Genomic DNA, 64042 nt, shown 5'->3' with positions numbered 1-64042 from the left:
TAAATTCTTATTTTCTTCTATAAACTTTTAATATATTAGGTTCAAAGACCTCATCTCAGCCATGTTTTTTTAAGTGCTCCAAACTCAACTTTCCGAGCCCAACTTTTCAAATACAAGTTAATTTTGCTATCAGCAGTAAGCTTAGATTGTTTAATTGGCTAACCACTTTATCAATTATAGTTATTAATATAGTAATGTATTCTTGAGTTTAATTAAACCGTTATAAAATTAGACTAAAATATGATAGCATTTAGAGTATCATTTCATTTTATATAATTCTACAATATTTAACTTTGTATTTTTTTTATGAAAAGGTTTTTGTCAATTATAATATGTGTTTTATTTATTGTATTTTGATGAAATTTATTGTTTGCATGTCTATACATGGTTTATTGAGGTTTATTGAATGTAATTTCTTTTGACCCGACCCGTTTTGATTTGACCTATTTTAGTTTTACTTGACCCGTTCTAGATTGACCATTTTTGACACTCACTGGCAAAAATTTCTGCATCCGCCACTGCTTTTAACTAGACCCTTCAAAAGTGTCCACGTGAAATGTTGTCGATTTGATGAGTTTCAAAATTAACTCAACCGGATTTTAAGCCAACTAGATTTCCGCTACCTGTTGTAAATCGTTCGCTGAGAAGATCATGTTGTGCTCGAAGAAAATCTGGTTGTAATTAAAAACATACGGTTCGACAAAGACATACATGTCATGGCTTGAAAACTGGTGGCCTGTTGGAGACTAGGAAGACAGGAATCATTGAATCTGACGGTTTTACGTAAAAAAAAAATTCACATTGAGTTGACGGTATTAGGACATATGACATAATCTAGTTGGCTAAAATTCTCGTCAATCTAGAGAAGTTAAGTTGCCAGGATTTGACGTGGGCATGCTAGGAAAATGTTGGTTAATGAATATTTTGTTAACGTTGATCATAATGAGCATTTTAAGGTTTCTTTATTCCTTTATTTAAAACATTAATGGTTGATTGGGTATATAGAAAAATTATAACTAATACATGATCCCGTACGTTGCGACGGGAGCACTGATACACGTTAGTCTGTGTGTTGCAATGAGGAATTTTATAAAACATAAAATTAATAAAGTTTGTCCGCGCGTTACACTGACTCGATTTTAATAATTTGTTTACATCAAAACGTATGTAGAAATATGCATGCCTTTGTAAAAAACTAAAATGCCATGAAGAAAACAAAAATATATTGTATTGACACGCATGTTTTGGTCATGCATTGCATGAGCTCGGTATTGAATCAAATTTATATCGAAGCATGCGTAAAAACAGTGTCGTTTGCATTCAAATTTAGAGTAACATTAAGTTGCGAAAAAAATTTAAAATATATAATATTTAACCTACATCGGTTTTGAACGAAACTTATGTTGAAACGTAAATAAAAATAAGCATTAGTGATCGTATATTTGAAAATTAAGAAAACATAGTATATTAAAATATGTATGAATAAAATAGGTTAAAATCAAAAGTTAGTTACATTAATAAAACAAGAAAGTTAGTTAATGTATTTACTATTTCATGAATAGCGATTTTATGTGAGCTAACTACCTTTCGCTTTTTAATATACATATAATTTGTTTATTATTGATTGATAGGGATAATATATTAACTTTACTTATAAGGAATATTTTATTTTATAATTGTTAATTAAGTTTGTGGAATAAACTTTAAAAGTGTCGCACCTATACAAGCAATACAAGTGGAATTGATCTTATTGTTTTCTTCACCTAAAACAAGCTAAGCTTCTTCTATGAAATAATTTAATATTTGCTTTATTTCTAGTTTTAGAAAAGTGATCATACAACAATACATTATGTTCCATTTTAAATAAAACGACTTTAGCTATAAATGCAAGGAGCAAATTGGTAAATAAGGTATTTTATTCTCATCATTACAAGACACTATATTATCATTCATTGAGCATTGTAGCAACCTTCTTGTTTCAACACTTGAAGTCATTTGTGGGACAAAGTCCTATAAAGTATAAATCACGCATAGCCTTTGGAAAAGATTTAAGATATGTTGCTTGCAAGCAACCATAAGTGATATAAGAGTTTGCTTTTTTTTGCATGGATAATGACAAATAAGAATATGAATAATCAAAGGGAAATGGGGAGTGAGTGTATAACCATGATCCAATTTATCAAACATCGATGATTTGCTAATCAAAAAGCGCTACCGGTGCAAGTTGTTGCTTGTTTGCTCTTTGCTTCATATAAAGGAAAAATAGTAAAGTTAAGGAGAAAAAAAACGAGGATTGAATACAACAATTGGTAAGATAAAGCCTTGATTGAGAGTGAGTAACAAATACATAAAGAAAAACGTTGGTAACGTCTTAAGTAAGGAGACGATTATTTGGAGCTTGAAAATGATGGCACCAATTTCTTGTGGAAAGAATTGTACATTGATTAATTATGCTACTGAATTATCATTTGTCTAAAGTTTAGATTAATCATGGGCTTAATATCAAAATTAGTGGGTAAAGTTAAAATTTAAAGGGAGATAAAAATAAAAAGTGTGAGAACTGAGAAGGATTTGTGGTTACAAAAAAAATCCTTTAAAATAATCTAAAAAATAATAATAAAAAATCATAACTCAATATATAAATAAAAACGAAAAAAGTTAAAAAACCAAAACGTTTCCCCCCCATCATTCCCGTTCAAAAAAAAACGACGAAAAGATACAATGCCGAGAAAAAAATACACAATGCCGAAAATGAACAAACAACACATGATAAACAAAAAAAGACACAATATATCGCAAAATATAACACAATGTCGAACAAAATATGACACAATGTCGAGTAATATAACACAATATTAAGAAAAAAAAATTAATGACGAAAATAAACGTAAAACACAATGATAACTAAAAAGACAAAATAAATTTTTTCACTCAACATTGTGTCTTTTTTCAAGTGTTTTTTTCTTAGAACGATGAACAAGGTGGAAACATTTTTTTCATTTTTGTATTAAAATTTGAGTTATGATTTATTTTATTAATTTTTCATTATTTTTTTTGAAGATTTTTTTTTATTAGAAATTCTTCTCATCATTCTTATTTTTGTACTATTTATAGAATAACTTGGCCCTAATTAATAATAAAAATTTGTTTCATAGTTTAATTTTTTCAAGTAATCTACACAACCCATCCATGCATATATATTTTATAAGTTATAAAAGTGGCATTTGGTTTGATCCTAACGTTGTGTTTATAACTTTTAAGGAATATTTATTCTGAATTTTGGATGGGTTCAATAGTCCAATTAAATATTCTTTGACTTTCCAATTCCATATCCTTATTTACTGGAGTCAAACATTTTAATACAAAAAAAATAATTATATGTGTTTTCTATGAAACAGTCGACATGGGAAGTAGCGAACCATTCGGCTAGTTTAATATTATTTTAAGAAAAATACAGGGAAAAAAATCAAGTGGCTGATAAATAATGCTAAGAAAATATCGCCTATTTCTATCTTCATCCAATAGATATTTAACTTCTTTCACAAGGCACGCATGTTCTAAAATGGAACTAATAGATCTTTTAATAATTAAATGTATTTCTAAATAAAACACTCATTTTGCAGGTTGTACACCGTAACTTTCAATAGGATCGGTTTTGTCATTAAAAAATGAGTTACGAAGCATCTTGTTGCCCATTTGTTTTTTTAGTGTAATTGGATCATTTTTATTGTTTGATTTTTTTTAATGAAAATTTTGTTACTTAATTCTCAAAGTGACACCTCCCAAACTAATCGTGACGGTGAAGTTGTTCACTTGTTTGGGGACACGATGAGATTTAACAACGAATAAGACTGACGTGTGCCCTCAAAACTCATCGTGCTGATGAAGTTGATCTCAGAATGATGAGTTTTGATGTGATACGTTAGTTTCTTATTTGCTGTTAAAGAATGAGGGGCAATTGCCCTTTATAAAAAAAACTTTTTTAGTGTTATTAAATCCAAAAATTCGTATCGACCCGAAAAATATTGATTAATCCCCTCCAATCACTCCTTGTGAAAAGAAATCTTGAGTCCGATTATATGGTTTTTGACCATGGTCGTATTATGAAACCACTAATGTTTATAAACTATAAACACTTTATTTAATCTCAAAATATATTTTTGAGTTGGAAGCAATTTGAGTTAGTTGGCAACTTCACCATACAACATATCTTTAATAAAAAATAAATAAAAATCTGTAAGGTTGTGTCTCCATGTCTCCTACATTGCACCATGATCAAAACTTCATAAAAACTGACATATTATATAATGTGATTTAGTTTGACAATGTTTATAAAAAAATGGCTATTAAAAATAATATACTTTAAGAGAGATTTACTCCCAACAATTTTAATCTCGTGTGCATATATCGTAAGTTATCTATACTATATATAAAGAGAATCCCAAGAACCTCTTAATTTTTAAGAGGTTCAACAAACATTACAAACTTTACAAGTCTTAATGCATGTCTTAACTTCTTTTTAGGGGTAAAGATGTCTTTTTAACAATACTTACATCTTTGGCCTCTTAATTTTATTCAACTTTAACCATATAAACAATATTTACATTTTTGGCCCCTTAAGTTAAACCAACTACCCCTCACGATTTTTAAACGATCATGACTAATGCATACGTTAATATTTTAAAAAATAAACTACACCATAAAAAAGAGAATTTTATTCTCTTTAATTTGAGTATAGTATTGCTATACTTTGAAATTTTAAAAAATTCACATGTTACGAGAATACGAGTTAGGACCGACAACCGGGTTCTGGCCAGGCGTTTAACATCGTCGGATTACACCAACACTGGTTGTCGGGTTACATGCGTACCGACATATGTTACGAGTCGGTTGCCGCGTTACACGCGTACTGACGCTAGATTTCGTGCGGTCAAGCACGGGTTACCGCGTACCGAATCTGGTTACGTATCCGATGATGCGTTATACGTTTATCGTCATCAAGTTACTGGTACCGGCTATGTGGCCGACATTGAGTTACATGTGTATCGACATCGGTTACAAGTTTGATATCGCTTTATGGACCGATGTGGGTTTATGTGCGTTCCAATGTTGGCTTACGCACATAGCGACCCTACTACGCGTTCCAATGTTGTGTTTTGTTCATAGCGGGTCGATGAAGTGTTCCATGTCACATTACGTGCATGCTAATGTCGGGTTGTGCGTGCCATATAAAAAAAACACCACCTAATTCTAACCCGTTTGAAAAATAGCACCAACCCATTTTGACACGTACATAATAACGCAATATATGTTTGTAATATTGCACATACATAATTATGTATAAACAAAAATAATTACACACCTTATACAATAATTATGCAACATATTTTCATAATTAAGCATGACTATAATCACACATATTATACGCACAACACACCTAGGTTTAAAGAAAATCATTTTTATATCTTTGAAAAAAAGTAGTATAGCAAAAAAGCGTAGTTTGTTTTTTAGAAAAAAAATTACTTATATAGTTTTTTTTAAAAATGCTTGATTTTATGGTCTTGTTTTTTTATATGATAATTCCGTTTAGAAAAGTTATCAATGCTTTAAAAGTGGAAGAATTGTGCTAATTTTGGTTCTCATATAAGAAGGAGAAATGCAAATAAAATTCAATGGTTTAAGTAATTACAAGTGTTAAAACACATTAGAAATCTTACAAATAATTACAAGTTAAGTCTTTATAACAAGCAACTGACTTACTTAACTCTTTGGTTGAATAAAGTTTAAGAATTAATCCATCGACACGATTAAGTTATATGCTTGATACTTATGATAATAAATTGTAAAGTTGAGCCAAATTATGTAAGCAAACAATCTAAAGTTTAATTTAGCGCCTACCCAAGCCAGCTTTGAATGAAGTTCGAGTCCAATTTGAGCCAGCCTTGGTTTGGATCAGATTAGTTCATTAACAACCTTTAAATATTGTTACCCGCCGCATCGCGCGGACATGCTACTAGTTCATTGAATTCATAATCTATTTATATCTTAATCTTAAATCTTAAATATATATAAACGAAACCTTTAAAAGCTCTCTGGTTGCTCCATACATTCTCTAAAACCACCAAATTGCTTTATTTATAAATGGAAGCTTCTCATACATTTGACCCGAATTCACGAGCATGGGTCTCACCAAATCCAGATAGCCCTTAAACGTGTTATAACATCTCATTATATTAAAAATTAATCTCATCAAATATTTGATATGAAAATTCTATAAAATAGAGATATACTAAATATTAGTATCGATTTTTCTTAAAATAATATTATTTAAATTAAGAAACATACTTATAGTAAAAAAATAAGCGGGTCATGGGTTTCAACAAACTCAAATAGCTTTTAAGCCAGGTTATAGCATCTCATTCATTTGTGAAACTTTTTAATCATCAAATCCTAAGTATATTATTAATTTCTTACAATAACTAAAATTAAAATCCAAAAAAATATATAAATATTGTAAACGAATAATATAACATAACCACGTAATATGGTGGATAAAAGCTAGTTAATCATAAATACATCATACACGTTTATGATCTTGTATTTGACGTTTTTATATCGTATAACGCGTAGCCCCATTATTCTACTAATACCATAATCCATAATAGACTGCAAAACAACTATTATACTTTTTAAAAGACAACGAAAATACAAATGTAGGTTTTGAATGCTCCTAAAAGACAGTATGAGCTGATTTATACATAAGGAATTTGACTCGACTCGACTCCAAACAAAAGGGTTGTAAACAATATACATACCGCTCAATGCACAACATATAATAGTTCGTGAACCAAACATTCAATATGTACGAGCTAAACCACGGTCCAACTATTAACCTTGTTATAATTCTGCAACTTACAGGCGAGTATCAAGTTGCCATTTAGTTTAACCTTGGACTGATTATCACTGGGCTATCAACCATAACCCGAATCACTGGAACCCTTCGTCGAGCTGATAGCATTGCATTCAATCGGTCTATTTGAAGCAAAAGTTGCCTTATTTTCTGCAAAAATCGATTAGTAAACTCATTAATTGTATGTTTTGGGTGTAAAACTTGTTAGGTTATGTTTGTTTTTGCTTAAAAGATCTGCAATGGGCTTTTATGTCTGTGGGCCTTAGCTCGACTAGTCGTTTGGAGCTCTCTTTCTAAAGCTAGAGCTCGGGGCAAGAGTTTTTTTTCAAGTTCGAGCCCGGGTTGTTTATTATCTATTAATTAATTTATATATATTTTTAATTATTTTTATATATTTTGTAAAAGAACCTTTTAACAAGCCTAAGCTTGGCTTGAGCTCGTGCAGTTTCTTAAACGAGCTAAATCTCGGCTCGAGCTCGGTTGTGCAGCGTAAAATTAATACATACAAGTCGAAAAGAGGAAAACTTCAAAATACACAAGGCTCAAGCTCAGGCTCGATAACTAACTGAGTTTTATTTGAAGCTCGGGCTCTTCAAAACTGCCGTGCCGTGTGCATAGTGATCATTAAAAACAAGTGTTTAAATGCCACTAATTTAAATGTTAATAATTAACATATGAATATGAACGTTATATAAAAAGCCCATCACAATATTGGTATCCGGAGCGAACCGTTAACTAACCATTCTCGGTTAGCCAAATTAAATAAAACATTGTTTGTGTTCGTGAACCATTCTCTTGTCTAATAAAAACTTAACAAACAAACATGAACAACAACAAGACCTTGTTCGGTTCGATTCAGTTCATTTAAACCGCAATATTTCTCAAGATATTCAACACAATTTCTCACAGGCATATTATCAAACACTTGGTGTGCATAATAACAATATAATATCATAACAAACTGACCTCATCTTTCTGATGCAACAAAACCACCAGCTTCTCCTTGTCACCTTTCTCCACCATCCTCCGCCTTCGCCGCCACCGATTAGCGTACACAGTCACCGTCACAAACGCACCCACCGTCGCAATAGCCGACCAAACCCCAATTCTACTTCGAACCCTCAAAACCCAAGAGCTCAAAACCCCCAAACGTGACTCCTCAACTGGCTGTGGCAGCTCAGGGTTGATTGTCTCATGTGGGTTTGTTGTAGATGAGTGAGATGATGGTGGTTCTTGAGGTGGTGGTTGATATTGGTCATCTGGGTCTGTGAAATTGGTTAAATTGGTGGGTGTGGTGAGAAGTACGGCGTCGGAATCGGCTTCGTCGGAGCTTGATGGGTGGATGGTTTCCCAGTCGTTGTCGTCATCCATTGGAGCTTGATGGAGGTTGGTTCTAGAGTGAGGTGTGTGTGGATATTTATTGATTGATTGACTCGTTGAAGTGGATATTTGTTGACGAACCATTGACGTTTTCTGAACGGTTCAATTTGGTTTGATTCGGTTAATTTCGACTAATAACCAAAATACAAGGAATGAATGCAGAAATACATGAATTATTGTTTTAAAAACTGGTACGTATCGGTAGGTTGAATCGGTTATACTGGATTTAGGTAAAGCAACCGGTATTTTTAGACGGCTTGCTAGAACATTGTACCGTCGGTTTTTTAAAAAAATGCCGGTTTAAACCGGCAAACCGATTTTAAAGACAAGATTTTTGATATTTTTTTGCGGCCCTTATTTTTTTAAAACGACTAAACACAGTAAACAACGATTCATTAATCAACCAATTTTATATCCTGCAAATCCAATGTTGGTTTCTTTACATATTTTGTAATTGATTAATTTCATATACGAAGTACAAACTTCCTATTTGACTCGATCATTATTTATGTATGATGTTTGATTCAAATGTGATGTTTGCTAATGTACTTTAGGGTTATTTTTTGAGTTGGAGTTTATTTATATGGAATTACAGGTTAAATTGTTCAACCAGTTTGAACTGGAGGTGCACAAAAAAACCGGTTCCCGAACCGGTTTGGCGGTTTAAACCGGAAACCGGTTTTTAAAAAAACCGGTTTTTTAAAAACCGGTTTGACCGGTTTACAAACCGCCGGTTTGTATATCGGTTTTAAGTTTTAGAGCCAAAACCGGTTTTGAAACCGGTTATAAAAAAAACCGGTTTTTTTTAATAACCGGTTATAAAAAAACCGGTTAACCGGTTTTTTTATAAACCGGTTTTTTTATAACCGGTTAACCGGTTTTTTTATAACCGGTTAACCGGTTAAACCGGTTTTGACCGTTGTATAACGGGCATATAGCCGTATTTTTGGTTTTTTGACCGTTTTTTATGGTTATTAAAAAAAAAAAAAAAAAAAAAAAACCGGTTAACCGGTTAAAAACCGGTTTTTAAAAAACCGGTTAATAAAAAAACCGGTTTATTAACCGGTTCTAACCGGTTTCTAAACCGGTCCTAACCGGTTAGGGTTTTGAGATGAAAAAACCGGTTATTAACCGGTCCGGTTATTAACCGGTTCGGTTTTTTTCCGGTCCAAAAAAAACCGGTCCGGTTAATAACCGAACCGGTTTTTTAAAAAAAACCGATTTGTGCACCTCTAGTTTGAACCTCCCGGTACATCCTGGTTCAACCGATTATATCATTTTTTAGCCAAATCTTGTACGATTAAAATACCGGATTTTAAAAATAGCATGAAATAAACTAATAAAATTATAATTAAATGAAATGAAGAAACAAATACATGAAATGGAGGTATAATTACATGAAATGAATGTATAAATACATGAAATGGTGGCATAAGTATACGAAATACATGAAATGGAGATATAAATATATGAAATGAAGGTATAAATACATGGAATGGTGGTATAAGTACATGAAATAGAGGTATAAAAGCTAGAAATTACTATTCGGTTCGATTAATTTAGTTTTTGGTTATTTTGGTTTGGTTTTGTCGGGTTTTGGTACGGTTTCGGTTAACGGTTTAGTTATTGCTCACCCCTGTTAAATTGGTTGGTTTTGTGGAGTTATAGTTAATGGTTCACTTGTAGGTTACCATTTGAAAACTAAGTTTAGTGGTTTGGTTTACGGTTTGGAATTGGCCGTGATATAATTATACATATATATAATTTGCAACTTTGGTGCCGCCATTTGGCCCAATAATTGGCCGTGATATAATTATACTTATATATAATTTACAACTTTGGTGCCGTCATGCCCCTATTGGGCCAAATGGCGGCACCAAAGTGGTTCCTTATTTTGTTTTTATGTTTTTTTTTTTTTAAATTTGATAATTAAACAGCTAATCCCTTAACTTACTGATGAAACACTCAGGATGGACAACTTTTGGTTTTTACCGACGTCCGGGTTTTACTGTCCTTTTTGTTTGCTTCTGATATCGTAATGATCGAAATCGACCGAATTCACATCGACTCACCGTCGCAACGCTCGGGAACACTTAGGTTTTACCAACGCCCGAGTTTTACCGACTCATTGTTGCAGCGCCCGATACAGACAACACTCGGGTTTTTCCGACCGAACAAATGTCGTTTTTTATATCTTAATAGTTTATATGTTTATCAACCGAACCCACAGTAATGCACAACTGCAACGTAACATAAACATATTCTACCTAACTGGCCCGTTATCTTACCTGCGCCGGGTAAAAAAAAACTAGTTAATAACAAAAATAAATCTTTTTATGTAATTAATATTATAGTCTTAATAGAAGCGAAATAATATAACGGTAAAAGTTTTGGTTCTTTTAACCTAAAATTTTACTAGACCTTTCAAGATCTAAAAGATTTGAGGATATTTATTTGGCCTGTTTCCAAACAAAATTTTGTGTAGATTGAATATCATATTTTGAACCCAAAACGACAAACAAATCGTTGTAGTATAGTGGTAAGTATTTCTGCATGTCACACGGGTGACCGGGTTCGATCCCCGGCAACGTTGTTTTTTGCTCCAAAATAGTTCAAAAAGTGCCTTGACAGTTCATCTTTTCTTTCTATTATTAGTTTATAAACTCAAGTTTGCAACACATGGGACATGCAGTTCAAAACAACTATGATTCCATTTTCATAACGACATGTTGAATCTATTCTATCTCTAATTTCAATCAGAAACAAAAACTCCCAAAATGGTAACTTTTTCGTGGAAGATTGAAGTAAACCAACCTTTTGAATGCCGCACATCTTCATCCGCCTCCAAAAACGAGTACAACACGAAGTGAGGCAGGTGATTATTACAAGCTATTTGGAAACAATTCATATGCCAATCTTTAGAATAATCACGTGAAATATATAGTTGGTTGTGAAGATCTTCTCTGACTCGGTGAGGATGCGGATGATGGTCGGTCTAGGAACCGATGTTGTTTCTGGTTCTGTTTCCATGATGGCCGTTGATCACGGCGTGAATGAGTTGATTTTTATGGTGTGTTGTGTGAGGTGTTTATAAGATATTCTAAACCTACATTAAAACTATTAGAGTCATAAAATTGGGTCAAAGCTATAACTTTAGATTTTTAATTGTCTACATATATGTCTATCTAAGTAGCTAATAGGCATGACATGACTAGTATGGTTTAACAATTACAAACTTATTTGATGGTATAACAACAAATCTCAAAATTTCAACTTCAACTTATATTACAAACTTATTCTCCGGTTTAATCTTCAAATATATACATCATAAACCTTCAGTTGATATAGTAATGCAATATTCATGTTGTTTCGGAAAACTTGCATCCCGTTCGATCTTAGTTTTAGCTAAATATATAGTTTGCGATTATGTCCAAGTGGTTGAGCCTATGTCATAATTTGTGGCAGTGGAGGCTTGCGTTCGTGCAGCCTCTGCACGAAATTTGCTTTCGCATATTATTAAATATACGCGGTTATTTTCAAATGGAGAAGAGTAAAGAAACCACATTAAACATTGTCGACGCACTTAAAAATACTTAATAAGATTGTTAATTTCTTATCCGAAATATGAGAAGAAACCGTCTATCACCAAAACGGCTCAAAGCCTCCGATCACTCCCAAATCAATGACAAAATTGTTATTTTCTCTTCACTTATGTATCAAAATAGCTATACATTTTTCTTCATTCATGTAGCTAAATTGACATTCGGATTCAATAATTAATACATGTCTGAATTCGTACTTCGATAGCAACTCTATATAACAACCATGACCATTATGATAATATAATAGCCGGTTAACTTGTAACATACAACAGCAGCTTAGTTTGTATTGACAGTGGGTACTTATAGAGTTAGTGTTTGAGCCTTGGATACTTAATATAATAAAGAATATTAACTGTTGTTTTTACTGATGTTGATGATGCTTACAACGCATTACAACTTAATAGCATTATCGACAAGGTTCTAAATATTGTTGCAAGTATCTTACTGATGTTGATGATGCTTACAATGCTAATAAAACAATAAGAGAGAAGATTAATCTTATACAATGAAATTTTTATATATATTTTGTTTACATAAAATTATAAATTTGATAATAATATACACACGACTATCAAATAAGTCGTTGTAGTATAGTGGTAAGTATTCCCGCCTGTCACGCGGGTGACCCGTGTTCGATCCCCGGCAACGGCGTTTATTTTATGAATTAACATTTTTATAAGTTCAAAGTTTACAAGTTCATTTTTTTTTCTGTTACTAAGGTAAAGAACAAATTGGACATGAAGTTCAAAAGGTGAAGCAGTTTAAAGCATCCAACACCGATTCACACTCAATATTAGACGCGCTTTCCAAACTATAAGACTAGCATCCAAAGACCACAATATTTTGCAACTAATAGCAAGTGTTTTCTACAACAGACTGATCAACTAATTAAGATTATTATCCCTTAAAAACCCTGATAAATTTTTATTAAATAATAATGTTCACTTCATTACTCCATATTCCCACATCGCCATGTGAAGAAAGTTAGGTAAGCAGGGGTGTATAATAAATAACGAGAATGGGACATAAGGTTAATTACTTACATGGACTTAGGAGGGGTGCCCCCCTATGGTTGGCTCAAGTGGTCGAATCTATTTCATAATTTGTGGTAGTGGAGGCCTATGTTTGCGCGGCCTCTGCCCAATCTCAAGTTCAAAACTTGATTCTGTTTAAATTTATTTAGTAGTAATAACTGAGCACACTAAGATCTGCCTATGTTCATGATCCTTACAATATAAACGTATGAAAGCGGTTTGTTGGGGTCTGCAAACATCACCATGCAGCTACAGTATGAATGGGCAACTGGAAAAGAAACTCCCACTTGTTTGTACTGGGATAGAGACCCAAACTACACGTTTGAGCAGCCACACTTTTTATTTTTTAGTATAGAAAACGTGTCGATAGAAACACCGAATGTTTTCATCTTAATTTCCCGGAAAAAGAACAGGATCTTATGTTTGTCCCATCTGGTTGTCTATACTTAAGCATTGTGTCATGTATGTGAACAATGTAACTAATACTAAACATTTATTTGTTGTTTGCACTTACAGTTTTAGCCTTGCATACTTGGATCTACCTACATGTTAAGGATGTTATTTCCAAAGATATTAAATAACAACACAAAAAATAAAAAGTTGAGGTTGCTTTTGATAGACTGCAAATTGTGGAATCTTGTAATTTTACTTGCTTCTAAACATGTAATAACCCATTATCCAAAACTAATTACTGTTAATCGTATCGATAATTTTTGAAACACTACAAGTATACAACTTAAACGAATGTCTGAAAAATATGATGTATTTAGTACCCTATTAGATTTTACAAATGTGAATATAGTTACATGTATAAGTCACTATATATCATTAGAGTTTATTCATTACCATCACTACAACTTATTAATACTATCGATTTTAGTTATTCGCCTTGGCCAGTATATTACAAGGTTAAAATCACTGTTATATCGTGTCGTATTGATGTTGACAACCATCGATACGACTTATTGACACTATCGATTTTAGGTATTCACTTTGCCCAGTATATATATGACAAGGTTAAAAATGTTGTTTAATCAGTGAGGATTTTTTGAGAACTTTTTGAAATTAAGAACTTTAAGAACTATTATGGACTACAAAAAACCTCTTCAAAAACATATTTAAAAAAATTTATAAAATGAAAAAAAAAAACAAAAATTTAAAAAAATTTAAAATAAATAAATATTTTTCATCCGATTTCATTAAAAAAAACCCTAATTATACACATATGTATATTTTTATTTAATCTTCATTTACATAATGTGCACATATGTACATTATCATTTATCTTAATTGTACATTTGTCTATAAAGTATAACATGTATAAAATTAAAAAATAAGTATTATACATATACGTATAAGTTTGCTAAACCGATATTTTTTTTGTGAAATCGGGATGAAAGTTAAAATATTGAGTATGATTGATTGATTGATTGATTGATATACAAGTATACAAATTGAACGAAAGTCGAAAAATATGATGTATTTAGTACTCTATTAGATTTTATAAATGTGATTATAGTTACATGTATAAGCCATTGTATATCATTTGAGTTCATTCATTACCATCATTACAACTTGTTGACACTAACGATTTTAGTTATTCGTCTTGACCAATATATTACAAGGTTAAAATTACTGTTATATCGTGCCGTATTGATGTTGACAACCATCGATATGACTTATTGACATTATCGACTTTAGGTATTCACTTTGGTCAGTGGTGGAGCCACATTATCTCCACCGGGTTCGGCCGAACCCGGTATTTTTTTGGTTTTATATATAACCTATAGTGTCGAATTAAGGAGCGAATTCATTCTTTTTCGGTAAGCGAGCCCAGTATCGTTTTAATAAAATATATTTGGACCCACTGGTTGTGAAAAATTTAGTTATATTTTTTTGTAATGAATATTCTTTTTATAAAATATAAAAAGCTTTTAAAAAAACTATAAAAATTAATAAAAAAACCCATAATTACTCATAGAATGGGTCAATAAGCCCAACCCAATTAAGATTTTTAAACATAATACCTAAAAAAATAAATAAATAAACAAACAAAAACATCGGCCATCGCCTCACCAACCGATCAACTTCTTTCTGTCGACCAAACGACCATTGCCTCATCGCCTTCGCCGGTTCGCCTCAAGGTTTTAACGATCATCAACAACCAATATCAGTTGGTCTCCGTTTGAGAAATGTTTTTCTTCAATAAAGCATGTGAAGACGGATTTGCGTAATTATTTGGGTGACGATAATATGAATGATGCTTATACTTGTTATATTAAAAAAAAAGATTTTTTTTTACTCGCGATTGAAGATATCGTTTTCAAAACATGAAAACACGCATGGAACAATTATAATACGTAATATCTTTTTATTTAATATGACTTTGTATTTTATTGATTGCTAATGATATATTTTTATTACGATAGTGATATTTCATTTTATTTATCTGAACCAATGATCGACCTGACCCGACCCATTCGTGCCTGAAACTTTGACGCTAGAGACATAAATCAAGCACCAAAAAATCCCGAACCCATCATGGGTGGATCCACCTAATACAAAGGTGGTTCCCAGGAACCACCCAAGTTTCAAAATTATAATGTATTGGTATATAGAAAATAATATAGTGAACAACCTTTTAAATTAGAAAGGAACCATCCTAATTGAAATATAAGTTGTTGGTCTAGTGGATAAGTCTCTTAGTTGGTTAATTGATAATTGATGATAATTGATAATTGAAGGTCACATGTTCAAATCCGTTTTACATTACTTTTTTTTTTCTATGCAGCCTTTTACGGTTCAAATCTGTTTTACACTACTTTAAAAAAATTCTATGCAACTTTTTAGGGTTTCATAAAAAAAAACTTTTAAACAAAGATATAATTACAAATGCCGCTCTCTGCTTCTCTCCCCTCTCCACCAAGATTACGCAGGCGCCACACCTCCTTCCTTAGGTGGTCCGGGCATTCGGCCGAATGATTGCATATATATTATGTAAAGATTTCAAAAGATGAAGACTCATAGGGAACAACTATAAGTTTTTTTTTAATTCGTAAAGACCTTTGTATTTATATTATGTGTTTTTAATTACGAATGATGGTGTCTTTTTTATTATTTTATCGTATTTTTATTATGTAATGAACCGACCCGAACCCTTAAACCGACCCGAAATATTTATATTTGATTCCATAAAATTGAAGTATCTAAAAATAGTGCACCACCTGAAATAAATTTCTGAATCCGTCATTGAAACCCATAAGAAAAAATTCTTGACTTCGCCATTAACTTTGCCCATATATATGACAAGGTTAAAAATATGCCTATACAGTATTGTATTGATGTTGACAAATATATTCCAACAAATCTTGACGATACTTACAAAGCCGGAAAGAGATTAATATGGTTTATTTTTATTCAGTTTATATAAATTATACCTTAAGTTTAAAGTCTAAATAAAATATATCAGTAAGTCGTTGTAGTATAGTGGTAAGTATTCCCGCCTGTCACGCGGGTGACCCGGGTTCGATCCCCGGCAACGGCGTTTTATTTTTTTTTAACTCCAAACAACAATTAAAAAAAAGTACATAAATAAAAAAACATAACATTTTATCAGTCCAAAGTTTATAAAAACTCATCTTTCTTTCTATAAATTTATGAACTCAACTCTTCAATAAATGGTACATAAACTTCAAAACAACTACAACTCTAATTCGAAACAAAGAACCTGCAAAACGTAACCCTTTTCATCGAACGTCAAAGCTACCGAGCTTTTAAATGCTGCGTATCCCCACCCGACCCCAAGCCCGAGTCCATAAATCTAAAAATCCAATATCCTCATACTCAATACAAAATTCATTATCTTTTATTATTCAACAACCGGAGTTGCAGGCGAGTCATTCATCGCTTCCAAAACCGACTGACGCTCAACACTCGACACGTGTTCCAAACTATACGACTTACAACTAACGTAAAAAACCGCGCTCATCATGAAATCAATAAGCACGACGAAACTATACATTACCACCAAAAGCGGCCCTTCCCATATCCTCGACGACCCGTCTCCATAACTCAACGTCTTCACCCGGTGCTCAAACAACCCCTCGATAAACGCCATCCCAATCGTCGACCCGAGGAATATCATCAACCCCACTTGCGTCTGCCCCCGAATCAACACACTAGACCTCAACAACGCCTCGGACCCCGACACGTCTTCCAAAACTGATATCACCATCGACAGATCGCAAATAATCACCGCGTTCGCGAAAAAAACCGAAAACAACAACACGAGTAAAATCACAACGTACACAATTAAATCAGGCGTGAACCCGATAGCCGAAAGCACGCTGCTGATACCGTAAACTAACATGAGAAACAAACCGAGGCACCCGGTGATTACGCTACAAACTAACAAATAAGTCGAAACGATTCGTTTCCAAATCTTTCGAAAGATAACGTAGAATTTTGACGAATCGAACGTTTTACGCGAGTAAGTACAGTCGACAGTGTACACGACAGCCGCTTTCGATATTAATAACAATGTGATGTATAACGGGAAGCACATTACGGTTGAAACAACAGTTTCAGCAAATTTGCGACAAGATAGCGACAAGATAGGGGATAATGCAAAACCTGACGATTTAGCGACGGAAACGAGGTGGGTTTGAAGGCGATTAACGTGGGATTGATCGACTAAAACATTTGACAATAATACAGCTGAAACGGGACAGATTAATATGGATCCAATTGCCATGAAACCGGTGAGATTGAAGCGTAGGATTCTGATGGTTTCCCGTAGGATTTCTAATGCGCTTGTGGATTGGAACATGTAATCGGATCGGGTTATGTGGGTTGATTCGAATGGGTGTGGATCTGGGGTTTGTGTGAGTCTAGGGCATGGGCGATTTGGGGGTTCCATAATTGGAGTGAAATTGGAGGGTAATTAGTGAATAATATGATGGGATTAGATGATTAGCATAGTGATTAAGGTGGAAATGAAGATAATTGCATCTGATTTTGTAACTGTGTGAATGAGATTTGAAGGTTGTGAGATTGGGGATGAAGGAAGGAAGGAGATGCGTGTCGGTGTGTTGACTTTTTGACTTCTGTTTTGTGAGATTTTAGTTTAGGTTTGCCTACCTTGGTTAGTTGGCTATAAAATTATAAATCTTTTCTATTCATATATACTTCGTACGAGCTGATCCAATAGCAAAAGGCCTTCGTCAGGTAGCCCAATCTAACCGTACGGAGCTCTTAATCAGCTCCAAGTTATCTCCAATTTCAGGGAAAATCCACCTTCCGAATGCCCACTGTTGGTAAAACCCGGGCGCCCTTAGGATCGAACTGGAGATCACAAAGATCCCAGTCTTTCTTCATTGAGCTACCCAATACCCCCCCCCCCCCCCCACCAAAGTGTTGTAAGTGGGGACCCAATGTTGTAAAAATCGCTAGTCGGTAATTAGGCGGTGGGGTCGTGACTAGTGATTAATTAAAATTAACTGGATCGGACTTTAATATATATTTTTCAGTTTTATATATACACGCACACATTTTTATATGTAATTTTCAGCTTTATACATACAAAAACATATTTTGGCTGGAAATTGGCTAGAATCTCGCTGGAAACCGCTAGTTTTTGCTGGAATCTCGCTGTAAACCGATGATTTTGGTCAGAATCTCACCGGAAACCGCTGATTTTGGTCAGAATCTCGGCGGAAACTGCCGATGTTAGCCAGACCGTTGACCGATTAATTAGCCGACTAGTCCAAAATTAATCAGTATAGTGGGGACTAGCGATTAATCGATGCTTAGTCGAGATTTTTTCAATATTAACTGCACCACATTGGAAAGGACTATAAACTTATAAATCACCAAAATAATATAACTAACTAATAGGGATAAGCTTGGTATCGATCTTGAATTTTTTTAATCATGATTTTCTTAAAAAATTGGTGCTGGTATCAAAATGTGTCAGTTGGCTAAAACGTCTAAGCTATAGAGGCTTTTTTCTTATAACGGGTCACAGACTGGCCAACGAGCGTGATATTTTTCTAGAGGAAACGGGTACGTTGACGCATTGTTTGAGGAACGTTTAAGATCTAGTTGTTACCCCTGAAAAGACTAGGCTAGCCTTTTCAGGGATAACTGTAAGGGCTTATACGTTTACTCTCACAAGGTGTTTACGTGCCCGTCTTCTCTTTAAAATTCCACATGTCAGCATGGTTTATCTGTGGGCTCGCTACAGAGAAAACCTCTACAGCCCAGAGATTTCAGTTGAGTGTCACCTTGTTTTCATGAAGCTTCAACACATATACATTTTCCATATTTATTTTGATATTTCCTTCTAGATAAGTGTTTAGTTTGGTATTCATGCAATGAATGAAAGTTGCTAAATGGACTAAAGTATAATTTCTATCTTTGTAACATTGAATATTATGAAATGAGTGTACTTTGCATGATTTATTGCGTTACGTCAACGGTCAGACTATTTGGAGATTGCTTCACATGCCACATGAATTCTCTTTCGACTTATATGAATTACATGTATTTTCTCTCCTTTTCAACTCTACAAACCTTATCTCACTCACTCCGGATCTTTATACATCAAAGTTTGTGGATACTAAAAACCATGTTGAAGATAGCCACAAATAGTGCTATATTTTTATTGGAAAAACGTTATGAATAAAGCTCATATACCTTATTATAATTTATTTTAATATAGGGAGCCCTATTGCCCAACTATGGCTAGACTATGTTGTCTTAACTGGGCCTACGTTGGCTTCAGAGTTTGGCTTGGGTGTTCTTCCAAGAAACCATATCGCCGGCTGCCACTTGACAGCTGTTGTGCCGCCACAATAACATAACTCTCTGATGTAATACACGTTGGGAGAAAAACCCGAGTGGGCTCGGGATTCGAACTGACAACCTTGCACAAGGCTCTCAAACCCTTCATTGTCATAATTACAAAAGTGACAAGGATGAAGATCGAACTTGAGTCTCTACCCGAGAACCCAAACGTCCTATCAGTAGGCCAATTATTCTTAGCTTTATAATTCCCGATTCCCTCGCCATGGTTTGTGGGCTGCTTCTTCTAATTCTTGGCCCAGTAGACTTCAACTAAAGTCTACATAAATAAACTTAATTCAACATGAGTAAGGCCCGACACTTTTTTTTATTTTCATTTATCTTCATTGGGCCGTCCAAACTGCTCGCTGCTCGAACTCTCTCGCTGCTTGCTCATAAATTGCTTAGAAAATGCTCGCTTGTTTTTTCGCTTGATTGTAAACGAGCTGTTCGGTTCGGTTCGGCTCGAATATTTTTAATTTATTTTATCTATGAACAAATATATAAATATATAGACAACACACATAAAATATAAGAATACAATTTTTTAAACCCTTTAAAATTTTCTCTATTACGTCAATTTAATAGTTTCATACGTTCGATTCAAGTTTCATAATACTAGCCTGATCACCTTCTTCTGAACTTGATCAATAATAGCCTACAAATCTAATACATACCATACTTAGTGTTTTTAAAGCATAATTAGTCATTTAGTCCATAATCATGAATGAGAGCTTGGAAGAAGCCACATTGACTTTTTTATGTCACTTTCAAATTGGAAATTGAAGATGTAGGTCCCAGCAGAGCCCAGTTGGACCCGCAAGACTCACCTTCAAAAGAGACGTCTGCGCAGAAACCAACTGGATACGCAGGACCCACCATGCTCAGAGACGTGACGTCCTTACGCGCAGTACGCAAGCTGTTCCCGCAGGAAATGCCTCCCAATGGTGAAGTACTCTGCCTGTTCCCGCAGCTGCGGATACAAGCCATCAGGGAAGGCCACCCGCGCAGCAAGGCTACACGCACAAGGCACTTAGCTCTCAATCATTCAGTGTCACCTGAAGGAATGAGCAAAGCCGGGAACAATCCCGCACAAAGGCGGGAGGGGGAATACTCCCGCCCAAAAGCCAGTCCGTACGATACGGGAAGATCTTTTGTACTGTACCTGACGAGGTATGGGCAAAAGATCTGACTAAAGATACGACAGCTTATTGACAACAGTATGGCGAGCAGCATGCTCTTGTACTGTATGTCACTATTAGCCGCTGCCTACTCACCAACTCCTGTCATACCACGTGCATAGCCGGCAGTTGGTGGAAAAGGAATAGTACACAGCAGGCCTGGTCAATGTCAGCCGCTGCCTACCCACCAACTACCAGCAGGGCACGTGCGTAGGCTACAGTTGGTAGAACAGGAATACTATTCAGCCGGCCACACCTCCTTGGAAACCTACCTTCGGCTATAAATACCCCAAATGGTATGATCATCTCATCTAATCATATCTTATCACATTATCATCATATTATACCTGATATCTGCTCTAGCAATCTCTTAATATACATTTATATTTAAAGAGCAATCTAGTCTGATTCTCACGCCGGAGGGTGGTCACAAGGAGGAACCCCCCCCCTTCTCAGTGACGAGCTCACGGTGTCTGTTTTGCAGGTTATCAGAAGAACCATCTTTGCCGGGTCTAACCCCTCGTGGGAAACATCTATCTAACCCCCAGGTTATCCGTAATCTGCCCGGGGTCCGGTTAGTGTTTCTTCATTGGCGCCATCCGTGCATAAAAGCTAGAACTTCATTTCTTTTCAGTTTTTTCAAACTTCTGGAAAGATGGTTAAAGAAACTCCGGTAACCACAACCCCAGCTACTGGGGGGAATACCGGCTACACAGTCTTTACAAACACTACCCCGGTTACCCAAGCCGGGGCAAGTGAAGTAAATTTTACGAACACTACCCCAGTTACCCAAGTTGGGGCAAGTGCAGTAAATAATCGCTCACTGGGATTCACCGATACCCAGTTAGAGAAACGAACAAGGCTCCCCCGCCAAACACTCGATGAAGTTAAGGCATGGGCGGAGGCACGTCAGAAGGAATTCCAAGCTGAGTTGGACGAACGCTTGCGTTCCGTCCAACAGGCTGACGAATTCGAAGAATACTTGGACGATTCGGAGGAATCCGATAGAGACGCAAACCCTCGTCATAAGGCGAAAGGGAAGCGTAAAGAAACGGATTCCCAACCGAGAAGACGTTTTGGGGAAGCCTTCAAACCAAAAAACCCAGGTGGAAGCCCACGTGACTTCTCCAAAACATTTAGACCAACTGTTGCAAATGCGGGAACGTCCAAATTTGCAAGGGACATTGCGGAAGCAATTGCCCCAAAAAGTGCCAAACAGATGTCCAACATCGGCACTTATGATGGTATATCTGATCCAGACGATCGTTTGAACAGGTTCATAGCGGGGGCAACCGTCAGTAGTTGGACGGAACCTACGTGGTGTTACATGTTCCAAATGACGCTTGTTGGGGCTGCTAGAGCGTGGTTCGATCGTCTACCGGTCCACCACATCTACGGTTGGGAAGACTTCCAGCAAAAGTTTAGCCAACACTTCAGCCAACAAAGAAAGTATACCGAGGAACAATGGACAATCCTCAAATGCATTCGAGAGGAAGATGAATCTTTGCTAGACTTCATCACTCGCTTCAACTCAAAGAAGCTAAGTCTGGGTAATATCAGCGAAGATCTTGTTCGCGCTGCTTTCATCCAGGGCGCGAACGACCCAGAGCTCATCCGCACCTTAACGGGTAAAGATGGCATGCCATCCACATGGGATGCCATCATGACAGCAGCTAAACGCTTTGCGGAAACGGAGAAGCAACTGGGTAGAGATCTCCCCCAGAGCACAAACCTCTACACCCAGAAAACGAGAGAAGACATCGTCCTTACCGCCCGATTAAACAAAAAGCGGAAGCTAGGCATTTGGCAGTCAAGGGTAAACTTTGACACCTCATCCGGCTTGCAACATCGGTTAGGCGGAAGGGATAACGTACAGTCAAACCAGAACTCCAGATGGACGCCACTCACCAAAAGCGTCACCGAGATATTCGCCACTGAGGAGCTCACGTGGCCAAAGCCTCCAATAATCCGACATCGTCACAATGCTGATCGGAGCAAATACTGTGACTTTCACAGGACAAAAGGCCACAACACTGAAGAATTTATAGACGTAAAGGACATGGTCGAAGCATTTGTCAGAGATGGGACGCTCGCGCACCTCGTGGCGCGATGAACGCTGAGTAGGCTGATGCGTGTAGAACCCCAGCTGGGGAAAACACGAATAAAATTGCAGCTTCAATGTTGGAGACTACATACTGCGCAAACAACGAGATCCCGAACCAGGTGCATATCGGCTCGATGGCACTCCCATCCCAACAACATGGAAGGGAGCTCAATTACACAGTTTGCATGTAGATCAATTCCAAATTTGTAAAGAAAAGGCCTAGAGCCACTTCTAATGGAAATGATTCTCCTTAGAACATCGACGCTGATGATTTTACATTTATACTTTTATGAACTTTCAACACTGATGCCGGTTTTCACCGCATACATGTGTGAAAGTCGTTGCGTGGGGAAGGCGGCAAAACCTGCATAAACCCAAAAAATGGCAAACCTTCACGCAGGTCAGTTGAAGGGTAAAGTTCAGTCATCCCACTAAATGAAAGTGCCGGTCTATCCGCATGAATCATGATAGAGGAAACTGAACACTAACCTATTAACAACCGCGCGTCGAACGGTTAATTTATTCAACACGGATATGCCGGTATTCACCGCATAATTACGTGGAAAGTCGTTGCGTGGGGAAGGCGGCAAAACCCGCATAAACCCAAAAAACGGCAAACCTTCACGCAGGTCAGTTGAAGGGTAAAGTTCAGTCATCCCACTAAATGAAAGTGCCGGTCTATCCGCATGAATCATGATAGAGGAAACTGAACACTAACCTATTAACAACCGCGCGTCGAACGGTTAATTTATTCAACACGAATATGCCGGTTTTCACCGCATAATTACGTGGAAAGTCGTTGCGTGGGGAAGGCGGCAAAACCCGCATAAACCCAAAAAACGGCAAACCTTCACGCAGGTCAGTCATAGGTAAACTTTGGTCAACTAAATCAAAGTGCCGGTCCTAACCGCACAAATCATGAGAGGAAACTGCACTAACCTATTAACAACCGCTCGTCGAACGGATAACTTATTCAAAACAGAGAATTTCTAACAAAAGGATGAGGAAAACCTACACGCAGGTTAGATGTAGGTTAAAGTTTAGCCATCCTACTAAGTGCAAGTGACGGTCCTACCCGCACAATCACGAAAAAGGAAGCAAAACTTCAACCTATTATCTGCCACGTTCAAAGGTTAACTTATCCTAAACACTTAGAAATTTCAAAAAAGATGAGGAAAACCTCCACGCAGGTCAGATGTAGGTAAAGTTTAGCCATCCTACTAAGTGCAAGTGACGGTCCTACCCGCACAATCACGAAAGAGGAAGCAAAACTTCAACCTATTATCTACCACGTTCAAAGGTTAACTTATTCTAAACACTTGGAAAATTGCTAATTTAAACTAAAGTATGCAAGTCATATAACGTTTATAAAGCAAGGAATCCAGTGAAAATAGCGGTCTTAACCGCACAAAGATTTATATTTCATAATATTCATTACAAGAATGGCCGGGTAACTACCCGCCTACAAGAAAATAAATATATACAAGCTAAATCTATCCTAGCAGTGGGAAGGGATCTTCAGGATCAAGCTTCAGGGCCACTTCCACTTGGACCAGCACCATCAGTAGAGCGTGGCAGTTCAAGGAAAGCTTTAAGGATAGCTAGCCCATCATCAGCAGCAGCAACTTCGTTTACCTTCTCCACCACCGGATGCGGGAAGGCGGCATACTGATTCACTGCTTGGTCGTATATAGCTTCAGTATCTACATCAAATAAAGGGAAGTTGGAAGGCGGGATGCCTTTCTCAACGAACCCTAGACCAAGCAGGAAACCGGCCTTTTCCCCATCCTCATGAGAAGCGTTGAGGGCTGCGCTCATAGCATCGTCATAAGACGTCTCCGTGAAGACCCGATGCACAACCTACAAAAAGAAAAAAAAAATACAAGTATCAAAACCTTTTCTATTTACAAAGAAAAGCGTAAAGACATGAAAAGCTTACCTGAGACAACGCTTCTCGAAGAAGCCATTCCTTGGCAACCAGAGCCTCCTGGAGGGCAGCTTGAGCTTCGTTACGGGCGCGTTCGGCTTCACTCTTGTTGAGGTTGGCAAGCAACACTTCTTTAGCCGCAGCCTCTTCGACGCCCTTTAGCTTCCGCTCAGTGTGGTCAAGCACCCCCTCTGGTCCAAGATCTCTTGGAGCTTTTTGGCGTCTTCCATCGCCAAGGCATCATGAGCCTGCTGGAGAACCTCTAATTTGGCTTTAAGCTCCTCATTCTCCACGCGTAGAGGCTCAGCAACAGCTTCAGCCTTGTGGCCCTCTCGGTTGCGTTCCTTGCAGTTTCCTTAGCCAGCCGAAGCTGTTCGTTAACAGCTTGGGCAGCCTTGGAACGGGCCTCGAGCCGGGCCTGAACTTCAACCTCGAGGGCCTTGAAGGCCTTCTCCTTTTCCGCAGCCACTGCGGTAAGCTTTACGTTCTCCTCCCGGACAGCCCGCACCCGAGCTACTTCTTGAAGGCGAGCTGCTTTTAACTTGTCGTTTTCACGACAAAGCAGCTCGACGCGCGGCTGCATCCGGTCCAGGAGAACCCGAAGCTCATTGGTTAGCCTACCCTCCTGGTAGCTAGCCATGGCTTCCCCCAACGCACCACTGGGAGCTGCGTGACGAGCCCACTCCACGCACTCCACAGGTGTGCGAAGGGTTGTTCCTCGGCGGATGTTCCATCGTGGAACATACACTTCATTGGAATCCGACACTGCAAAAAACATAAAGCAGTTAGGAAAAGATGATAAAAATATGAAAAGGGCCAAAAGAACCCTACGCACCTGTAGGGTCAACAACAGACCGATAGCCGCCGAACCCATCACCTGAACCCAAGGGAAATCTGTCACACCCGGCCCTGAACGGCGGAAACAGCCGGGCGCGCGCGAGTGGGGATTGATACTTAAGCACGGGCCATTGCAAACATTCAAAGTAAGATTTTCATTTCGCGTGAAATGTTTAATACAAATACATTACATTGTTTAAAAATTACATAAAAACATCCAAGTGTAAAAACTGTTGAAGATTTCCACGCCATATCCCCTTGCGCGGCGGGAACAACCGCGCGCATCGAAGGGATATAACTAAAATCTTCCAAAAAGCTAGTTTTAGATGTTCAGCGTGAGGTGCTCTAAGTGTGACTCCATGCGCTACCTAGTTATCTCCTGAAAGACACGTAAAAACATTTGAATCAGTATAAACTGAATGAGTTCACAAGTTTTAGTAACTTGATAAATCGTATTGCATCATAATCTTGATAAAAATCATTCTGAAACATAATTCTGATAGCATCATTAAAACACATGCTTGGTAAAACATAGTTCTATCAACATATTCTGATAAAATCGTTCCGCGGGTTACGCGCGAACATTTCTGGGAACTGTGCTCGTCTGTGTAAGTGGCGCTGCCACTACGAGCGAAATAAGTAATACTGTCCCGCGGGTTACGCGCGGACACTTCTGAAAAATCGTGCTCGTCTGTGTAAGTGGCGCTGCCACTACGAGCGAATAATACCGTCCCGCGGGTTACGCGTGGACGTTGTGCCGGAAAACAAGGCGCTCGTCTGCGTAAGAGGAGCGACCTCTACGAGCGGGCTCAATCCCATAGTACTGCCCCGTGCTAGGCACTCGTCTGTGTAAGAGGTGCGACCCCTACGAGTGGGTGGATCAAACCAGCAGTCCCTACCCTTAGAGTTCCAATGGTAAAGTGATCACTTACTCGTATCGCACTCTCATCGAAAACCATAGATAACCGTTTGCATTGCTCATCATGAAACATAATTTAAACACATAATCGCTTGCATAGCTTGTAAGTATACCATGATAAAACATTATTTAAGTACGTGTCCCTCGCCCCGAAAACAGTTTAAAAGTAGTGAAAACAGTGAAAATAGGGGCTGTGAGACTCACCTATGGTTCTTGTTAAGGGATTAATCGAGATTCGGGTTTTCTTGGTGTTGGCCTCGGAATTGAAGGTCTAGAATACGATTAAATAACAAGAAGTATATATATTAAGATCAAGAAATAGGAGAATATAAGGGTTGAAAAGTAGATCTCAAGGTTATATTCTCGGCTTACCTAGTAACAGGATCGGAAATGAAAACAACGGATGCTTGGGAGAGGATTAGTGCAAGTTTGCAGTTCTTTGAAGTGTGTTTTGGGTGATAATTTAGGTTACATATTTATAGGCAAACTCAAGGGAACACAATCCCTTGCTTTAGGGGATTGTAATCTTTTCATACCTAGGTGTAATGATGATAAAGTATGGAAATTATTATTATTTATTTAAAAGTGGAGGAGTGGATAAAAGATTTTGATTTGATTTGGACAGGACATGCAGGTCTGTGGTTGGTGAGAATAGGGTGGCTGACAGTTGACTTTTCATGTTACAGTATGCTTTTTCAGGCACTTTTGTCAGTGTACAGTAAAAAGTAGAAATCTCTGAAACACGCTACTGTTTCCTTTTGGGCGGGAATAATCCTCCTTAAATCTGGAGATTAGGCTAAGTGTTCTGCGCGTATAACTTTGTGCGCATAGCTTTCTGCGTGAAGGACATTTCTTTGCTGCGGGTAGGTGCGTAACCTTCTCGCAGTTAGGGACATTGAGTTTCATTTGTAGATTCTCCAGGTGGTCTTGGTATTTCAACATAGTGATCAGTCATGTTGAAGTCAATTCCATCTGGGAGCTTCAGACAAACTAGCTCTCAATGTTCCCGCCATGCGGGGAGGTTAGTTCCCTTTCCGCACGCGCATAAACGATTTGGGATGCACCCGCCTTAGCATCATGCGGGACGGTCAACCCATTAGACAACATAAAGTTAAGTTACATGAAAACATAAAGCCAAAACATTCGCGCATGGCGCATATAACATATGCCCACGCTGGTTTTTACATCGCGCGCTCGCGCAGGGCGCACATAACGTGCCCGCGCTGACTCTAACATAGCGCGCTCGCGCAGGGCGAACATAACAATTGCCCGCGCTGATTCTAATATAGCGCGCACGCGCAGGGCGCACATAACAAATGCACGCGCTGATTAACATAGCGCGCTCGCGCAGGGCGCACATAACAAATGCACGCGCTGATTCTAATATGGCGCGCTCGCGCAAGGCGCATATAACATAATTACCTAATATTTAGGTTGATTACTTGGTTTAAGGGATTGAGAATTTACCGGGTGTCACATTTTCCCCCTGTTAAGAGAATTTCGTCCCGAAATTTAGGAGACGTTGCTGGCAGAAGCCATGCTCTGAAAGAGGTGTGGGTATTTCATGCGCATTTGATCTTCTCTTTCCCAAGTGAATTCAGGCCCACGCCTTGAGTTCCATTGAACCTTTACTAACTTGATTCTGCTTCTGCGTAACTGTTGTTCTTTCCAATCGGTTATGCTATAGGTTCTTCTACGAAGTGCAGTTGTTTGTCGATGTGAATCTCTTCCAACGGCAAAATCAACGTTTCGTCAGATAAGCACTTTTTGAGGTTGGATACATGGAACGTATCATGAACTCCACTGAGTTCGGCGGGTAAACGGAGTTTATAAGCAACCGGACCGATCCTTTCCAGGATCTCAAATGGTCCAATGTAGCGCGGATTCAACTTTCCTCGCTTGCCGAAACGGGGGACTCCTTTCCATGGAGAGACTTTCAAAAGTACTCTATCCCCTACTTGAAACTCCAACGGTTTCCTTCGCACATCTGCGTAGCTCTTCTGTCTGTCGCGAGCTGTCTTAAGGTGATCCCGTATCTGAAAAATCTTGTCTGTTGTTTCTTGGATCAATTCTGGACCAGTCATTTGCTTGTCACCCACTTCAGCCCAGCAGAGTGGGGATCTACACTTGCGCCCATACAAAGCTTCAAACGGCACAGCCTTGAGGCTTGTGTGATAACTGTTGTTGTAAGAAAATTCAATCAATGGGAGGTGAGTATCCCAGCTACCTTCGAAATCGATTGCGCACGCGCGCAGCATATCTTCCAATGTCTGGATTGTTCGCTCGCTTTGCCCATCCGTTTGGGGATGATATGCCGTACTCATGTCAAGACGAGTACCTAAAGCCCCTTGTAACGATCTCCAAAACCTTGAGGTGAACCGACTGTCTCTATCAGAAATGATGGACACTGGGACTCCATGTTTTGAAACTACTTCTCGAATATACAATTGGGCTAACTTTTCCATCTTATCGGTTTCCTTGATCGGCAGGAAGTGCGCTGACTTAGTTAGCCGATCTACAATAACCCAGATCGTGTCATAACCCCCAGGTGTTCTTGGCAGTTTGGTGATGAAGTCCATAGAGATTTGTTCCCACTTCCACATGGGAATTTCTGGCTGCTGAAGTAACCCCGACGGCTTCTGGTATTCAGCCTTCACCTTCGAACACGTCAGGCACTTACTGACATACGTCGCGATGGCGCCTTTAAGATTGGGCCCCTAATACAGCACTTTAACATCTTGGTACATCTTGTCTGCGCCAGGATGTACGGAATACCGCGTCTTGTGAGCTTCGTTTAATACTTGCTCGCGCAATCCTCCCTTGAGAGGGACCCATATGCGGTTAGCAAAATATCGAGTGTCGTTCTCTTTGAGCTCCAAATCCTTAACCATACCCCCAAGGGATTCGTTTTTAACAAACTCTGGTTTCAAGGCTTCTTGCTGAGCGTCTCGGATGCGGGTAGAGAGATCTGCGCGAATGGTCAACCTCAGAGCCTTGACTCGTAGCGTTTTTATTCGCTCCTTCCTACTTAGCGCGTCTGCTACCACATTCGCCTTTCCAGGGTGGTACTTAATTTCACAATCATAATCATTCAACAACTCCACCCATCTTCGTTGCCTCATGTTTAAATCCTTTTGATCAAATATATGTTGAAGGCTCTTGTGATCCGTAAAGATTATACACTTTGTACCATAGAGGTAATGGCGCCAAATTTTTAGCGCGAAGACAACCGCTCCAAGTTCCAGATCATTCGTTGTGTAGTTCTTTTCATTGGTCTTGAGTTGGCGCGAGGCATATGCTATGACTTTGTCTCGCTGCATAAGGACACATCCGAGTCCCTGATGTGAAGCGTCGCAGTAAACGACGATGTCATCCGTCCCCTCGGGCAGAGACAAAATTGGCGCAATACATAACTTCTGTTTTAACATTTGAAATGCTGCTTCCTGATTTTCGCCCCAAACAAACTTCTTGTCTTTCTGAGTTAGCGCGGTCAGAGGTAGAGCTATCTTGGAGAAGTTCTCAATGAAGCGTCGATAGTAGCCAGCTAGTCCTAGGAATTGCCTCACCTCAGTTGGGGTTTTTGGCGCTTCCCAGTTTTCGATGGCCTTGACCTTGGAAGGATCGACGTGTATTCCTTTCTCGTTTACAACGTGACCGAGAAAGTGAACTTCTCTAAGCCAAAACTCACACTTGGAAAACTTCGCATATAACTTTTCTTTCCTCAACAATTCCAAAATCAATCTCAGGTGTTGCTCATGCTCGGCCTTGGTCCGAGAGTAAATCAGAATATCATCTATAAACACAATCACAAACTTGTCCAAGTATGGTTTGCACACGCGGTTCATCAGATCCATGAATACAGCCGGCGCATTAGTTAGCCCGAAAGGCATCACTAAGAACTCATAATGGCCGTATCTAGTTCGGAAGGCTGTTTTCGGCACATCTTCCTCATGGACCCTAAGTTGGTGGTATCCTGACCGTAGATCTATCTTCGAATAATAACTGGATCCCTGCAACTGGTCAAATAAGTCGTCAATCCTCGGTAAGGGGTACCGATTCTTGACTGTCAGCTTGTTCAGTTCCCTATAGTCAATACACATTCTGAACGAACCATCCTTCTTCTTAACAAACAGTACTGGAGCTCCCCAAGGTGAAAAGCTTGGGCGTATGAAACCCTTATCCAATAGTTCCTGTAGCTGATTGGATAGCTCTTGCATCTCAGATGGAGCTAATCGATAAGGCGCTCGAGCTACTGGCGCAGCTCCTGGGACTAAATCAATACGAAATTCGATTTGTCGCGGCGGCGGTAATCCGGGCAAATCTTCAGGAAAAATTTCTGGAAATTCGCGCACTACTGGTAAGTCTTCAATTCTTCGCTCATCTCCTTTCTTCTCTACGACATGCGCCAGGAAGGCGTAGCACCCTTTCCTTAGGCACTTGCGCGCCTTTAGGCACGAAATCAGTTTCGTCGCAACTCCCCTTCTTTCCCCTTGAATTACCAAGGTTTCTCCGTTCAACAGTGGGATCCGAACCTGCTTCTCATGGCAAATAACCTCTGCGTGGTTCTCGACTAACCAATCCATACCTACTACCATGTCAAAACTTCCCAAGTCTATTGGCAACAAGTTAATATTGAACCCGTGACCTCCCATGACTATTACACATTGCTCAGTTCTTTCGTTCGCGCATAACTGCCTACCATTGGCTAGTTCTATAGTATAAGGTGTGTCTAGCCTACTGGTTGCTAGGCCTAGGGAATCTTTAAACTCAGCGGATATAAAACTTAGGTCAGCGCCAGTATCAAATAAGACAGATGCAAAATGGCCGTTAAGTAAAAACGTACCGGTTACCACATTCGGCTCTTCTTTAGCTTCGCCCGCGCCGATCACAAAAGCTTTCCCGCGAGCTTGGTTTCCCTTTTGCGAGCAATCCCGACTAAAATGCCCTGGCTTCCCGCATGCGTAGCAGTTGTCACTGGCTCCAGCTTCCTTAGCACGGCAATTCACCGTCTTATGCCCTGGCCTGTTACATTTGGCGCACGTGATGCTCGCGCATTCACCCTCGTGGTGAAACTTGCATTTGTTGCACCATGGGTAAGGCCCGCTGTATCCTTTCCTTGATGGCTCCGCTGCTTGGATCGCGTAAACCCTTGCGCTCTCCTGCTTCTTGAACGGTGGCTGCTTGGAGTCGGACCCTCGGTGGTGAGAGTTCCATTTCCTCTTGGAGTCAGAGGTTCGCTGCTCGTTTCCGCGCGTAGTCAACATACCCGCACGGACCGTATCCCTTGTAAGGGTGATGGCCCGCGCTACCGCCTCATCAAAGGTTGGAGGCGCTGCGGCGTTGAGCGGAACCCTAACAACATGAGGTAACCCAAAGATATACCTCTCGATCTTCTTTTCCTCCGTGTTTGCCATGTCTGGCACCAACTGGCAAAGCTCGTTGAACCGGTTGTTGTAGGCGTCGATATCCGTTCCTACCATGGTGTGGTTCCAGAATTCCTGCTGCAGACTCTGGATTTCTGCGCGAGAGCAGAACTTTCTCATCATCATTTCCTTCAGTTCTTCCCAGGTCTTGTGAAGAGCAACTTCTCGCCCCAAAGTCTTCACTTGAAGCTTCCACCAAGACGAAGCTGCTTCTTGGAACATGCAGGTCGCGTAAAGGACCTTCTGGCTCTCACTACAACCGCTAATGGAGAGAACTGTCTCCATCTTGTCAATCCAGTTGTAGAGCCCAATGGCCCCTTCGGTACCCTTGAATGGCCAAGGCCTACAGGTCATAAATGTCTTATAGGAGCACCCTTTGTCCAAGGCTCCTGATTCGGGTTCTGGGGTCTCGTTCTGACGACCCTGACTAGATTCGGCCATGCTGGCCTCATGTGTCGCGATCGCCTGCGCGATTATTTCCGCGAGTTCCTCGGGTGTCATGGTAATTCCCTTGGCTCTAGTTGGAGGCATTCTCGCTTTAAAAGAGTGAAAATATATTAAACTTAGCGCATGTACTCTAAGCACATAATGTTCTTTATCTTTATTCACTAGACACTGTGCGACCCGTGTTCCTACGTGTGTGTATAGTTTCTTTTGAAAATATTTTCTTTGAAAAATATTTCATGCGATTCCCCAACGGTTATAGTCTAGGTTAAAACTTCTTTTCCTAGTTCGCTATAACCAGTGCTTTGATACCAATCTGTCACACCCGGCCCTGAACGGCGGAAACAGCCGGGCGCGCGCGAGTGGGGATTGATACTTAAGCACGGGCCATTGCAAACATTCAAAGTAAGATTTTCATTTCGCGTGAAATGTTTAATACAAATACATTACATTGTTTAAAAATTACATAAAAACATCCAAGTGTAAACACTGTTGAAGATTTCCACGCCATATCCCCTTGCGCGGCGGGAACAACCGCGCGCATCGAAGGGATAGAACTAAAATCTTCCAAAAAGCTAGTTTTAGATGTTCAGCGTGAGGTGCTCTAAGTGTGACTCCATGCGCTACCTAGTTATCTCCTGAAAGACACGTAAAAACATTTGAATCAGTATAAACTGAATGAGTTCACAAGTTTTAGTAACTTGATAAATCGTATTGCATCATAATCTTGATAAAAATCATTCTGAAACATAATTCTGATAGCATCATTAAAACACATGCTTGGTAAAACATAGTTCTATCAACATATTCTGATAAAATCGTTCCGCGGGTTACGCGCGAACATTTCTGGGAACTGTGCTCGTCTGTGTAAGTGGCGCTGCCACTACGAGCGAAATAAGTAATACTGTCCCGCGGGTTACGCGCGGACACTTCTGAAAAATCGTGCTCGTCTGTGTAAGTGGCGCTGCCACTACGAGCGAATAATACCGTCCCGCGGGTTACGCGTGGACGTTGTGCCGGAAAACAAGGCGCTCGTCTGCGTAAGAGGAGCGACCTCTACGAGCGGGCTCAATCCCATAGTACTGCCCCGTGCTAGGCACTCGTCTGTGTAAGAGGTGCGACCCCTACGAGTGGGTGGATCAAACCAGCAGTCCCTACCCTTAGAGTTCCAATGGTAAAGTGATCACTTACTCGTATCGCACTCTCATCGAAAACCATAGATAACCGTTTGCATTGCTCATCATGAAACATAATTTAAACACATAATCGCTTGCATAGCTTGTAAGTATACCATGATAAAACATTATTTAAGTACGTGTCCCTCGCCCCGAAAACAGTTTAAAAGTAGTGAAAACAGTGAAAATAGGGGCTGTGAGACTCACCTGTGGTTCTTGTTAAGGGATTAATCGAGATTCGGGTTTTCTTGGTGTTGGCCTCGGAATTGAAGGTCTAGAATACGATTAAATAACAAGAAGTATATATATTAAGATCAAGAAATAGGAGAATATAAGGGTTGAAAAGTAGATCTCAAGGTTATATTCTCGGCTTACCTAGTAACAGGATCGGAAATGAAAACAACGGATGCTTGGGAGAGGATTAGTGCAAGTTTGCAGTTCTTTGAAGTGTGTTTTGGGTGATAATTTAGGTTACATATTTATAGGCAAACTCAAGGGAACACAATCCCTTGCTTTAGGGGATTGTAATCTTTTCATACCTAGGTGTAATGATGATAAAGTATGGAAATTATTATTATTTATTTAAAAGTGGAGGAGTGGATAAAAGATTTTGATTTGATTTGGACATGACATGCAGGTCTGTGGTTGGTGAGAATAGGGTGGCTGACAGTTGACTTTTCATGTTACAGTATGCTTTTTCAGGCACTTTTGTCAGTGTACAGTAAAAAGTAGAAATCTCTGAAACACGCTACTGTTTCCTTTTGGGCGGGAATAATCCTCCTTAAATCTGGAGATTAGGCTAAGTGTTCTGCGCGTATAACTTTGTGCGCATAGCTTTCTGCGTGAAGGACATTTCTTTGCTGCGGGTAGGTGCGTAACCTTCTCGCAGTTAGGGACATTGAGTTTCATTTGTAGATTCTCCAGGTGGTCTTGGTATTTCAACATAGTGATCAGTCATGTTGAAGTCAATTCCATCTGGGAGCTTCAGACAAACTAGCTCTCAATGTTCCCGCCATGCGGGGAGGTTAGTTCCCTTTCCGCACGCGCATAAACGATTTGGGATGCACCCGCCTTAGCATCATGCGGGACGGTCAACCCATTAGACAACATAAAGTTAAGTTACATGAAAACATAAAGCCAAAACATTAGCGCATGGCGCATATAACATATGCCCACGCTGGTTTTTACATCGCGCGCTCGCGCAGGGCGCACATAACGTGCCCGCGCTGACTCTAACATAGCGCGCTCGCGCAGGGCGAACATAACAATTGCCCGCGCTGATTCTAATATAGCGCGCACGCGCAGGGCGCACATAACAAATGCACGCGCTGATTAACATAGCGCGCTCGCGCATGGCGCACATAACAAATGCACGCGCTGATTCTAATATGGCGCGCTCGCGCAAGGCGCATATAACATAATTACCTAATATTTAGGTTGATTACTTGGTTTAAGGGATTGGGAATTTACCGGGTGTCACAAAATCCATCCAAGAGGTCAGGCAGATGGGAAGGAGGCAGAGGTTGGCGATAAGCCCCATGCATACCTGAAGGATCGGCCGTCGTTGCCGATGACGGAGGCATGGTAAAAGCCGCCGCGGTCGCCGCTGCGGAATCCGCAGCAAAAGTAACCGCCGGCTCAGTGAAAGATGCGGTAAAAATGGCACTGACAGCCGGCTGTGATGTCATCACAGCTGGAACAGTCGGCTCAACGGAGTGAGCAACTGAACCAGCGGAAGCAGGCGCAGGCGCAGCAGCCTGGGTCGTCGCCTCAGGTAGGCTGACCAAGCCTACCGTCATGGGCGGAGGGGTACTCCTCTGCGTTCCACCCTGGAATGCGTCAACATCCACGCCTGCACAAAAAAGAAGACAAGTATTAATGATATTAAGCTATGAAGTTAAAAATAAAGTTTGTACTTACGGGTTTTCTTGAGCCTGAAAGTGCGGACAGGCGGGGACGAACCCGATGGAGCCGGCCTTTTTGCGCCGCTCACCGTCGTCATCCGGGGCTCTCCGGAGGTGACAGTCGCAGCCTCCGGAGCAGTGGTCCTATCACCACCCGGGTTCCCCGCCACCTCCTCGCTCTCGGCCTCTGAGTCAGACCGAGGCACCGGATCGGCAGTGGAGGCCACCTTCTCCTTTCCCTTCCCGCCGGCAGCCTTCTTCTTTCGCACCAACGGAGGACCATCTGCGGATTCCTCATCAGAACATAAGATTAGAGGAATTCCAGCAGAGGTTTCAACATTGAGGGGTCGAGGGTTGAATAACGCCTTACCTGGCCGCCTGGCGCTCAGGATCTCGTGGCCTAGCGGGTAGACCTCCACGAACCGATCCGCCGTTTGTTCTAGGATGGGCAACTTGTTCTCATCTAGAGCACGAGTACCCATCCGAGCGGGACTGTCAGCCTCCCGCGGATATAGGAGCGACTGCAAGTCGTTCCCCTCTGAAATAAACAGGAAAGAAGTTAGAAGAGATTCTAAATCAACAAAAAGAAACAGAGCATACCGTAAGGAACAGAGTTCGAACCTTATTCAAGGACGATTGGGATCTTTTGCACATCCGCATCCTTCCACACCCGGCTCATCCCGAGCATCACCATCCCGGACTCCGCAAACCTGTAAACCGGAGATTGGACTCGGGATATCTTCGAGAACCATTCCGCCTCCTGGTAGTTGGAGGCGTGAAGGCTGGGAAGTGCTTGCCCATTCTTGAATTTCATGGCAAGGGGGATGGCGCGAGCGGAGATGTAGAAGAACTCCCGCTTCCACGAGCGAAGACTACGCTCGGTTGCGCTAATCTTCAAACCCTTGATCCGGGTTATCAGAGTATACCACCCCTGGATGCACCTCCAGGAGTAGAAGGTCATCAGGCGGTCGACATAGGGCTCAATGCCCAGAATCCGGCACACCCACTCGAAGTGGCAAATCTTCGCAATCGCCATCGGGTGCACCTCGGTCAGGTGTACACCGTGCCTTTCCAGGACACGGTACACAAACTTTGTCAATGGGAACCTAAGATTCCCATAAACAAAGAATGCAGCATATACCCCGATCTTGCCTCTGGGGGCATCATACTCCGTCTGATGGGGTTTAGGAAACTCAGGCTCGAAAGACTCGAGCATGAACTTCCTGACGATGTACTGATACAGATCGACAGGCAGAGCACACTGGCACTCGCCAGCAGTACTCTTGTCATCGGCGAACACCCCAGCCTCCTGGGCTGTAGATTCGAGATCACGAGAAGACATCTTTCAGATGAAAGAAGAAAACGATTTCAAGAGAATGCTTGCCTGAAAAGGTGAGTATTCGCCGGAAATCGTTTTGAAGATGAAGAGAAAAGTGAAAGTGTGGATTACAAAGAACCCTCTCCCCCTTTATATACTAATCGCAATTAATGTGATGAATTTAATGCGGAAGAGAGAGAAATCGAAGGTGCAATGAAACTATGACACGTGGCAAAAAGCAAGCTGGCAACAGCTATTGAAATGACGCGTACCATTAATTATAAGACAGGTGCGAGTACAGTGTTAAGGCAAAACCCTTCACATACTTAGCACCTGCAGGGAATTGAAGCCAAGAATACCTCGGCAACCAAGTAACTATAAGACGGGTGCGGGTACAGTGTCAAGGCAAAACCCTTCACATACTTAGCACCCGCAGGGAATTGAAGCCAGGAATACCTTGGAAGTAAAGTAACTATAAGACGAGTGCGGGTACAGTGTCAAGGCGAAACCCTTCACATACCTAGCACTCCGCAGGGAATTGAAACCAAGAAGGATCTTCTGGGCCATGCTTGCGGAAACGGGAATAACATCCCCGCATAGCGGGAACATCGAGAACTAGATTGTTTGAAGCTCCAAGATGGAATTGGTTGTTTTAACATAATTGATCACTATGTTCAAAACTACCAAAACCTCATGGAGAATCCACACAAGTGGGACTCAACGCTCCTGACTTGCGAGGAGGTTACAGACCTACCCGCATCATACCCAAAAATCAAGCAGGAAAGTCGGGAATTTCAGCAAGTGACAAGGACTTCCGCGGGAAGAATCCCCATGGAAAACCTTAAAAAACCCTTTTCAAAACCCTTTGCTTAAGTCCAAAAGTTCACCTCACTTTATTAAACATTCATGAGAAGAACATTGGACTGGGGGGACTTGAAGAGGTAGGTCCCAGCAGAGCCCAGTTGGACCCGCAAGACTCACCTTCAAAAGAGACGTCTGCGCAGAAACCAACTGGATACGCAGGACCCACCATGCTCAGAGACGTGACGTCCTTACGCGCAGTACGCAAGCTGTTCCCGCAGGAAATGCCTCCCAATGGTGAAGTACTCTGCCTGTTCCCGCAGCTGCGGATACAAGCCATCAGGGAAGGCCACCGCGCAGCAAGGCTACACGCACAAGGCACTTAGCTCTCAATCATTCAGTGTCACCTGAAGGAATGAGCAAAGCCGGGAACAATCCCGCACAAAGGCGGGAGGGGGAATACTCCCGCCCAAAAGCCAGTCCGTACGATACGGGAAGATCTTTTGTACTGTACCTGACGAGGTATGGGCAAAAGATCTGACTAAAGATATGACAGCTTATTGACAACAGTATGGCGAGCAGCATGCTCTTGTACTGTATGTCACTATTAGCCGCTGCCTACTCATCAACTCCTGTCATACCACGTGCATAGCCGGCAGTTGGTGGAAAAGGAATAGTACACAGCAGGCCTGGTCAATGTCAGCCGCTGCCTACCCACCAACTACCAGCAGGGCACGTGCGTAGGCTACAGTTGGTAGAACAGGAATACTATTCAGCCGGCCACACCTCCTTGGAAACCTACCTTCGGCTATAAATACCCCAAATGGTATGATCATCTCATCTTATCATATCTTATCACATTATCATCATATTATACCTGATATCTGCTCTAGCAATCTCTTAATATACATTTATATTTAAAGAGCAATCTAGTCTGATTCTCACGCCCGAGGGTGGTCACAAGGAGGAACCCCCTCCTTCTCAGTGACGAGCTCACGGTGTCTGTTTTGCAGGTTATCAGAAGAACCATCTTTGCCGGGTCTAACCCCTCGTGGGAAACATCTATCTAACCCCCAGGTTATCCGTAATCTGCCAGGGGTCCGGTTAGTGTTTCTTCAGAAATCAAAAAGGATGGAACTCACCATCTTTGTTTAATAAATTTCTTAAGTGACTCAGAATTATACACTTCTCAAAACATAAATAATTGGATCAACAAGTGTTTAATAATCATAAAAGCTAAGCTTGAACAAAGAGGTCAAAGAGACCAATTCCTTCACCTCCTCCACATTCCACCTTACCCATAAACACCTAATAGACACCAACTATTTCAAACCAACATAACTCATTTACCAAAATTTCACACCACCATTAACCACCGCGATCCGCCACTTCCATGGAAACCAAAACACCACCGGCGCATAAACCAAACCTTACAGACGTCCTCTCCAAATCCGAAACAATCCTCACATCCAACTACACACACTTCATCACCTTATCCCTCCTCTTCCTCCCCCTCTCCATTTCCTTCATCACCCCAGTCCACTATTCGCCTCGGATCACTTCCATCTAAATCCCATAACATTCTCTAACATTTTTTATATACTAACTGTTTACTTACTCTCCCTGTGTGCTGTAGCCACCATCACCTACAGCACACACCATGGTCTCTCCAGTAAGCAGGTCAACCTTATGTTACCTGACTTAATGGAGAGACCATGGTATCAAAGGAGGATGTTAGAGACTTTCACTGCAGTCAAGTCTCTAGCATCCACCTTCTTCCATGTCATCACGACAGCTGTCGTGGCACACAGTCTTCTCATTCTCGTCCTGGGAACGATGTATTTTATTGTTGCTACAACAAATATGGGTCACGACAGAGGTCCAACGTTCACGTGGTTATATGTGATTATTATAGTAATTGTAACATATTTCCATGTGAATTGGTGGCTGGCTTTTGTGGTGGCCGTGGTTGAATCGAAATGGGGATTTACGGCTTTGAGAAGGAGCTCGTGTTTAGTAAATGGGATGAGATCGGTTTCGTTGTTATTGTTTTTGTATTTTGTATCTTTTGTTTGGATGTCGGTATGGGTGTTGTCGGATGGTGTTCGTTCGTTAAGTGGCTCTGGGTATGAGTTGTTTGCTATGATGTTTGGTTCGATCTGGCTGATGTCCTATTTGCGTCACATAACTGTTGCAACCACCGTGTTGTATAACTATTGTAAGGCTTTCCATGGTGAATTGGCAGTTGATGGGTTTGATGAGAAGGTCCATCATGTTGTGGAACCTTGAAGAACAAGAATTTGTGAATAGTTTTGTTGTGTATAATGTGAAGCTTGATTATAAATATATGTGTGTAAACATATTACACACTCCTTGTAATATACTAAGCAAATAGGCATTGTGCTTTTGGTGATAATGTATAGTTTCAAGATGAGTGGGGTTTTGTTCTTCAGTTGCTAGTCTTATAGTTTGGAAAACGCGTCTAATATTAAGTGTGAATCGGTTTTGATTTTTGAATGCTTTATATGCTTCACCCGCGGCTTCGTATGTTCAATAACAGAAATAAGTAGTAAATTGTATGATTATAGTAATAGTTGTTTTGAACTTCATGTTCACTTATAAAATGTGTGTTTATTTAATATTAATTTGTTTGATTAAAAAATAAAAATACACCGTTGCCGGGGATCGAACCCAGGTCACCCGCGTGACAGGCGGGAATACTTACCACTATACTACAACGACTTGTTGATATATTTTATTTAGATTTAAAATCGATTAACTTCTAAAAATAAAATAAAATGTATTGAGTCTGGCCCATCCAAATTATCCCTATGGGGAATATATGTTTCTCCATAGAAGGTCTTCCGCATATGTGAAGGATTCTTCCTTGCTAAATAATTTTATGATCTGTGAAGGATTCCACATATGTGAAGGATTCTTCCTTGCTAAATAATTTTATGATCTGTGAAGGATTCTTTCTTGCTAGGATTGTTCCTTGCTAAATAATTTTATGATTTAGTTCAGTCGCTTACTAAACAAATTTAAACAGAATAAAGTTTCCTAATCCGCACGAACGCAGGCCTCCAGTGCCACAAATTATGACATAGGCTCAACCACTTGGGCCGACCTTAGGCGGGCACCCCTCCTGAGTGCAATGGAGGTCACCAACCTAGGCCATGGGTCTTCTTGATCGCCCATTGACCCCGTCAAGGTAAGTAAGTTATCCGGTGTCCCATTCTCGTTATTTATTATACACCCCTGCTTACCTAACTTTCTTCCCTTGGCGATGTGGGATTCTGGAGTAATGAAGTGAACATTATTATTTAATAAAAATTTATCAGGGTTTTTAAGGGATAGTAATCTTAATGTTTTAGTTGATCAGTCTGTTGTACAAAACACTTGCTATTAGTTGCAAGATCTTGTGGTCTTTGGAGTTTGGATGCTAGTCTTATAGTTTGGAAAGCGTGTCTAATATTGAGTGTGAATCGGTTTTGGATGCTTTAACTGCTTCACCCGCGGCTCCATATTTTGAATAACAGAAGAAAGTAGTAAATTGTATGATTATAATAATAGTTGTTTTGAACTTCATGTCCAGTTTGTTCTTTAGCTGAGTAACATAAAAAAAATGAATTTGTTTATAAACTTTGAACTTATAAAATGTAAAGTGTGTTAATTCAAAAAAATAACGCAGTTGTCAGGGATCAAACCCAGGTCACCCACATGATAGGCGGGAATACTTACCATAACTATACTACAACAACTTGTTTATTAATATTTTTCAGAATATTATATTCAAATCTAATCAAAATTTTGTTTTGGAAGACACAAGGTATAACAGGCTGGAATTTAACCATATAAATATCCTCAATTCATCATTTCTCTGATAGGATAAGTAAATAAATAATCATATCTAATGCATTGAATACTAAGAGTTGCTACATAAATAAACAATAGTATACAATTTAGCTACATTAATGAAGAAAAATATATGGCTATTTTGATACTTAAGTGAAGAGAAAATAACAATTTTGTCATTGATTGATTTGGGAGTGATTGGAGGCTTTGAGCCGTTTTGGTGATAGACGGTTTCTTCTCATATTTCGGATAAGAAATTAACAATCTTATTAAGTATTTTTAAGTGCGTAGACAATGTTTAATGTGGTTCTTTACTCTTCTCCATTTGAGAATAACCGCGTATGGTTAATAATCTGCGAAAGCAAATTTACAATTTTCAGTTTACTCACTTGATCACAAACACACAATGAAAGCTAACATGTTATTGTATACATTGTTCATGGTTGATAAGTAGTCTTTAACATTGGACGAATTCATGCATGATATTACTTGATCCCTCATGGCAAAACTTGTAATTATATATACAAAAATCTTGGTTATTGTTATTTTTTATATACAAACAATCATGCACACGTAAATGGTTGTTATCAAAAACAATAAAAGACAATTATGGAACACAAAACAATTGAAACTAGAAGAAAGTTTAGAATCCTGACTAAAAGATTTAGGTGCTGTTTGTTTTTTAAGAGGTAAAATGTGCAGTTTGCGGACCATATCTGCAGACATCTGTATCAGAAGAGGTGGACCAAACCTCTGCAGTCTGTAACAAGAAGACTGTTTGTTTTTTAACGTCTGCAGACTGCTATAATAAATGAAAAATTAAATAAACCGATTTTTTTCAACTTTATTCAACAACAAACTATTAATAATCGTACAATTTTAGCAATAATCAAACAACAAACATTCATAAACCTTCTACAAACTTTAAAATCAACAACAAACTAGTAATAATTGTACAACTTTAACAAAAAATCAAACAACACATTCATAAATCTAAACCTTCTACAAACTTTATTCAACAACAAACTAGTAATAATAGAACAATTACAATAATGGTGAATAGACTATCAAATCTTGAAGAAATAAGCATGCCAAGGTAGATGATGGTGGAGGTGACAGCTAGGGCTGGAGGTGGCGGAGCAGCGTGCGATGGCGGTGATGTGGGGAGAAAGGAAGGCAGCGGCGATCGGCTGGGGGTAGGTGGAGGAGCAATGGTGGTCGGTTGGGTTAGGTGGAGGAGCAGCGGCGGCGACGGCTATTGCGGCGCCGGAGGTGGAGGTCGCCGGTGGTGGAGGTCGCGGTGGTGCGGTGGTGAAGGGGAGGAGATGAAGGGGAGGAGAAGGTAGAATGAAAGGGGGCTAGGGTTTGGAATAAGATAGAAGATGTAGAAGATCTGAAAAGAGGAAGGCCCATGTCTTTCAGGATAAGAGGGTGCGAAGACGTTTTTTAATGAAATGTCTTCAGAAAAACAGTCTGCAAGCCTAAAGGTCTGCACGTGGTCTGCGCGGCGCAGACATAAGATGCCAGAAAGATCTTCAGACAAAAAACAAACACCACCTTAGAAATGATAGAAATTGAAGTAAAAATTGCGCAGAGGCTGGGAGAACGTAAGCCTCCACTGCCACAAATTATGACATAGGCTCTCAACCACTTGGACATAATCGCAAACTATTTAGCTAAAAATACGATTGAACAGGATGGAAGTTTTCCAAAACAACATGAATATTGCATTACTATATCAACTGAAAGTTTATCATGTATATATTTTAATTTGAAGATTAAACATTAAAACCGGAGCACGAAACAATAAGTTTGTAATACTTGAAGCTGAAATATATAGCTGGTTTTGAGATTTGTTGTTATACCATCACATCTATTGTTAAACCATACTAGTCATGTCATGCTTATTAGCTACTTAGATAAACATATATGTAGACAATTAAAAATCTAAAGTTATAGCTTTGACCCAATTTTATGACTCTAATAGTTTTAATTTGAGGTGGTCAAAGAGACCAATTCCTTCACCTCCTCCACATTCCACCTGACCCATAAACACCCCTCACAACACACCATAAAAATCAACTCATTCGCACCGTGATCTACCACCATCATAGAAAGAGAACCAGAAACAACACCGGTGCCTAGACCGACCATTATCCGCATCCTCACCGAGTCAGAGAAGATCTTCACAACCAACTATAGGCATTTCATCCCATTATCTCTCCTCTTCCTCCCCTCTCTATTTCCCTCATCACCTCCGCTCCACTATTCGCCTCGGATCACTTCCCTCTAAATCCCATAACATTCTCTAACATTTTTTATATAATATTTGTTTACTTACTCTCCTTGTGTGCTGTAGCCACCATCACCTACAGCACACCATGGTCTCTCCGGTAAGCAGGTCAGCGTTATGTCACCTGACTTACTAGAGAGACCATGGTATAGAAAGAGGATGTTAGAGACTTTCAGTGCAGTCAAGTCTATAACATCCTCCTTCTTCCCTCTCGTCACGACTGCTGTCGTGGCACACAGTCTTCTCATTCTCGTCACGGGAACGATGTATTTTATTGTTGCCACAACAAATATAGGCCAGGAGAGAGGTTCAACGTTCACGTGGCTATATGTGATTATTATTATTATTATCGTACTTGCAACATATTTCCACGTGAACTGGTCACTAGATTTAGTGGTGGCTGTGGTTGAATCGAAATATGGGATTTCGGCTTTGAAAAGGAGCTCATATTTAGTAAGCGGGATGAGATCGGATTCGTTGTTCCTGTTTTTGTATTTTGTGTATGTTGTTGGGGTTTCGGTATGGCTGTTATTGGACGGTGCTCGTGCGTTTAGTAACAAGGCTTATGTATTGTTTGCTATGATGCTTGGTTGCGGCTTGCTGGTGTCATATTTGCGCGAGGCAACTGTTGCGATGACGGTGTTGTATAATTACTGCAAGGCCTTCCATGGTGAACTGGTAATGGATGGGTCTGATGTCAAAGGTTGAAGAACAGGAATTGATGTGTTTGTATAACTGTATGGTTTTGTTGTGTAATGTGAAGCTTGATTAATAAATATTACAAGTAAATTGTATGATTTTGTATGGATTGCTGAATGTAATAAAAAGAATTAAACGCCGTTGCCAGGGATCGAACCCGGGTATCAAACCCGGGTCACCCGGGTGACAGGCGTGAATACTTACCACTATACTACAACTTGTTTGCTTTATTTCTCACAAATATTATTTTGTGTCATCTATGAATACAAGTAAGGTTTAAAATAAACATATTTTAAAATGACTTATTTTAACCCGAACCCAATATCACCCGTCTGTTTAGGCAAAAGTAGTTGCATCATAATATATTCTTCAATACAGGTTATCTATTCAGGATTTGAACAAAGGTATATTGGTTTTTATTAATCTCAACTATCGTCTTTTGGTCACTGTCGGTCCAACTAACGAATTGGTTGCTGACGTCCCAACTTTTAGCGTATTTATTCCTAACGGTCCGTGACTAACAGTTACCTAACGCCGTTAATTTCAGGTCGCCGAAAAAACATTTTTGGCCGAAAAGGTCACACTTTTTGCCCGAAAACACCACCTGAACACTGCCACACCACCAATTGACTCACCGCCAACCATTCACCACCACTTGAGCACCGTCAACGGATTCCGACAATGGTTCTAGGGTTTCGACGACCTCAATAATTGGGGTTTTTACTAGAAAAAGATTCCTAAAGATCCGATACAAAGTTACCAAGATATTTGGGATGAAAACGTTGAGTTTTTGGGAAAAAGTGAGTTTTCCGGTCAAAAACGTTTTTCCGGTGACCTGCAACTAACGGTGCTAAAATTCTGTTAGTTGCAGACCGTTAGAAAAAAAATACATTAAAAGTTAAGACCATTAGCAATCAATTCGTTAGTTGGGATTAATATAAACACCATTATACCTTGAACAAATCATTATCCAATTTAAAGCTTTCAAATATCATTAAAGGCCTTAAATCACTTGTTTCTTGTTTACATAAATATTATCTTTTCCCAATTTACTCATTTCATCCACATACTCCACACAACTTGTCAAGATTCTAACTTACAAATTTTCAAATCCAACCCTAACAAATAAAAAAATTACAAAAATGACTTTTTTTTTTTTCATTTTCCATAACTAGATGTTGATCTTGAAGAAGATGCCATCTTCAATCTTGCTATCATTTCATCTTGTTCACCACTAAACAACCGCGCGCTCCAGTTTCCCGACCTTTGAACCAACCGAGCCGGGACCCGGTCACTATCCTCCCCACCCGACGCATCATACCCATCGCTAGTCGATCGTGACAATGCCATTACCCTGGGCTTCTCGTGGGCCCCACCCGTCAGTTTCCTAGCCTCATCCGTTCCTGAAGATATCCTAACCGGATGAATATCAGGCGAGTTCAACTCCAAGCTACTGTCAGGTGATGATTCCACTATGCCTGTTGAGCCCATGGGCCGGAACACGCTACGGGCCTCGAGCTGCAGCGGGGCCAGGCCCGAGAAATCCTGGCCCATTAATGATGGCTGTTCTGCGGGGTGTGAATGTTCTGGAAGACGGATCCGTTTGCTTCCTCGTCTTCGGCTGCTTTCGAGTTTTGAGAATAACCGGCGTTCGCTGCTTCCGATGCTGTGATCGCGTTCAAGCCCGTATGGGCCGGTTTGTTGGGCGTCTTTTCGTGAAATAGGCTGGATGATTTTGGACTTCTTTCGGGCTTCGGCTGCGGCTTTTGATACCTCCTCTGCATTTAAACGGGCCAGTGCCCACGGGCTGATTTTAACAGCTGCAGGGTTCTTTTTCTTAACGGGCTCATCTACTGCCTTCTTACCCAGTGAGCTAACAGAACCGGTGTCCGGTGGAACTACATCATACTACAAAACAAGAAATGTGTTATTGATTAAACTTTATTTAGAAACGTGTCGATTTGGGTTATTTTTATCTTTATCGGGCCAAAAACGGTATAAAAAAGAAACAAGCTTTAAGCTTTTTCGTATATCTTTAGCAACCAACTTTTAAGTTAGAAGTAAAATGGATATACCTGATCTTCAACAAACAAACGCGGGGGCGTACACCAAGATCCTTGACGGAAATTATTAAACGAGCTCGCGCTACTTAAACCGGTGATAGAGCTCGCTGGTGACATTTGAGGACTTTGTTGACCACCGAGGCCTTGTTGTTCTTGCTCTCTCAATGCTATAATGTAATCATATGTACTTATTCCCTGCACATAACATACTTATAGTTTAATCAATATTTTTAATAATATTATTTAAATATGTTAATGAATAATATGAAACATACCTTCTTTATTAGAAGAATGTGAAAGAAGAAAAGCTGAACAAGTGGCAACGTTGCAATCATAGCCAAAATCGTGCACACTCCCTGCCACAATATAAACAGAAGTTTTTAAAATTTTGACGTTGGTGAAGGGTATTTTAGACATTTGTCGGTCAACACTCACCACGACTATAACATAAGGCACTAAAGAGAAACTGCTACCCAATTTGGTAGCAATGTCTAAACTGAATCTTTTGTGATCAAGAAAACAGCATATTAACACGACAATCCCCGTTGACCACTGAAGTACGAGCTGCATTTTCACAAAAGTAATAACACGTGTCAGTTTCTGACTAAAATTGACTAAAAAGTCAACATGACTATTTGGTCTTACTAAGAGAAGAGCAGAGATCATAAGAGTAAAGAACTTGCGGTAGTTCTTCTTGCCGACGCAGTTATTTAACCACTGCAAAATAATAATTAATAGCGCGTCAAATGTCAAGTGTTTACAGAATTATTATTATTATTATTATTATTATTATTATTATTATTATTATTATTATTATTATTTATTTTTATATAGTGCCTACCCTGCAATGATGATCGAATCGATCGACACATTTGTCACAAACTCTACAATGCTTGCTGTACTTGAAAACCTACAGAAAACCAATAATGTACATATATTTTAGATGCTAAATTAGTTAACTCTGCAAATTCCCAATTCTTTAGTGACATGAAAGTAATAAGGTTTTGGGTTGTCATTTCTGGCCCGTTTTCGTGCTCGGATTGGCATGTTAACCTTTTCAAATAAAATTTGTGGATCCGTCACAGACCGTTTAAAATGATAATAAAAAAATAAATTTGATAAGGTTGACCAGCCAATGGGCCCGTTTAACACATTTAGATAAATGGGTTACACGGGTCGTGTCCTGGTTACACGAATTAATTATGCCCGGGATACGAATAAAAGTAATAAGGTTTCGGGTTGTCATATCAAAACCTTGTCAAGCCAAAACCTGCTTAATAAATAGGCCGTGCTCGAATCGACTTGTTTAACTATTTTAGCTAAAATGGGTCGACATGCCAGCCTGTTAAAAATTATAACAAAAATATATAATTTATAAGGTCAACCCGTCAATCCAATTGACACATTTAGATAAATGTGCTATACGGACCATGTTCAGGTTACACGATATTAAATGCGCACAGGTTAAGGCTAAATGTCTTTGAAAATAATAAATATATGGGCCATGTTCAGCAACTTTGAAGTTTTTACTTGATGGGTTAACTCTTTAATTCTTTTTAGTTTTTACAGAAAAAAATTTACCTCAACTTCACACAAACTACAGTAAAACATGCCATCTTCACTATTTTGAAGTTCAGAAGACTCATCATTTGAACTTGAGCAGCAATGGAATATCAAACCACAAGGAACCAAAGCCCAAAACCAAGACGGTTTCGACCCAGTTTTTACAGTTTCCGACACATTATCTTCAGTTCTTGAATCTTGATTCTTTGCGTTCTTGACCGAAGATTTAGCTCCAACACTTGCAGCATTTGCATCTTGTATCGATGAAGTCGATCCACCACCAAGTTTAGATTCTTTAACCCTACCACTCATCTTATTATTCAGGGTTTTCGTATACTTTTTCGACTTGAAAACACCCGGATCTGCTGGATCCGCACCCGCACACCACATATACAACCCGAATGCAGATATAATCTAGCAAAATTATTCACAAATCACATAAAAACATTAAAAAAAAAAAATTCAAGACTAACATTAAATTAGTTCAATTCTACAATCAAAATCAGATTTTTAACACAAAATTAGACACAGATCCTTATCTTAGCCGATAATATTTATATTATTATTATTAGTTAATCATTATCTATTCCTAGAAGTTGTATCATAGTTGATTTATGTTTCCTAGTTATTAGGAGTTGTTTTATGTAATCCTTTACCCTATTTAAAGGGATCTTGATTATTCAATGAAACAATGAATTATTCAATACCATAAACACTTTTATGGTATCAGAGCTACGGTTCTAACATTCCTTAAACCTAACCCTAACCACCGCCTGCTGCCGCCGGCTGTTACCGGACATGGAGAAACCAGCGGCCACGGAGAAACCAGCAGCCGATGCTTCTTCCTCCAAGCCGCCACCCCAGTCCATGCATCCCGCTTATTCCGTAACCAACATCCAATCCAAGATACGCACCCTAGATGGGAAGAAGGTTTCTTACACCTCCTGGGTAAAACTTTTTAAGTTTAATGCCATTGCATACAAGGTTTTACACCACATTGATGGAACCCCAAGTCCGTCCCCCACGGATCCGGAATATGAAACTTGGAAGGAATTAGATGCTCTCGTGTCTCAATGGATTTACAGCACTTTGTCGGATGACTTGCTGTCCCGTGTACTCGATATGGATGCCTCGGCCAGGGATACATGGGTCAAGCTGCAGAAAATCTTCCTCAGCAACAAGCAGGCCAAAGCCGGAGCTCTCGAAACTCAATTCGTTAACCTCACCCTCTCGGCATGCTCCTCGGTAGATGACTATTGTCAGCAGCTCAAAGAATTGGCAAATCAACTTGCAGATGTTGATCAGCCCATCTCCGATCAGAGGTTAGTACTCCAACTGGTTCGTGGTCTCGGCTCCTCCCCGGAGTTCGACACCACCGCTCAATTAATCCACGCTCAAAACGCCGATTGGGATCTGGCCAGAACTATGCTCCAGGATGAGGTTATTCGCAAAGATAATCGCCAAAACCAGCCTGCCTCGGTCTATGCAGCCACCTCCCACACCACACCGCCCAACCCGAATACTACCACCCAGCCGCAGCACTCCCCGCACCCTCCTGCCCCTACCTCGAATCCATCCCAGCCTCCTTACCGCAGCCGCGGACGTGGCCGTGGCCGCAACCAGTCCACTCGTGGCGGTCGTGGTCGCGGTTACCGCGGGCAGCAGAACACCAGTACCTGGGCTTTTCAGACCCCTTCTGGGCAGCCTACTTACCCCCAATGGGCGTGGTGGAACACCCCCCCCTGCCCCTATCCGACCCAAACAACCTGGCGGCCGAACCACCCTTCACCACCCACCACTAACCCCCCCACAGCCCACTTCACATATTCCCCCTACGGCCCACCCAAACCCACCTACAGCAACTTTGATGCGCTCAGTCCCTCTGATCTTAGTGCTGCCTTCACTTCGATGCAACTTCAGTACACGGATCCAAATACAATCATGGACACCGGCGCCGAACAACATCTCACCAACAATCAAGGTATGATTACTATCCCCGATTCATCTATTGCAAACACTAAAGTTATGGTCGGCAATGGTCACTGTATACCAATCCAGGCCTCCGGTACAGGCTCGTTACCCATTCTTCATAGAACCTATATTCTTCCTAATATCTTATATAGCCCACACATTATCAAAAATCTTTTATCTGTTCGTCGTTTTACTCGAGATAACCATGTATCTATTGAGTTTGACCCATTTGGCTTTTCTGTGAAGGATCTCCTAACGGGGCGGCTGCTTTCCCGCCACAACAGCAAGGGTGATCTCTATCCAGTTACTCCTCCAACACTCCCACCACAAGCATGCTCTCTTACAACTTCAACATTACCCTGGCATGATCGTCTTGGTCATCCAAGCCTACAAGTTCTAGATTTACTTAGTAAACGTTATGGTTTCTTTTGTAATCGCACAAACACTTTATCTTTTTGTCAATCTTGTCATTTATCCAATAATAAACGTTTACCTTTTTATGAATCTATGTCTTTTACTTTCACACCATTTGATATCATTCACTGTGATTTGTGGACCTCTCCCATTATAAGTAAATCTGGATACAAATATTACATGGTTCTCATCGATAATTTTTCAAACTTTGTGTGGGTTTACCCTCTTAAATACAAATCCGACACCTTCTCAACATTCACTAAATTTCATCAGCTAATTGCCACTCAATTCAATAGAAAAATTAAAACTTTTCAATGTGATTTGGGTGGCGAATTTGACAACCATGCTTTTAAAACTTTCGCCCATCAACACGGCCTTCTTTTTCGCTTCTCTTGCCCACACACATCCTCCCAAAACGGGCGCTCGGAACGTATGATACGACGATTAAACGATATTGTTCGCTCCTTGCTTATCCATGCTCACCTACCACCTACGTTCTGGGTTGAAGCCATCCACACCGCCACCTACCTTCACAATATCCTACCCACCAAACGCCTAAACTATTTCACCCCTACCTTTGCCTTATATCTCCACCACCCAACATATGACCATCTCCGGGTATTTGGGTGTGCTTGTTACCCCAATACCTCGGCCACCCAGCCCCACCGACTACACCCACGCGCCACGCGTTGTGTCTTCCTCGGCTACCCACAAGATTTCCGAGGTTATCGGTGCTTTGATCCCACTACCGGTAAAGTGTCCATATCCCGTCATGTCACCTTCAATGAACATGACTTTCCCTACACCATACCCACCCCACCTGCCTCCTACTCCTTTCTAGACGAGGCCACCCCACCCGGTTTCACTTTTGCACCACCCTCCTCCCCACAGAAACCCACCCCACCATCCCTCACCACTTATCCTTTTCACTATACCCGGCGGAACCGCCAAATGAACCAACCTTCTACCAGCCCTCATTTACCTCTTAACATCTCTCACCCATCCTCCCCCCAACCACCTGCACCTCCCACCCGCATTCCAGCTGTTCCTGTAGCCCGACCCCCAGGAACACACCCTATGATCACACGCTCCAAAGCTGCTCACATTCACATGTCCGCCAATATTTCTCCTATTCCCCGATCCTATGCCAAAGCCTTTGCCGACCAAAATTGGTTACAAGCCATTCGGACCGAATTTAGTGCTTTGCAAGAAAATGATACCTGGGAGCTAGTTCCACGCCCGATTGATAGACCGGTGATACGTTGTTTATGGTTATTTCGACATAAGTTCAAATCCGATGGCTCCCTGGAACGATATAAGGCTCGGCTTGTTGTCAACGGCAAGTCTCAGACTATTGGCATCGATTGTGAGGACACATTTAGTCCGGTTGTCAAACCTGCAACCATCCGGACAGTTTTATCCGTCGCTGTTTCCAAATCATGGCCAATTCACCAACTTGATGTTAAAAATGCTTTCTTACATGGCAATCTAAATGAAACCGTGTACATGCATCAACCACCGGGTTTTATCGATACTCGGTTCCCAGATTTTGTTTGCAGATTAAAGAAGTCGCTTTATGGACTCAAGCAGGCGCCACGTGCTTGGTACACTCGCTTCGCAACCCACCTGCTATCTCACGGTTTTTGCAGCAGTGTATGTGACAACTCGTTGTTTATCTACTCTCATGGATCGGATACGGCTTATCTTTTGCTATATGTTGATGACATAGTCCTTACTGCCTCCTCCAATGAACTGCTGCAGCACATTATTCAGATGCTTTCCCGCGAATTTGCCATGACCGATCTTGGTAGACTACATCACTTTCTGGGGATAAAGGTTACACACACATCACACGGCTTATTCCTCGATCAGTCGCAATATACGAAAGATATTATCTCACGGGCCTCTATGACAGCATGCAAACCTTGCAATACCCCGGTGGACCTCAAAGCCAAACTCAGCTCCAAGGATGGGCCTCTTTACGATGATCCATCACTATATCGAAGTCTCGCAGGTGCCCTTCAATATCTTACATTTACTCGTCCCGACATTACATACGCCGTGCAGCAGGTGTGCTTGTTCATGCATGAGCCGCGGGAGCCACATTTTGTCTTCTTGAAACGTATTATTAGATATTTACAGGGGACAATCGACTATGGCATACGGCTTACTCGGTCTAGTATCGCCTCGTTAGTCGCCTACTCTGATGCTGACTGGGGCGGGTGTCCTGATTCTCGCCGATCTACTAGCGGGTATTGTGTTTTCCTTGGTGACAATTTAATTTCATGGTCTTCAAAACGTCAACCTACTATCTCTCGTTCGAGTGCTGAGGCCGAGTATAGAGGTGTCGCCAATGCTGTTGCTGAAGCTACTTGGCTACGCAATCTATTGTTAGAATTGCATCTTCCATTACGACAGGCATCCGTTGTCTATTGTGACAACGTTTCTGCTGTCTACTTATCCGATAACCCTGTTCAACATCAGCGCACCAAGCATATCGAGATTGATATACACTTTGTTCGAGAGAAAGTTCGTATAGGTCACATCCGTGTACTACACGTGCCTTCCTCACTTCAGTATGCTGACATTTTCACCAAGGGGTTACCACGGGAGTTATTTCAGTCTTTTCGATCCAGTTTGAGCGTCCGTCCAAGTCCCGCTCAAACTGCGGGGGAGTCTTAGCCGATAATATTTATATTATTATTATTAGTTAATCATTATCTATTCCTAGAAGTTGTATCATAGTTGATTTATGTTTCCTAGTTATTAGGAGTTGTTTTATGTAATCCTTTACCCTATTTAAAGGGATCTTGATTATTCAATGAAACAATGAATTATTCAATACCATAAGCACTTTTACCTTATTGGCACCAACCCATTAAAAATGGCATTAAATTAGTTGAATTTTACCATCAAAATTCAAAATCACATTTTAACACAAAATTAGACACAGATCCTTAATATTTTAGCATCAAAATTGAAACTTTAATATTTGGGAACACAAAATTGTTCACAAATAACACAAAACAAAAAGAACCCTTTAATATTTACATAAAATTAGCTCAATTTTACCATCAAAATCATATTTTTAACACAAAATCAGACACAGATCTTTAACATTTTGTCACAAAGATTGAAACTTTAATAATAGTTATAAACTTACAAGAGGGGTGTAGATCCCCATTACTATATACTGGTACATCTTTTTACCAACAAATGGAGCAAAGAACACATAGAAACCAAAACCCAATGCCAAAAACACAGATACAGCTACCACCTGCCAAAATTAATGACAATTAAAGCATCAAGTTACAAAATTTTAAAAACCCTAAAAAAATCAAGATTTTGAGTACCTGAAGAGGATGGTAAGGAAGTTGCCACCCATGTTTCCTCATCTTTGCAATGTGGGTATGCGAGAAGTTGCAAAAAGATTCAATTTTTATGGTGTTTTTTGGTGTTTTGGTTAATGGGTGTGTGAGGAAATTGCAAAAAGATTGAATTTTTATGGTTTTCTTGATGCTTTGGTTAATGGGTGTGTGAGGAAATTGCAAAAAGATTGAATCTTTATGGTTTTCTTGATGTTTTGGTTAATGGGTGTGTGAGGAAATTGTAAAAAGATTGAATCTTTAGGCTTCTTTTGATGTTTTGGTTAATGGGTGTGTGAGGAAATTGTAAAAAGATTGAATCTTTAGGCTTCTTTTGATGTTTTGGTTAATGGGTGTGTGAGGAAATTGCCAGTCCCCTCATTGTAACAACAAGGGGATCTTCAAGATCATCACTATTGTTATCTGGTGTAAAAAGATGAAAGACCCATTTTGAATTCACTATTAAAAAGTTGAAAATTTGGTGGATTTTGATACAAATCTGTGTTTTTACTCAATCATAATGAGAGATATGCTGGTCTTTTCTTGAATCTTGAAGATGAGAGAGAAGAGGGTGCAAAGAGACAGTAATAAGGGTGTGTGTTTTTGCTTTTGTAGTATTGTGAAATGACAAAAATACCCTCATGGCTTCTTCCTTTTTGATGGGCAAATCATGTGTTTCAACAGGCCACTGGCAATGCAAGTTGTACATTGCTGCTTTTGGATTCACTCTAAAGTCTTTAACTACCTAAATTTAAAGCCCTTCTTTATCACCTCTTTTACTCCTTTCATTATCTTCTCTTTCATCTTTTTATGTTTTGTCTCTATTTAAGATTTCTGAATTACTTTTCCCTCTTAAAATTTAAAAAGTTGATTACCAGAATGCCCTCATGTGATGTCCAATAGTCAATTTTAGTCTTTTGTAGTTTTTGTTAGTATTAGAAGAAATTTAGAACATGCATTATAAGTAAAGGTTCTTGCCATATTGAGGATGTTAATGATAAACATGGAGAAAGTAGCAAGAAATTGAACTTTAGGACTTAAAGATTATGTAGGTGATTCTTCTGTTGTGTTTCGTACTTTATTTCTGTAAATACATTTTTAAAATCATGTCATTCATGAATCCGTTGTTGCACATAAGACTTTCAATCGTGTCGTCATCAAACGGACCTTTGATGGTTGCTAGTTGACGAGAGTAATATAAAAACGCAATGGTAATCACGTAAATAATGTCTTAATAGCTCATACTAAAATCCAAAACAACTTTAAAATCTTAGAGTCCTATGTCTTTTGTGCTTACCTTGTCATCATCTAGAAATTTATGGTGTCATTTTCTAAAAATATACAGTGTCATTCGATTGGTGTATACAAATACAACATATAAAAGATTGCTCTTAAATTACACGACCATGTCATAGCTAGGTATAGATACTCGTGTACCGAGGGTACAAGTTAGTTGAGTTCATGTCAAGTTCGCCACTTGACTCGATTTTGTAAGTTCTCTATCCAGAACCATAAATCAGGTGACCGCCAAGATTTGATAAAACAATCAGCCGATGGGAATATTTATTGGAAAATCAGGCGGCCACCGGGAAAAACGTTGTTGTCGGTTTTAGTACACATGGCATTTGGTTACTGGTGTCGAATAAGTGGATGGGCAGTGAGTGTTGAAGTGGACATATTAAATCGGTGGGATTTTCATGGACAATTTGATCATTTTTCCTATAATTAATGAGTTAGTTTCTAAACATTTGCTAGGGAAAAAGAATGTTTTGTAAGGTTGTGTGTGGAGGTTTGTTGGGTAGTGTTACGTAACATATGGGAAATCTATATGCATGACAATGTGACATTTTGCTTTTCTTCCCAAAAAGCCCGTGAACAAGTGTCGGAAGACATTGTGCTAAGGACAAACTATCTCAAAGGTCAATATTATCAAAAGTAACTATATTATATAAATAAATTCTGTCGGGCTCATATCACTTGGATTTTTTTTAAATTTTTTTTAGTTTCTTTGGTTGTTGTTCCTTGATTCTTAATATTTTTTTATAGTTTAGAATACTCGATAGATATATGCACATCACTAATATAAATAGATAAGTCTGAATAGAAAAAATTATTGATTTCATAAGAAATGTTTTATAGTCTCTTTTAAGTTTTATTAAGAATTTCACAGTTTAGCGTGTTTGAGTGTAGACTTTTTAGAGTATCCATGCTGACTTCTGTATTAACCTATTTCTATGACTTGAGAAATTTTTGGTTTTAATATATAATTTCAATCCATCTGGTTTCTTAAAATAAAGTTTTTTAGGACTCGACTCTTGGTTCCTATGTTTAGAGAGTCGTTATTTGTTCCTTATCTCACAAACTCCGTATTAGTGAGTGGAAGAAAGAGATAATATAATTAAAAATAATAATAAATTAATTTAATTATACCGTTACATACGATAAATACAGAGAAGGAGACAGAAGACTTTTAAATGATCAACAAAATTTAGAGACCAATGTGAGTTTTCTTTATGTTAAGTGGACAAAGAATTCAGTGGAAATGCTCTTAAAATGACATAATCAATATGTGACTTGTGGTCAAAGCAAAAAAAGAATGATCGCTATAATGGGCAAAATATTATCACTTTATTAGTCTGAGGGTAGTGGGCCGCAAATGTTGGACGATAAGGACGAGACCCCCCCTCCCCCTCCCGCGGCGATAAGAGGGGTGACCAGGGGGTGACATGTATTTGTCGTTAGTGAACGTTTGGAAGAATATTATTATATTAATAATGGGTCAATGGCAAGTTTTGAGGTCGATTTTTGAGTTACAACACCGTCCTCCTAGGCTGTATATCGCCCCTGTTGGCCACGTGTCAAAAATCCATCATATTTTCTAATGTTTTTTTGTTTATCAAATATTGGTTTTAGTTTCTTGCTAAGAGCATACCAAGTTCTACTTAAGAAAACCAATTACAAGTTTACAACTATTGATCTTGATTGATTAAATGTTGAATCAATTAATGTCCAATTTCATAAATATATGGATGTTAATGGTTTTAGTTAGAAGGGTTAAGGGTATATTGGGTAAATTGATTTTTTAGTTTTTGGCATCAACATAATAGATCTAAATATTTTCATTCTCTCCTATCTTATATTACATACATTTTCTTTAACAAAATCGACTCTCCAAATCACACCATTTTTCGTATATTATATTATCAAAAGAAAATCGTGGAAGAAGAAGAAGAACCTGAAGGTCGACTAATAGAATCTCAAACACATGAACACAATTGATTTACATAATAGTGTACACAATCATTTACATATATGTAAACTAGTAGATTACATATATATGTAACCACAACAAAATCAACATGAAAATATACATATTTAGATATACATATAGCTCATGTCTGCATATATTTAAAATAATGAGTTATATATATGTATATTGAATATGTTATAATTATATCTGTGGCTTAACGAGTTACATATATGTATAGCTCATGTATCGTCTACTTTTCCTTCTCCAGTCGACTTCTACCACATTTTGAGCAAATAATCGAGCCTTCAACGGCGGTGTAGAACTTGACTTCACCTCCCATCTTTCTTTATGGATATCTTCCCTTCAACCGAACCAATAAAAAAAATATGAATAATTGAATAAATCAATGGATAAGTTAACAATTTTGCCATGTTCATTGTGTTATTTGCGATCATCTTATTGAAAAAGAAATCACTTAGAAACAATGATTATGAAGTTCTACACAATGTTTGATTGAACAATTGCTTGAATAACTTGTTGAAAAGTTGTTTGAAGTTATGTGATTTTGTTGAAGTCGATTCTTGGTTTTTATCATAAAAATTGTCTGAAAATCTTGTGAAGTACGTATGAGAGAATACGTGTCATAGTTAAATAACTATAAAACACGTAGATCAATACGAAGTTCAAATAAATGGTACCGGACACATATGGAGAAGTAATATTTTTTGTATATAGGAAAAAAAATGCTAAAAAATATATTAATGGAGTTTAAATATGCCCAAGACCGGAAGCATCCTTTTGATATATAAATGCAGTAGTTGTTTTTATCTCTAGTTTTGTTGGTATGTGAAGAGGTAGGTCCCAGCAGAGCCCAGTTGGACCCGCAAGACTCACCTTGAACAGGGACGTCTGCGCAACAACCAACTGCTCCCGCAGGACCCACCATGCTCAGAGAAAACCTTACGCGCAGTACGATAGCTGTACCCGCAGGGAAAGCCTCCCAATGGTGAAGTACCCCGCCTGTTCCCGCAGTTGCGGATACAAGCCATCAGGGGAGGCTACCCGCACTAACAGCAAGGTTACACGCACAAGGCACTAGCTACTTCAGTAGTCACATGTAGGAATGAGCAAGACGGGAAGACTCCCGCCTAAATGAGTCAGTCCGTATGCTTCTGGAAGATCTTTTGTACTATACCTACTAAGGTATGGGCAGAACAGACGATCTAACCAGAACAGCCCATGAACCAATCACAGGGTGACAGCTCACCGACAACAGTACGAGGAGGAGCACCCTCTAGTACTGTTTGTCACTATTCAGCCGGCTGTACCTTCTAGGAAACCTACCTTCGGCTATAAATACTCCAGCACCTTGGAATGGTAAGGACATCATCTGATATCTCATCTTATCTAGCAATCTCTTAATATACACTTATATTCAGAGCAATCTAGTCTGATTCTCACGCCGGAGGGTGGTCACAAGGAGGAACCCCCCCCCCCCTTCTCAGTGACGAGCTTACGGTGTCTGTTTTGCAGGTCATCTGAAGAACAATCTTCTCTGCTGAACCTCATCCTCGTGGGAAACATTACTTAGCCCCCAGATTATCTATAATCTGCCCCGGGTCACTTAGTGTTTCTTCATTGGCGCCATCCGTGCATAAAAGCTAGAACTAATTCTTAGTTTTTTTCAAAATTTCTGAAGAAATGGTTAACGTTACTCCGGTCCCAAGGCCAGTAAGTGACCAAGAGACCCCGGTGACCACAACCCCAGCAACTGGGAACACCGGTGGTTATACAAATTTTACGAACACTACCCCGGTTACCCAAGCCGGGGCAAGTGCAGTAAACAATATTCCACTAGGGTTCACTGATGCCCAATTGGAAAAACGAACGAGGGTCCCTCGCCAAACACTAGATCAAGTTAAGGCGTGGGCCGAAGCACGCCAGAAAGAGTTCCAAGCTGAATTGGATGAACGCTTGCGTTCAGTTCAACAGGCTGACGAATTCGGCAGTACTCGCCAACATCTCAATATGAACAGTGAGTGCGAGTACTCAGACGATGAGCGGGAAGAATCCGATACCGACGCAAACCCTCGCCATAAGGCGAAAGGGAAGCGTAAGGAAACGGACTTCCAACCGAAAAGGAATTTTGGGGAAACCTTTAAACCAACGAATGCGGAGAGAAACCCGCGTGACTTCTCCAAAACCTTTAGACCAACTGCTACAAATGCAGGAAAGTCAAAGTTCGCAAGGGACATTGCGGAAGCAATCGCCCCGAGAAGTGCCAAACAAATGTCCAACATTGGCACTTATGATGGTCTATCCGACCCAGACGACCACTTGAACAGATTCATTGCGGGGGCAACCGTCAGTAACTGGACGGAACCCACGTGGTGTTATATGTTCCAGATGACTCTGGTTGGAGCGGCCAGGGCATGGTTCGATCGTTTACCGGTCCACCACATATATGATTGGGCGGACTTTCAAAACAAGTTCAGCCAACACTTCAGCCAACAAAGGAAATATACTGAAGAACAGTGGACGATCCTCAACTGCGTCAGAGAGGAGGATGAATCTTTACTAGACTTCATCACTCGCTTCAACTCCAAAAAGCTAAGTCTGGGCAACATAAGTGAAGATCTTGTTCGCGCCGCTTTCATCCAGGGCGCCGAATACCCAGAGCTTATCCGCACATTGACGGGTAAGGACGGCATGCCATCCACATGGGATGCCATCATGACGGCGGCCAAGCGCTTTGCCGAGACGGAGAAGTAACTGGGAAAGGATCTTCCCCAGAGTACACACCTCTACACGCAAAGGACTAGAGAAAACAATGTTCGGATCGCACGGCAGAACAAAAAGAGGAAGCTAGGTATTTGGCAGTCAAGGGTAAACTTTGACACCTCATCCAGCTCTCACCCTCTTGTTGGCGGAAGAAATAACACACACCCTTCAAGCCAAAAACACCGGTGGACGCCACTCACCAAAAGCGTCACGGAGATATTTGCCACTGAAAAGCTACCATGGCCAAAAGCTCCAATGATCCGGCAGCGACCTAATGCGGATCAGAGTAAATCCTGTGACTTCCACGGGACAAAAGGTCATAGTACGGAAGAGTGTACATCCTTGAAGGATATTGTTGAAGCATTCGTCAAGGATGGAAGACTGGCACATCTGGTGGCATCAATCAAGAAGGGAGGAAGGAACGACAACCGGTACCGAGGCAACGGACGAAAGCCCGTTGACATCAGCATCAACATGGTTCATGGTAAGATCAGAGGAAGAAAAAGGCGAACGACAGAACCATGTGCGTGGAAGGAAGCTGAGGTGCGCTTCCCGCGAGTGCCAGGAGGACCCAGCAAAGAAGGCCCTATCGTCATCAAAAGCCAGCTGGGGCACTACATCACTTCTTGCACTCTTGCTGACAACGGCGCCTCGTCAACGGTGATGTACTGGCAGTTCTTCGACAAGCTAGATGACGAAGACAAGGAACGCCTAGAAACGATCTGCGCCTCGATGGAAGGGTTCGATGGCAGCACAAACACCCCCCTGGGTATCCTATCTTTCCCCGTCACTCTTACGGACGGGAATCACTCACGCACAGAAGACGTGGATTTTGTCGTAATGAGGAAGCCACACCACACATACGACATTCTCTTTGGAAGAGACGGGATGGCAAGATTCAACGCCGTGGTATCCTCAGTCCACGGCATGATGGGATGGCCAACAGCTGAGGGTGTAGCGATGATCACCGGCATTCCCCAGGTATGCATCGCATCTGTCTCATCTAAACCCAAACCAAAGATGGCTAAACCAACCATCACCGAACCAGAAAGATGGGCCTTCAACGGCAAGTACCCTGACCAGGCCGTTTCCATTGGCCCAACAGTTGTTGATCCCACACGCACCTTACTCAAGCGCTTATTACAGAAAAACGCTGACATCTTCGCGTGGACACCAGCTGACATGACTGGTGTACCCCGAAGTAAGGCAGAGCATAAGCTCAAATGCGATCCGGCTGTTACGCCAGTCGTACAAAAGCGCAGAGTAATGGGGCCAGAACAAACTAACGCGTGTAGAACCCAAGTCAAGGAACTCCTTGACGCAGGCATCGTACGCGTTAGTAGATATCAAACATGGGTTGCAAATCCCGTTATGGTACCGAAGAATAACAAACAATGGCGCATGTGCATAGATTTCAAGGACTTGAACAAAGCATGCCCCAAAGATTGTTATCCGTTACCCGAAATTGATCTTAAGGTGGATTCATTGGCATCGTTCCGCCTTAAATGCTTCCTGGACGCGTATAAGGGGTACCATCAAATCCACATGGCCGTTGATGATCAGGACAAAACCGCTTTTCGGACGCCCGATGGCACATTTTGTTACCAAATGATGCCATTCGGACTTAAGAATGCCGGGTCCACATACCAACGCCTGATGGATAACCAGTTTCATGCCCAAATTGGGAGGAACTTGGAAGTCTACATGGATGACTTGGTCATCAAAAGCCCTGACCCAGAAGCGATGTTGAAAGACATCGAAGAAACTTTCAACACGCTCAGGAAGATAAACATGAAGCTCAACCCGAGCAAGTGTGCATTTGGAATGGAAGAAGGGAAGTTCTTGGGGGTCATCGTCACTAAAGATGGCTTCAGAGCAAACCCTGAAAAGGTCGAAGCCATTATCAAAATGGAATCACCTACTACCATCAAACAGGCTCAGACACTGAATGGACGACTAGTGGCACTTAATCGCTTTTTGGCAAACCACGCGGATAAGTCGTTTCCCTTCGTGTCAACGTTGAGAAACTGTTTAAAGAAAACGCACTTCCGCTGGACACCAGAAGCGGAAGCAGCTTTTCAGGAGATTCGGTCACGCTTGATCGAACTCCCAACGCTCACAGCACCAAAAGCGGGAGAGGAGTTAATCCTATACCTTTCCGCAACAGATAGAGCAACCGGGGCAGTCCTGCTAGTAGAGCGAAAAGGCATCCAGATGCCAATCTATTATATCAGTCGTATCCTAACAGACGTAGAAACCCGGTACTCTACCCTCGAAAAATTAGTCTTAGCACTTATACACGCTTCACGCAGGTTAAGACGATATTTCCAGGGTCACCCAATCACCATCCTCTCCAACTTCAAACTTGCAAACGTTCTAGGCAAACCCGAGTTATCGGGACGCCTAGCCAAATGGGCAATTGAGTTGGGGGAGTACGCGATAAAGTATAAGCCAAGACCAGCCATAAAAGGCCAGGTTTTGGCCGACTTTATTGCGGAAGTGCCTGCATCGCGGGAAAAAGAGTGCCAGGAAGAGGCTCAACCCTCTCCAGCACAAGACATCAATGATGTCTGGCGACTCTACACTGATGGAGCAGCCAGTAACGAGGGTTCAGGCGCAGGGCTGAAACTAACCAACCCAGCAGGCCAAGAATACACTTACGCTATTCGACTGGATTTTCCAAGTACGAATAACGAAGCCGAGTATGAGGCATTCTTGGCTGGGCTGAGAATTGCGCGTAAGATGGGAGTGAAAAACTTGGAAGCCCACGTGGATTCCATGTTAGTAGCCAATCAAATCAACGGGACGTACACGGCCGTGAACGACACAATGGCCCTGTACCTCACGCAAGCAAAATCCCTTATGCGCGATTTCAACGACTGCAAAGTCATACACGTCAAGCGAAGTGAAAACAAATCTGCGGATGCGTTAAGCAAGCTTGCATCATTAGCCTTCACCCACTTAGGAAAGGACATCCGCATTGAACTCCTCGAGACACCTTCGGTCCCGCACAAGGAAATTTGTGTCATCCAAACCGTCACAGAAACGTGGATGACACCAATAATAAAATACCTTGCGGCAGGTATACTACCAGAGTCAAAAACACAGGCAAGAAAACTACGCTGTAAAGCACTGAATTATCAACTCATCGGTGACATCCTTTACAGACGTAACTTTCTTGGCCCACTCTTAAGATGCGTGGACAACCAAGATGCTGACTACCTCCTAAGGGAAGTACACGAAGGCATCTGTGGAGTACACGCAGGTCCCCGCGCTGTTGTATCTAAGCTAAACAACGCGGGATACTTTTGGCCGGGGATGCATACGGATGCGCTGGCATACATCAGAAAATGCAGGTCTTGCCAGCTCTACGCACCCAACACGCACCGCCCGAAGAATGAACTTGTTCCAGTCACCTCTTCATGGCCATTTCAGAAGTGGGCCATCGATGTGACAGGCCCATTTCCTACAGCAGCAGGAAATGTTCAGTTCCTAGTGGTAGCCATCGACTACTTCACCAAGTGGATAGAAGCAAAACCCTTAGCCCAAACAACCGCGAAACATATCAAAAAATTTATTTGGGAATTTATTATTTGTCGTTTTGGACTTCCACAGAATTTGGTGAGCGATAACGGCACCAACTTTGCTGACAAGAAGCTACAACAGTGGCTGAAAGAACTTCAAATCACCCACACCTTTACCTCAGTGGCACACCCGCAAGGTAATGGTGAGGTGGAAAGAGCAAATAAGAACATCGTCGAAGGCATAAAGAAAAGACTCTTGGAACACAGATCCGGCTGGGTGGACGAGCTTCCGCACGTCCTTTGGGCAAACAGAACGCTGAAGAAGGCCAGTACGGGAGAAACCCCGTTCAGTCTCACTTATGGCACTGAAGCCATGGTCCCGGTCGAAATTGGTTTACCCTCACCAAGGGTCTTAATTCAGCCAGAAGACAATGATGCGGAAAGACGGTTAGATCTTATGCT

At 40.5% G+C, this 64042-nt stretch overlaps 3 protein-coding genes and 4 non-coding genes across 7 annotated transcripts; 3 read left to right on the top strand and 4 right to left on the bottom strand.

Moving 5' to 3' along the window:
- The first annotated feature begins 12471 nt into the window (after positions 1–12471).
- TRNAD-GUC (transfer RNA aspartic acid (anticodon GUC)) lies at positions 12472–12543 on the top strand. The gene has a single exon. It is a non-coding gene; the product is annotated as a tRNA-Asp (tRNA).
- A 3855-nt stretch (positions 12544–16398) lies between these two features.
- Positions 16399–16470, top strand: TRNAD-GUC (transfer RNA aspartic acid (anticodon GUC)). The gene has a single exon. It is a non-coding gene; the product is annotated as a tRNA-Asp (tRNA).
- Positions 16471–16794: 324 nt separating this feature from the next.
- Positions 16795–17844, bottom strand: LOC143626058 (uncharacterized). Its single transcript, XM_077096236.1, has one exon. The coding sequence runs from the start codon at positions 17842–17844 to the stop codon at positions 16795–16797; it is 1050 nt and encodes a 349-aa protein (XP_076952351.1).
- A 22628-nt stretch (positions 17845–40472) lies between these two features.
- TRNAD-GUC (transfer RNA aspartic acid (anticodon GUC)) lies at positions 40473–40544 on the bottom strand. The gene has a single exon. It is a non-coding gene; the product is annotated as a tRNA-Asp (tRNA).
- A 316-nt stretch (positions 40545–40860) lies between these two features.
- Positions 40861–41021, bottom strand: LOC143626121 (U1 spliceosomal RNA). Its single transcript, XR_013152374.1, has one exon. It is a non-coding gene; the product is annotated as a U1 spliceosomal RNA (small nuclear RNA).
- A 1739-nt stretch (positions 41022–42760) lies between these two features.
- On the top strand, positions 42761–44658 carry LOC143626057 (uncharacterized). The gene is made up of 2 exons (XM_077096235.1): positions 42761–42853; positions 44017–44658. Exons 1-2 carry the CDS (start codon positions 42761–42763, stop codon positions 44656–44658), a joined length of 735 nt encoding a protein of 244 aa, XP_076952350.1.
- Positions 44659–45761: 1103 nt separating this feature from the next.
- On the bottom strand, positions 45762–54057 carry LOC143626003 (putative protein S-acyltransferase 22). The gene is made up of 9 exons (XM_077096205.1): positions 54014–54057; positions 53824–53937; positions 48294–48689; positions 47554–47622; positions 47358–47429; positions 47148–47276; positions 46988–47068; positions 46725–46907; positions 45762–46557 (listed from the first exon to the last, which is right to left on the bottom strand). Exons 1-9 carry the CDS (start codon positions 54053–54055, stop codon positions 45808–45810), a joined length of 1836 nt encoding a protein of 611 aa, XP_076952320.1. The 5' UTR covers positions 54056–54057; the 3' UTR covers positions 45762–45807.
- Positions 54058–64042: the final 9985 nt, after the last annotated feature.

This window comes from Bidens hawaiensis, unplaced genomic scaffold (assembly GCF_021521415.1).
Source record: "Bidens hawaiensis isolate Kalapana, Puna unplaced genomic scaffold, B.hawaiensis_p1.1 tig00004282_1, whole genome shotgun sequence".
NCBI lineage: Eukaryota > Viridiplantae > Streptophyta > Magnoliopsida > Asterales > Asteraceae > Bidens > Bidens hawaiensis.
Note: the sequence above shows the minus strand (reverse complement) of the source record. Positions and strands in the feature narration are given on the sequence as shown.

Bases quoted from the DNA above. Each gene is read 5' to 3' on its own strand.
- LOC143626058 (XM_077096236.1), bottom strand. From the start codon at position 17,844: ATGGAACCCCCAAATCGCCCATGCCCTAGACTCACACAAACCCCAGAT.
- LOC143626057 (XM_077096235.1), top strand. From the start codon at position 42,761: ATGGTGGAGGTGACAGCTAGGGCTGGAGGTGGCGGAGCAGCGTGCGAT. The intron at 42,854-44,016 runs GTAGGTGGAGGA...TGTGTGCTGTAG, and splicing joins GCAGCGGCGATCGGCTGGGG to CCACCATCACCTACAGCACA.
- LOC143626003 (XM_077096205.1), bottom strand. From the start codon at position 54,055: ATGAGGAAACATGGGTGGCAACTTCCTTACCATCCTCTTCAG. The intron at 47,623-48,293 runs GTAAATTTTTTT...GGTTTTCTGTAG, and splicing joins GTAGTTTGTGTGAAGTTGAG to GTTTTCAAGTACAGCAAGCA. The intron at 47,069-47,147 runs GTGAGTGTTGAC...ATATTGTGGCAG, and splicing joins TGCCTTATGTTATAGTCGTG to GGAGTGTGCACGATTTTGGC.